Source organism: Furipterus horrens, unplaced genomic scaffold (genome assembly GCF_987537825.1).
Source record: "Furipterus horrens unplaced genomic scaffold, mFurHor1.1.pri manual_scaffold_10, whole genome shotgun sequence".
In the NCBI taxonomy this organism is placed as follows: domain Eukaryota; kingdom Metazoa; phylum Chordata; class Mammalia; order Chiroptera; family Furipteridae; genus Furipterus; species Furipterus horrens.
The window spans coordinates 43,568,308-43,640,396 of NW_028327180.1; the positions used below are offsets into that span (position 1 = coordinate 43,568,308).

General features: G+C 41.9%; 2 protein-coding genes, 1 long non-coding RNA gene and 1 pseudogene across 4 annotated transcripts in view; 2 read left to right on the top strand and 2 right to left on the bottom strand.

Moving 5' to 3' along the window:
- Nucleotides 1-10,036: 10,036 nt before the first annotated feature.
- Nucleotides 10,037-35,485, bottom strand: LOC149999896 (uncharacterized). 2 transcript variants are annotated; one of them, XM_090289651.1, is made up of 4 exons: nt 35,322-35,485; nt 12,755-12,881; nt 12,503-12,563; nt 10,037-12,145 (listed from the first exon to the last, which is right to left on the bottom strand). In XM_090289651.1, the coding sequence occupies exons 1-4, from the start codon at nt 35,349-35,351 to the stop codon at nt 10,369-10,371; spliced, it is 1,995 nt and encodes a 664-aa protein (XP_090145777.1). In that variant the 5' UTR covers nt 35,352-35,485; the 3' UTR covers nt 10,037-10,368. The 2 variants fall into 2 exon arrangements, 1 of the variants encoding a protein (XP_090145777.1); XR_016513584.1 differs by lacking the exons at nt 10,037-12,145; nt 12,503-12,563; nt 12,755-12,881 and adding an exon at nt 33,220-33,344.
- Nucleotides 35,486-42,469: 6,984 nt separating this feature from the next.
- LOC149999897 (ornithine decarboxylase antizyme 1 pseudogene) lies at nt 42,470-43,831 on the top strand (annotated as a pseudogene).
- Nucleotides 43,832-48,953: 5,122 nt separating this feature from the next.
- On the bottom strand, nt 48,954-67,760 carry LOC149999898 (uncharacterized). Its single transcript, XM_090289652.1, has 4 exons — nt 67,618-67,760; nt 51,301-51,427; nt 51,035-51,095; nt 48,954-50,654 (listed from the first exon to the last, which is right to left on the bottom strand). Exons 1-4 carry the CDS (start codon nt 67,618-67,620, stop codon nt 49,016-49,018), a joined length of 1,830 nt encoding a protein of 609 aa, XP_090145778.1. The 5' UTR covers nt 67,621-67,760; the 3' UTR covers nt 48,954-49,015.
- Nucleotides 67,761-67,904: 144 nt separating this feature from the next.
- Nucleotides 67,905-72,089, top strand: part of LOC149999899 (uncharacterized) — a 10,745-nt gene continuing 6,560 nt past the window's right edge. Inside the window, exon 1 of the long non-coding RNA XR_016513586.1 lies at nt 67,905-68,039. This is a non-coding gene — a long non-coding RNA (uncharacterized LOC149999899). The remainder of the gene's footprint in view (nt 68,040-72,089) is intronic.

Here is a 72,089-nt window from a genome sequence, read left to right on the forward strand (position 1 = left end):
CTACCACAGAAGGTCACAACATGAAGACAGGAAGTCAAAGCAGATCAATCTAAGAAGCAGAAACAAACAATAAGAGTCACAAAAATGGGGATATAAAGAAACAACCCCCCATCAAAAGGAAAAGAGGAATCCCCAAAAAGAGTGCTAAATGAAATAGAGGAAAGCAAACTGTCAGGCATAGAATTCAAAATAATGATTATAAGGAAGCTATATGAGCTCAGCAAGCTCAAAGAAAACTACAAAGAACAGGGGAACTACGGAGAACTCCAGGGAAGCTACAAGGAACTTACCAAGAACTACACCAGCATTAAAAAGGACATAGAAACTATCAATAAGAGCCAGGAGGAAATGAAGAATACAACTTATGAATTGAAGAACATGGTAGAAGGAATCAAAATCAGGCTAGATGAAGCAGAAGATCAAATCAGTGAGCTGGAGGACAATGTAGAAAAAAATCCCCAGACAGTGCAACAAAATGAAAAAAGACTGAAAAAGAATGAAGAGGTTTTAAGAGAGCTGTAAGACAATATGAAACAGTAATATCCATATCAAAGGAATACAAGAAAAAGAAGAATAGGAGCAAATAATAGAAAACCTGTTTGAAAAAGTAATGACAGAAAACTTCCCTAACTTGATGAGAGAAAAAGTTATGCAAGTCCAGGAAGCACAGAGGGTCCCAATGAAGATGAACCCAAACAGGCTCACTCCAAGACACATTATATAATTAAAATGGCAAAACTCAAAGACAAAGAGAGAATCCTAAAAGCAGCAAGACAGAAACAGCTAAGAACATACAAGGGAGCTCCAATAAGTCTACCATCAGATTTCTCAAGAGAAACATTACAAGCCAGAAGGGAATGGCAAAAAATATTTCAAGCAATGAAAAACAAAGGCCTACAACCAAGACCACTCTACCCAGCAAGGTTCTTATTCAAAATGGGAGGTGAAGTAAGGAGCTTCCCAGACAAAAGAGGCTAAAAAGAATACATCTCCACCAAAACCAGCATTGCAAGAGATGCTAAAGGGTCTGCTTTAAGAAGATGAAGAAACAGAGATAGAGAGGAACACAGGTACAAAGGGGAAAAATGTCAATGAATAAGTAACTATCAATAATAACCTTAAACATAAATAGATTAAATGCACCAATCAAAAGACATAGGGCAACTGAATGGATAAGAAAACATGACCCATATATATGCTGTCTACAAGAGACCCACCTCAGAACAAAAGATCTACACGACTGAAAGCGAAGGGATAGGACGAAATATTTCAAGCAATTGGACATTAAAAAAAAGCTGGGGTAGCAATACTTATATCAGACAAAACAGATTTCACAACAAAGGCCAAAACAAGAGACAACAAAGGACATTTCATAATACTTAAGGGAACAATCCATCAAGATATAACCCTGGTAAACATATATGCACCCAACATAGGAGCACCCAAATATATAAGGAAAATCTTGGAAGACTTCAAGAAGGATATTGACAGCAACACACTCATAGTGGGGGACTTTAACATCCCATTATCAACAATGGACAGATCTCCCAAGCAAAGAAACACCAAGAATATTGTGGCACTGAACAGCACTCTAGATCAAATGGACTTTGACCTAGAAGCAAAATATACATTCTTTTCAAAAGCACATGGAACATTTTCAAAGGTAGACCATATGATAGGACACAAGCAAGCCTCAACAAATTCAAGAAAATTGAAATCATATCAAGCATCTTCTCAGATCACAATGGCTTGAAACTAGAAACCAACCTCAAGGAAAAAACTCAAAAACATTCAAATTCATGGAGACTGAATAACATACTATGAAATAATGAATGGGTTAACAATGAATCAAGGAAGAAATCAAAAAGTTTCTGGAAACAAATGAAAATGAACACACAACAGCCCAAAACCTACAGGACACAACAAAGGCAGTCCTGAATCCTGAGAGGGAAGATCCTAGCAATACAGGCCTACCTAAAAAGGATAGAAGAATCTCAAATAAACAACTTAACCCTACATTTATAAGAATTAGAGGAACAGGACTTACGGCCAAGATGGAGATTAGACTAACATGCTCGGTCTCCCTCTACAACTAGAAAGGAACACAACTACCTCAAAACAAAAGATAACTAGAAATTCCAGAAAATAAAACTATTCGGAAGCCCAACGTATGAAGTTATAAACCAGCGGCACTCGTCGGACAGGTAGGAAGAGCGAAAGTGGGTGGTGCTGTTTGCAGTAGCACCAGGGACAGCAGCAGGGAGAGCAATCCTGGCTGCAGTGGAGCCCCAACAGCTCGGGACCCCAACGCTGGGAAAGGCAGCCCCCACATTGCCTCGGATGGTGAGGCCCAGAGGGCAGGAGGATGGATCCCGGTCTCCCAGCAGAGAATAATGGCAGGAATCCATCTTGGACCCCCACCCCCACACAAAGCGCCACAGTGCGGCGAAAAAAGTTGCAGATCACTGCGGTTGCCGGGTTGTGGCGACTACAGGGGCTCCGACCCCTATATCCTGCCCAAGAAGCAAAGCAAAACACAAATATGTCAAAATGAAGCAGACAACTATAGAAATCCCGGTGATGCAGCTCACCAGGCAACAGATGAAGAATTTGACAGACGAACAAATAAGAAACCTTTCAGAGGCTCAATTCAGAGCTATAGTCATTAGGTGGCTTACAGAATTAACAAAAGATTTGGAACAAGACGAGAAAGGATTGAAAGTCACTCATACTGAAAAGAACGAAAACATATATGAGACAAGTGGTGAGGAAATAAAATCCAGAGATCAAATCAACAAACTGGAACATAGGGAAGGAACAAACAGTCAACCAGTGTGGAAAGAGGAAACAGAAAACAAGGAAAGTGAGGAGAGAATCAGAAACCTCTGGGACAGCTATAAGAGATCAAACATATGGATTATAGGATTGCCAGAGGGCAAAGAAGAACTAGAAATTGAAAAATAATGTGAAAAAGTAATAAAGCAGAACTTCCCGAACTTGGGGAAGTAAAAAGACTTACAGGTCCAGGAAGCACAGAGAGTTCCAGAAAAACTGGACCCAGGGGGAAACACTCCAAGACACATTATAATCAAATTGTTAAAAATTAAAGATAAAGAATCTTAAAAGCAGCAAGAAAGAAGAAAAGAATCATGTACAAAGGGGTCCCAATTAGACTATCAGCTGACTTCTCAAGGGAGACCCTGCAGGCAAGAAGGGACTGGCAAGAAACATTCAAAGGAATGAAAATCCAAAACCTACAGCCATGAATACTCTATCCAGCGAAATTGTCATTCTGAATAGAAGGGCAGAGAAAGTGCTTCCAGGACAAAGTAAAACTGAAGGAGTTCATCAGATCCAAACCACTATTATATGAGATGTTAAAGGGACTGGTTTAGAAAAAGGAGGATCAAAACTATGAACATTAAAATGAAAATTGCATCACAAGAACCAACAACAGAAGCTAGGGAATCAAAACAAAGGCAAACTAAACAGGCAACAAGAGTGGGAAAAGAACTATAGGTATGGGGAAAATACTAGGGGGAGGTCAGCAGGGAGGGGGAAGGGGGAGAGGGAGGGAGATAGTAAAGGAATTAAGAAGCATAGTAGGAGGGAATGGAATAGACAGGAAGAGGTTGAGAAGAACTATATGCACAACCAATGGACATGGACTAAAAGGGGGGGACAACTGGAGGGAGGGGGGCCACTGGGTGGATGGGAGCAGAGGGAAGGGTAATTTGGACAACTGTAACAGTATAATCAATAAAACATTAAAAATAAATTAATAAAAAAATAAAGATATGTCGTTTTGCTAAAAAAAAAAAAAAAAAGTATTAGAGGAACAACAAACAAAGCCCAGAGTGAGTACAAGGAAGGAAATAATCAAGATCAGTGCAGGATTAAATGACATGGAGACTAAAAGAACAATTCAAAGGATCAATAAAACCAGGAGCTGGTTCTTTGAAAGATAAACAAAATTGACAAGCCTTTAGTTAGTCTCATCAAGAAAAAAGAGAATAGACCCAAACAAATAAAATCAGAAATGGAAGAGGAGAAATCAAAACTGATACCACAGAAATACAAAGGACTGTAAAAAATTACTGCAAACAACTATATGACAAGAAGTTTGACAACCTGGGTGAAATGGGCAAATTTCTGGAAACAAATAATCTTCCAAAATTGAATTAAGAAGAAGCAGAAAACCTGAATGAACTGATAACAACTAGTGAAAATGAACCAGTTATCAAAAAACTGCCAGCACACAAAAGCCCTGGACTGGATGGCTTCACAGGAGAATTTTACAAAACATTTAGAGAAGAACTAACTCATATCCTTCTCAAACTATTCCAAAAAATCCAGAAAGAGGGAAGACTCCCAAACTCTTCTTATGAGGCCAGTATTATCCTAATTCCAAAACCAGGTCAAGACACAACAAAGACAGAAAACTACAAGCCAATATCACTGATGAACAAAAATGCTAAAATTCTCAATAAAATTTGGCAAACTGGGTCCAGCAACACATTAAAAAGATCATACACCACAATCAAGTGGTATTCATCCCAGGGATACAAGGATGGTATAATATTTGCAAATCAATAAACATAATACACCACATAAACAAAATGAGACAAAAATCACATGATCACATCAATCAGTGCCGAAAAAGCATTTGACAAAGTTCAGCACTCATTTATGATAAAACCACTTAGCAAACTGGGAATAGAGGGAGCATATCTCAACATAATAAAGGCCATATATAAGAAACCTGCAGCCAACATTGTACTCCATGGGCAAAAACTTTAAGCTTTCCCTCCAAGATCAGGAACAAGACAAGAATGTCTACACTCTTCACTCCTAATCAACATTTTGGAAGTTCTATCCACAGCAATCAGACAAGAAAAAGAAATAAAAGGTATCAAATTGGAAAGGAGGAAGTAAAACTGTCATTATTTGCAGATGATATGATAGTGTACATAGAAAACCCTATAGATTCCACTAAAAAACTACTTGACCTAATAAGTGAATTTGGCAAAATAGCAGGGTACAAGGACAATATTCAGAAATCAAAGGCATTTCTGTATGCCAACAATGAAATATCAAACATAGAAACTAGAAAAAAAATCCCATTTACTATAGCAGCAAGAAAAACAAAGTACTTAGGAATAAACTTAACCAAGGTGGTAAAAGACCTGTACTCGGAAAATTACAGAATGAAGAAACAAATTAAGGAAGGAAGATACAAATAAATGGACGCATATACCATGTTCATGGATGGGAAGAATTAACATCATTAAAATGTCCATACTACCCCAAGCAATTTATAGATTCAATGCAATCCCTATTAAAATACCAATGACATATTTCACAGACCTAGAACAAATACTTCAAAAATTTATATGGAACCAAAAATGGCCCTGAATAGCCACAGCAATCTTGAGAAGGAAGAACAAAGTAGGAGAAATCACGATACCTGATATCAAACTATATTACAAGGCCACGGTAATCAAAACAGTCTGGTACTGACATAAGAACAGATATATAGATCAATGGAACAGAACAGAGAGCCCAGAAATAAACCGTGTCTCTATGGTCAATTAATATTTGACAAAAGGGGAAGGAGCATAAAGTGGAATGAAAATAGCATCTTCAACAAATGGTGTTGAGAGAACTGGACAGGAACATGCAAAAAATGAAACTAGACCACCAACTTACACCATACACCAGAATAAACTCAAGATGGACAAAAGACTTAAATGTAAGCTGTGACATCATAAGTGTCCTGGAGGAAAAGATAGGCAGTAAAATCTCAGATATCCCACATAGCAATATTTTCACTGATATATCTCCTAAGGCAAGGGAAATAAAGCAAAGAAAAAACCAATGGGACTACCTCAAACTAAAGTTTCTGCTCAGCAAAGGAAAACATCAGCAAGATTAAAAGGGAACCGATTGTATGGAAAAACATATTTGCCAATGATACCTCGGACAAGGGTTTGATCTCCAACATATATAAAGAACTTATATGACTCAACACCAAGAAGACAGGCAATCCAATTAAAAAATGGGCAAAGGACCTGAACAGACCCTTCTCCAATGAGGATATACAGAGGGCCCATAGGCATATAAAAGAATGTTCAACATCACTAGCCATCAGAGAGATGCCAATTAAAACTACAATGAAATACCACCTCACACCAGTCAGAATGGTCATCATTAACAAATCAATAAACAACAAGTGTTAGAAGGATGTGGAGAAAAGGGAATCCTAGTGCACTGGTCGTGGGAATGCAGACTAGTGAAGCTACTGTGGAATTTCCTCAAAAAAACTAAAAATTGAATTGCCTTTTGATCCAGAGATTCCACTGCTAGGATTATACCCAAAGAATCCTGTAACACCAATTCATAACAAACTATGAACCCCTAAGTTCATAGCAGCACTCTTTACAATAGCCAAGTGCTGGAAATGGCCTAAGTGCCCATCAGTGGATGAGTGGATCAAAAAACTGTTACATTTACATGATGGAATTCTATGCAGCAGAAAGAAAAAAGGAACTCCTGCCATTTGCAACAACATGGATGGAACTGGAGAGTATTATGATTAGTGAAATGAGCCAGGTGGCAAAAGAAAAATACCATATGACGTCACCTAATCAGGACCCTAACGAACAAAACAAACAAATGAGCAAAATAGAACCAGAGGCATGGAATCAAGGAACAGACTGACAGTGACCAGAGGGGAGGGGTGAGAGGGAGCAGGGGGGAAAGAAAGGGAAGGGTCTAGTCAAGGAACTAATGTAAATGACCCATGAACATGGACAACAGGGTGGGAATTGACTGTGGGAGAGGGGGAGATGGGCAGGGCGGGGGAGAACAATGGGGAAAATATGGGACAACTGTAACAGAACAACAATTTAAAAAATGGAAAAAAAAGGTGAAGAAAAATAAAAATAAAAGGGAGAAAAAACAAATAAATGAAAAATCCTCTCAAACAATGTTAAATGTAAAAGGTATACCACAAATATCTGTGATTCAAATCAATACAAAGCCTCAAGTCCCAGATAACAATGTCCAAAGTCATAACCACATATTCCATATATAATGTTTGTAATGATGGCAAAAATGATGATGGGTCATGTCTTTATCTTTATTGGGAATCATTATTCTTAATCAAAGAGCAGGACATTATGTATTGCCACCTTCTTTTTACCTCCACATCCTAGAAGTTCCTGAGAGTATTTAACAATTATTACATCATTGAAATACAAGTGGTTAATGATGGCATCCTTACTCACTGAGGCTACCATCATATAAAAGATACATACACACACTGACTCCCTATTATGTCACGTCATTTTTTACTTTCCTTCAAAGCTCTTATTGCCATCTTATGAAACAAAGTTTTACAATTTGTTATTCACCCCTCTATTCTCACAAAAATATAAGCACCAGGATTGCAAGAACTTGTTTCATTCCTCATATCCAAATTCTAATGTCTTATTTCTGTTAAATTGGGCTTGTTGACTCTAAAGTGAATGACATAACCAGGGATGTTAAAACATTAGCATCAAGTATAGTCTTTTACCAAGAAAGTCTTGATTTGACTCTCTCCCTTGCTAGAATTGTGTACCCTCGAAACTTGCCTAAACTTATAGGACTCTTCTTACTAATGAGTCACTGGGGCTTCTTACAAAGTAAGTTTAGCTTCACTATGTTGTTTTTGTCTTCTAGAAAACAATAAGGTTACCACCACATAGTGTTCAATACACAAAAATGTCTTGATGACTTCAATAGTAATCATGTCATCTAGCACAAGTCAAACTCCTATAAAAGTTCTGAGTAACATTTTATGCCCCACAGTCATGTGCACTTTGTGGTCACTATTATTATTGGGATTCATTACTCTGTTGACTACAGGTACAATTTGCAGGTCACTGGCAAGAAGGCACTGAAAAACTACGGTTGAAAATTTTGGTTATTAAGAATCTATGAGATGTTCATGACAAAAAGTTTAACTATCAATGAATAAAAAGTAAAGCATGCCTGGGGAAAAATTACCTGAACTTGATTGCATATGATAAAGCTAACTCAGAGTACAATCATTAATTGAAGAGAATTGCAGTTTATCTAGATGACCATAAGGGGATATTTTCATTTATCCTCTCAGGAAGTGAAAAACAATTATTTGGTGGCATACAATAGCTTAGATAATGGTTAATAAAATATTCCTTGGAAAAACTACAGAAACATTATTTTGACCAAAAAAATGCACCCTTTTAATCACATACAGTGACACATAACTGAAAACATGCTGAGGGATTACATTCCGCTACAGGTGACAGGGAACCCCAACAGGAGGAAGGTGCTGATTCTCACCTGGAAGGACCGGGTTAAGGCAGCCACTGCACACGCAGCAGAGAAACAATGTCCCGGGTCCTTTGTCGGTGGCAACATTGTAAGTGTCATGGCGAATCAGTAAAGCATACTCAATAGCACTGCTGAGTCTCCTATACAAATTAGATGTTATCCGGATATAATCTAGAGAAGAGGGGAATCAGACATGAGCATGAAGTCTGAATCAGTTTCCTGGTGGACACAAGAGGACTTACAGAAAAATCCAGACTCTGATGGATCTTTGATGTGGAGCTTGAGAAAACATCAGTGGAAACCTAACACTTCTAGGAAAGTGTCAATTAAATATTTGAAGGCGGCAAGGCGGATAGTCTTGATCGAAAGGGCAAATAATCTGGAAATTGGGGTGAAAGGTCAGTCCTCAAAGGTCCTATACATCTGTCTCTCCCTGCGTGGCGGTTTCAAAATCTGACTAAGGTGTTCTTCACTGCTCCCTTCCAAATCTCATGTAAATGAGGCTACTTGTAAATTCTAAGATAGGTCATAAAGGTGATGGATTCTAAAATATCTAGGTCCCTGGGTAATTTTTTTTTTTTTTTGTCCTTTTACAGGTTTCTCTCTTCTTAAATCAGAGTCTAGTCACCAACTATGAGTCAGAATAAAGAACAATGAGCAAAGTCCCAAATATAAAAATATTTGTTCCCATGAAACTAGATTCTTTCATGAACTGGCCATACATAAGATTTATTCCAAGCATTTATTGTTATGAAGAAAGGCTTTTATACTTCTTATCCTAGAAAGGAGTTTCATCAGTAAACAGGTAGAATCTAGTATATATAATTAAGGGACTAAGGATATCCAGGAACTGTCACAAAGCCAGTAGGAAATCCTAACAAATATCAAACTGTCATTATACAACGGTCCCTTCACAGAGAACAAATAAAACAGTCTAAAAATTTTAATATAATTGCACATTAGAAAGACACTTCAGCCCTGGCTGGTGTGGCTCAGTAGACTGAGTACCAGCCTGCGAACCAAAAAGCTGCCGGTTCGATTCCCAGTCATGGCACAAGCCTGGGTTGCAGGCCAGGTCCACACTTGGGGGTGTGCAAGAGGCAACCACACACTGATATTTCTCTCCCTTTCTTTTTCCCTCCCTTCCCCTCTTTCTAAAAATAAATAAAATCTTTTTAAAAAGAAAGAAAGAAATACACTTCAGTTTACCCAGGGATCTAACAAGCTTCAAAATGGAAAGAAAATATTAACTCATTTAAGGAAAAAGCCCTGTTTGGTAATCTTATATATACCTCTGCTGAAAGCCAACTCCCAGTTATCTCATTTCAGTAATTTTTCCATAATTAGAAATCTACGTTGCAATGAGGTACTTTACAAAACAAGCTTGATAAACACTATGCATATATAACTTTAAGACATTCTTCCATGTTGAAAGTTTGGAACAGTATACATGGATTAATTTCCATCAAGCTTTTTCACCTCCCATATAATTTTATCTCTTTTCCCTGAGATTTTTCACATGTAAGGATGCATGCAAATTGAAGCCTTTCCAACACTATTTATTCTCAAAACGTTTTATCCAGTGATGCCTTTCATGCCTTTGGAAGGAACTGGAATGACTGAAGGCTTTCCTACATTTAGATATAGTGTATCTGAAAATCTCCCACATCTCCTTTCATGCTAAACTAGGATTATTATCCCAAATGATACCCTCTCCCTACAGGTCACCTTGTACCATCAAATCAATACTTGGATGATGCCTTTACATAGCCACGTCCCTTTTTGATGTTTCCACTGGGGAAAAACATTGGACTTGCAAGGATACCACTCTGCTCCTAGATTAAACTCAGAATGGGCTAGAATAGTGTGTGCTCACTGTGTTCAATAGTTTGTGTGTAAAATGAAGGCTTTCCCACATTTCTTATATTTAGTTTCTCTCTCCAGCGTTATTTCTTTCATGTCTTTGGAAACCTTGTAGAGAAAGGAAAGCTTTACTTCATTGCTTCTTCATTCATGGGGTTTCTCTCCTGTGTGAGTCCTTTTGTGTTTTCGAAGATAATTGAGACACCTAAACTCTTTCCCACATGCTTTACATTCGTAGGGTTTCTCTCCAGTGTGAGTTCTTCCGTGTGTTTTTAACGAAGTGTGATCTCTGTAACTTTTACCACATTGCTTACATTCATAGGGTTTCTCTCCTGTGTGAGTCCTTTTGTGTTTTCGAAGATAATTGAGACACCTAAACTCTTTCCCACATGCTTTACATTCATAGGGTTTCTCTCCAGTGTGAGTTCTTCCGTGTGTTTTTAACGAAGTGTGATCTCTGTAACTTTTACCACATTGCTTACATCCATAGGGTTTCTCTCCTGTGTGAGTCCTTTTGTGTTTTCGAAGATAATCGAGACACCTAAACTCTTTCCCACATGCTTTACATTCATAGGGTTTCTCTCCAGTGTGAGTTCTTCTGTGTGTTTTTAAGGAAGTGTGATCTCTGTAACTTTTACCACATCGCTTACATTCATAGGGTTTCTTTCCTGTGTAAGTCCACTCGTGTGATTCTAAGGTAGTGTAATAGCTGGCTTTACTATGTCCTCTATATTTATAAGGTTTTTCTTCATTGTGATTTCTTTCATGTTTTCGCAGGTAACTGGGACAACTGAACGCTTTACTACATGTTTTACACTTATAAGGTCTTTCTCCAGTGTGACTTCTTTCATGTGCTTTTAAAGAAGTGTAATCACTGTAACCTTTCCCACATTCCTTACATTTATAGGGTTTCTCCCCTGTGTGAGTCCTTTTATGCCTTCGAAGATAATTAAGACAACTGAACTCTTTCCCACATGTTTTACATTCATAGGGTTTCTCTCCAGTGTGACTTCTTTCATGTGTTTGTAAAGAATTGTAATATCTAAAGGCTGTTCCACATTTTTTACATTCATAGGGTTTCTCTCTTGTGTGAGTTCTTTTGTGGGTTTTTAAGGCAGTGGGACCACTGAAAACTTTACCACATCCCTCACATTCATAGAGTTTCTCTCCTGTGTGACTCACTTTGTGTGCTTTTAAGGAGCTGTAGTATTTGAAGGCTTTGCCACATTGCTTACACTCATAGGGTTTCTTTCCCGTGTGTATCCTTTCATGTTTTCGAAGATAACTGAGAGAAGTGAATGCTTTCTTACATGTTTTACATTTATAGGGTTTCTCTCCAGAATGAATTCTTTCATGTGTTTGTAAAGAGCTGTGATGTCTGTAGGCTTTGCTGCATTGTTCACATTCATAGAGTTTCTTCCCAGGGTGACTCCTTTTGTGTATTATAAATGAACTGGGAGAAGTGGATGCTTTCTCATGTTCCTTACATTTATGAAGTCCATCTCCAATGTGAGTGATCACATGTGCTGGGAGGACTGAGAGATCACTAAACACTATCCCACATTCCTTATATTTACAAAGTTTTTCTCCAGTTTCACCTACTTGAACATAACTAGAACTGAAAGCTTCACCACATATGTTGTGTACATAAGGCTTCTCTTCATTGTGATTTCTTTCTTGTTTTTCAGTACACTGCAGACAACATTTATATGGCTTCTCTCCATATGGCTTGTGTCCAGTGTGACATCTGATGTTCCCATGATGAAATGATGGCCATATGAAGACTTTCCTGCACACGCTGTATTCATGTGGTTTTCCTCCAAGAGATTTCTTGTTCAGATTGAGATTTGTAATAAGGCTGAGACTGTCTTCACATTCACTATCCTCTTCTCCGTCACAGATTCTCTCTGCCATATGACTTCTGTAAGAAAAACAAAAACAAGAAGCACATTATTCTTGATTAATTTATCATTTATATTTATTAGAATATTTGAACTAAATGTCTACAATTTATAGCAAAAAGGTAGGTTTTCTGCCTTGTCTGAATGGCTTAAAATTGACTATACTGAATACTCTGCAAGAGGACTTCAGCCTTGCTATCAAAACTGTGATATTCATATAGAGGGTTTATTAAGGCTGCTTTTCACTTGAACTAGTTTTCAGACACCAAACGCCTTTGTCGTATATAAGAAAGTAATTTGGTGGAAATTTTCTGAGAAGTTGTAGCATAACAGGTTTCTCATGTTAGACACGGCTTTCTATTGTCAGTGTGACTCACCTTTGTTTTCTCCCCTGGCTTTTGTAGTGATCTTCAATGTCACAATCTTTCCATTTCTTTCCTAAAATACAGACCCAGAAAATTTAATCCAAAGTAACAGAAATTAGAAAAATTATCAGATTCTATTTCTATGGTGAGTTGTGACCATGCTCAGTTTATTTAAGAGTGTCTTCCCTCCCCACATTACAGCTTTGATGGACAAGAAATACCTGTCCTCTAATTAACAAGGTGAAGATTAGTTGTCACGCTTACCTATGGAGGCCAGGTTCCTGAAGGTTTCCCGCATCACATCTCTGTAAAGCTTCTTCTGTGAAGGATCCAGTAAAGCCCACTCCTCCAGACTGAAGTTCACAGCCACATCCTCAAAGGCCACTGAGTCCTAAAACATCCCAAATATATGTATGTACAGTAAAATGTGAGGCTGCCAGCACTGGACACATGGACTCCATTTACAGAAAGGTTACGTATGATTCTGTTGTCTCCAAATATCTATTCTATGACTTCATAAAAAACAAACAAAAAAAAAACACCACCTTATTTTCTGTTCACATTTACTTCTGTATAAATTTAACCTCATCATAAATACATGAAAATTGATACATTTTATGTGATCACATTGCATCTTATTTTTCTCTATGGCAGGGTTCACAGCATGATGGGAAATGACAAATGCTATGCAAATGAAACAAATATTATTTTAAGACTTTCACCCGAGGACTTCCAGTCAAGATGGCGAAGTAGGTGAATGCTATACTCACATCCTCCCACAACCACATCAAAATTACCACTATTCTACAGAACAACCATCATTGAAAACCACCTGCAATCATGCTGAACAGAAGTACTATGATTAAAGATATAAAGAAGAAGCCACATTGAGAATGGCAAGGGATGAAAATGCAAAATGAGCTGTTCCCACACCCATGTGTGGTGGTTAAAAATCTGGAGGGCTATCTCAGTTGCAGAAATCCCTGCTGAGGAGCAAGGGCTGACTGTGAAAGCCAGTGGGGTTATGGCTGAGGGAGATGGAGGACTTCTGCAGGCATTCCTCTTAAAGGGCCTGTGCATAGATGTACTCAAACTCATTTGCTCTGAGCTCCAGGGCTGGGGCAGTAGCTCAAAAGGCACCAGAGACATACAGGGATGATACAGGGAGGTAATGAATTATCTGGATTTGAGGTAAGCTGGAGCGACAGCTTTCTTCCAGACAGAAGTGCTGGCAAACGCTTTTGTTCCTTTGCTGAGACTTGCCCCCATAGAAACAGCAGGTGGCCATACCTGGGTCGCCACCAACCTGGCTAACACTGTTGGTCCACCTTGGTGGTTCCCTGAGATCTCACCCCATCCAACTTGTGGGCCCAACCAAGCTGTTTCAGTGGCTTTTCCATGAAAATGCCTATCTTGGCTCCTTCTGCAGTCTTCCTAAAACCTCTCAAAGATTCAAACTCCAAATAAGCAGCATCTGGATTCAACATGTCCCATACCTTTTACTAAGTAGTCCTTTTATCACCAGTGTTTAGCTAGATATTGAGAAGGGGAGCAAAAGAGACTAGACATTGAACTTAATAAACTGGGAAGTGGGAGCCTGTTTGCTTCACCAGAAAGCTACGGCCTCACACTCCAGGGGACCAGAGCGTTGCTTCACCAACGGGATTAACACTCCTTTCCTTCCACTTTGTGAGACCAGACCTCGCAGCCGATTGGCCTGGGGGTAAATCCCTGCCATTGACATGTCAACCATAATTGAGGCTGAACTGCAACACCAGGTGCACACAACCCAAATTAGGGTGCATCTAAGTGTCCAGTCAAGACACATGTCTAGGTTGCAGGCCAGGTCCCTCATCATTGCCCACAGGCCATTTATGAATCTTGATGATTCCAAGGGTGTTCCTACTGCTATTACTATGTCTTAACACAACACATACACTTTGTAGACTCTTTTCTGAATATATTTGATAAAAAAAAATTAAGACATTATTAAGGTTGGAAGAGAACATAACTTGTTGTCCTGTAATGTGGAAATCTGAGTTTTTATTCATGGGTTTGGCAGCAAAAATTGGTAACAAGCCAAGTGTCTATTTAGAAAGAATGGGTTACATAAACTCATCATATGCACCTTTTTAAAATAAGGTCATTGATATGAGAAGATCTGGAGGATTTATCAATAGAATAAGCAAGCAAAGTGCATTGCAATATATACACCATGTTACAGCACATGGCAAAATTAATTCCGAACCTTGATCTTTTTGTTGTGTATGTAATTCTTTGAGTATACTTTGGATTTTCAATTGGATCAAATTGCTTTTGTTCCCTCCCTCTGTCCTTTCCCTATTTGGTTTTTGTTTGTTTTTTGTCACTGAATATATGCCAATGAAAAGGGTACCCCTCTCTACCCTGACATTTATATATTTTTTCCTCCAGAGGAAAAAAGCCTAAAACCTGTGCCATCAGGGTTAGGAGCCACCCCCATGACAACTGGTAGCTTTATAGAATTGAAGGAGCCCCGACTTAAGTTGGCTTGAACCAGCTCCTTGGCTGTGCCACAGGGGTGCCATGGGCGTTGTCCCCTTAACCTTGAGGGTCAGGATCTTCATTGCAGTGTAGATGGGGTAGGGGGGAGCAGCAGTAGAGGGAAGCCCCTGGCATTAGCCCTCTCTACTGAGAGAAGCTACAGCCCAGGAAAGCCAGGGATGCACGCGTACATGGTCAGAACCTTAAACTGGATCCAGCTGACAGTTTCCTCGCTGTGAAGAATTGAAGTCTAGGGGGAAAACAAAACCCCAAAACTGAAGACTGAGAGGCCTTTCAAGATTTGTTATTAAATACATTCTATATTTGTTGAAAATGGATACTTAAGAAAAGAGATTAGGGGGGAGGTCAGCAGGGAGCGGGTAGGGGGAAAGGGAGGGAGATGGTACAGGAATTAAGAAGCAGAGTAGGAGGGAGTGGAGTAGACAGGAAGATGTTGAGAAGACCTATGTGCACAACCAATGGGCATGGACTAAGGTGGGGGGCAACTGGAGGAAGGGGGTCACTGGGTGGAGGGGAACAAAGGGAAAAGAAATTGGGACAACTGTAACAGCATAATCAATAAATCATTTTTTTTTAAAGTGATTAAATGGTTTCAACATGACAAACCAAGGGAGGGTGTAGAGAGGACTGTACCAAGGTGTGAGTGCTGCTGGAAACGAGTTAGATCCAGCCAGAATACAGACTGCTACCCTACGTCCCCTCAGACACTGTCCTACATGGAGCTGGTTACAGGAACTGGCCATTACCTTGCCCCAAGGATTGAAGGTGTTTTCCCCTAATCCAGGGTGGGTCAAGCACCAGTGCACCAATCCTTCCAGCCCTGTTCTGTGCAATTATTTAACGCTTTCCATGACAGGATAGCCATATGCTCTTGCCTACACCCAGCCTGAGCCTCCTGTGTAGTAGGTTCCCTTAACAAACATTGATGTGATGCTGGAGTTGTCAGCCTCTTTCATCTGCCTCTTGGCCGGGGCAAATATTACAGAGGGGCAGTGTGAAGTATAGGTCACCCAGCAAGGTTTCAAAAATAACCTCCACCCAATGGACTTCCCATAGGATGTCTGCACCCAGGAAAGATCCTGCAGGGGATTTCATACAACATGTTCCAGATGGTTATTCTCAGCTTTCCCCGCACATAAAATAACCACAGGCAAAAAATTAATCTTTAACATGAGACATCCATTGACGTGGAAAAAGGAAAAAAAAAAATTCAATACTGCTTCTGTTTGAAATACATCGTGGAGGGCAGATGTTTGATGATGCTGTGAATCAGAGACAGGAAGGTGGCATTTCAGATGTAGGAAGAAATCTAAAAATTTAGAGATTAAAACTCTAGAAAAAGCTGGGGGTTGGGGGTGGAGGGGAAGGGCAGGGTCGGAAAATTGAAGCCAGGCTTAGGCTTCTCAAACATTTAGAAAACTCAGGAGAAAACAGGTTCCCACTGGGGAGAAAGGGGGAACTGGGGACCTCAAAGACCAAATCATGGTTGTCCCCAATGACCCTCTCCCTGGTCACTGCACCATCTGGGGAGATGCAGGGCTGCAGGCACAGAGCTGCCCTGGAGAGGCTCGGGGGTGGGGCTGGGCCAGGCTGGGCTGAAGTCGCTGTGCCAGCGACGGCACAGGACACCCGGGGTCCAGCATAACCCCAAGGTTCAATCTGAGTCTTTGGTGAACTCTGGTACAGAGTCTGGACTTGACTGTGGGGAGGCCGGTTTCAGCCAGCCCCTGGTCCCCTTCTGCACACCTGGGCCCTGCACACTCACCATTTCCCAGTTTCTGGGGTTCCCCAGCATCATCCCTTAAGCTCCATCCCTTGAGCTCCCACCTCCGGTACAGGTTGGAGCTTGATTGAGGCGGCACCAGACCCAACTGGGAGGTTAGGTGAAGGTAAGACCTGAACTGGGGCATGTGCTTGTGGTTTTCTAAGCATCGCCCCTCCCCCCTGCCTCAGCTGCACCAGACTGGACAGATTGAAAGGACTTCCCAGTTCCCGAGTGACAACTGGGGGGAGGTCAGATGACTTAACAGAATCAGCTTCCACCAGGATTTTTTTTTTTTTTAATTGATCGAGACAGACAGAGAGACAGCAAGACATCACTTTGTTGGTCCACTTATTTATGCATTCATTGGTTGCTGCTTCTTTTTAAAAAGTATTTATTTATTTATTTATTTATTTATTTATTTATTTATTGAGAGAGAGGGAGAGAGAGAGAGAGGGAGACGGAGAAAGAGAGGAAGAGAAACAATGCGTGGTTGCCTCGCGCACCCCCAACTGGGGACCTGGTCTGCAACCCAGGCATGTTCCCTGACTTCCCTGACTGGGAATAGTACGAGTGACCCTTTGGTTCACAGGATGGCTGGCAGTCAGTCCATTGAGCCACACCAGCCAGAGCTCATTGACTGCTTCTTGTGTGTGCTCTGACAGGAGATGGAACCCACAACCTCGGTGTGGGGGACCATGCTCTAACCAACTCAGCTAGCCGACCAGGGCTTTTAACAAATCTTGTTGCTGGTCCTAACGGGGGCACAAGCATCTTCCTGCCCTTCTTTCTAAATGTGGGATCATGGATGTGCAAAGGGAATTCTAGAGTCAGTTTCCAAAAGGAGTGATGTCCTGTGCAGAGCAAGAGTGGCACCCAGGCCAGACTGGGACCAGAGGATCAGAGGTACTGCTGGGGCTAGAGTTTAGCATAGGCTCTAAGGCCCCTCATGGAACGCACTTAAAAATGACTTCACCTGGCCAGGTGGCTGAGCTGTTTGGAGTGCTGGCCCCTATACCAAAAGGTTACTGGGTTGATCCCCAGTGGGGGGCGCATGGCAGGGCAACCAATCCATGTTTCCTCCTCACATCAATGTCTCTCCTCTCTCTCCTCACCGTCCTCTCTTCCTTTCTCTCTAAAATCAATAAACATCTTTGGGTGAGGATGAAAAGGAATTTAAATGACCTCACCACATGTAATGAATAGTCTGGGTCCATTTGATCTTTCACTGTTCACAGGTTGAGGCTTCTACCCACCCTTCCTCACCTCCATACGAGAGTATGGCTGCTCCATCTCCTGTTAGGGCTAAACATTGCATTTATGGGTAAAGCACATTGTGTTTATTCATGTTAATGGACATTGATTTGTTTGCACTTTTTGGCTATTTTGAATAATGTTTCAATAAAACTTCAACTATAAGTTTTTGTTTGAAAATATATTTTTATTTCTTTGGGCATATATACCTGGGAATGAACTGCTGAGTCCTAGAGTAATTCTAGGTTTAAATTTGGGGTACCTGTTAGCCTGATTTCCTAAGTGACAGCAGAACCATTTTATACTCCCACCAGCTGTGGATGAGGGTTTGGATTTCTCCATATACTCCACAAAACTTATTATCTCACTTTTTGATTCCAGCCATCCTGGCGGAGTGATGTGGTATCTCATTAGGGTTTTGATTTGGCTTTCCTTGATGAGTAAGGATTTCTAGGATCTTTTTAAAAAATTACTTATTTATCTTATATTTTTTAGGGTGGGAAAAAGAAAGGGAGAGACACATTGAGCCTTTCCTCTGTGCCCCAACTGCAGAGCAACCCAGGCATGTGCTCTGACCAGGAATCGAACCAGAGACCTTTCCCTTTGCGGGATGGCAACCAACCAACTGAGCCACACCAGTCAGGGTGGGATTGTTAGCATCTTTTCATGTATTCTTGCCCATTTGTACATCTTCCTAGGGAAAAAAATGTCTACATCCTTTGACATTTTAAAATTGGGTTATTTGACTTTTTAAAAATATTGAGTTGTAGGAGTTTTATATATTTTTTGATACAAATCCCTTATTAGGTATATGATTTGCACAATTTTATTTTATTGTGTGGGTTGTGTTTTCACTCTGTTGCTTCTATATTTACTTTTAATTGTGGGAATATACACATACTGTAACATTTACATCTTAAATATATAGTTCAGTAGGGAGAAGTACATTGGCATAGACAAACCAATCTCATAACAGCTTTCATGCTTGAAAGCTGAGTATCTATTGCATATTAAACAACCTCTCCCTATTCCCCTTTGTCCCCAAGCCCTGGCAACCACCACCCTACTTTCTGTCTCCATGACTTTCACTATTTTAGGTACCTCAAGCAAGTGGATTCATATAGTAGTTGTCCTTTTATGAATGGCTTAGGTCACTTAGCATATGTAAAGGTTCACCCAGGCTGCAACATATGTCAGTTTCCTTTCTTTCTAAATCTAAATAATATTCCATTGTGTGTATAAACTAAATGGTCACATGGGTTGCTCCATCTTTTGGCTCTCATGAATAATGCTCCTATGAACACAGATGTAAAAATATCTCTTTCAGTCCCTGGACTGAAATATTTATTTACAGTATATACCCAGAAACAGTACTATTGCTGGGTCACCTAGTAACTCTCAATTAAAAATTTTCTTCTGTTGTGAAGAATATTATGTTTTCTTCAAAGGATTATAGTGACAGGAATTGGATAGTCCCATTAATGGAATATCAGCACTCCAAAATCCAGGCATAGATGGAAAAGACTGACCTCAACACACACTGTTATTTAATTCTGGTCACTAAAGAACTTAAGCCAATGTCTGACTTAAATCATTTAAATGATATGTCATAGCTGAGGCCCTAGACAATGCATGTACTAGTATTTATGTTTCTCTCTAGACTATAGTTTGCTTATTTTTAGCCATCTTGTTTAAATATATACATAAGAAAGTTGGTTACAAACTAAGTGTCCTTTGAATTCAAGAATCTTATAATTGATGAACTGAACTTTATACTACAGATTCTAAAGCACATTACATTAAGATTGTGATCATCTGGGTTCAGAGAAACCAAATAAAATGCTTAGAGTTGCCAATTTAAAAAATCTTATAACAATAGTCTTTTTTTGTTCACTTGGAGAAAACATGTATAAAATATTTAGTATACTTCTATCTAAAGGTGCTTAAATATTTGTAATTCTACATCTCAAAGAATTATTTTTTTAAAAAAGACAAAACCCAAAGTTTGCAAAAGGAAGGAAATAAAGAAAATTAGACAATAAGTAAATAAGTCAGAAAATAAAAAGACAATAGAAAAGACCAATAAAAGTAAGAGCTGGTTCTTTGGAAACAAAATTGACAAATCTTTGCTAGACTCAACAAAAAAAAAGGGGGTAAAAATTAATAAAATCAGAAGGAAAGAGATGTAAAAACTGATACCACAGAAATAAAAAGGATTGTAAGAGACTACTATGAATAATTATAAACAATTTGAATAACCTAGTAGAAATGAATAAATTCCTAGAAACATACAATCTAACAAGACTACATTATAAATAATTAGGAAATCTAAACAGACCAATTACTAGTAAGGAGATTGAATCAGAAAAAATACCACTCCCTACCCCCCAAAAAGGTTCAGGTCCAGTTGGCTTCACTGTTGAATTCTACCAAACAATCAAAGAATTAATACCAATCCTTCTTAAATTCTTCAAAAACTAGAATGGGAGTTCCAGTTAAGATGGCAGCATAGGTAAATGCGGGAGTTGGAAACTACCACAATAACATTAAAGTTACAACTAAATTACAGAACAACTACCATGCAGAAGGCCTGAAATCTAGCTGAACAGAAGTCCTATAACTAAGGATATAAAGCAGAAGCCACGTTGAAACTGGGGGAAATTGTTCTCCAGAATGGGATGGACTGATTTGTTGGCCCAAAGGAACAGTGGGGAAGAAAATAGCTGCTCCATGACCTCCTTAGATTTATGACTTAAGTCATAAACATGTTGCTTTCTGACACTGTAACCCAGTGGATCATGGGATTTTATAGTTTATATAAGATGTGGGCTAATTTTTTAAAAAGTGGGATGAGAGGGAACTCTTCCAAACTCATATTATGAGGCTAACATTACCCAATACCAAAACCAGACAAGGACACAAAAAGAAAAGAATACCCAGTCAGGGCACATGACTAGGTTGCATGTCAGGTCCCCAGTTGGGGGTGCAAGTGAGAGGCAACCACACAGTGATGTTTCTCTCTCTCTCTTTCTCCTTTCCCCTCTCTCTAAAAATAAAAATAAATAAACAAACAAATAAATAAGTAATTTAAAAAAACGATTATAGGCTAATATCCCTGAAGAACATAAATGCTAAAGCATCTCAACAAAATGTTAGCAAACCAAATTCACAAATATATTTTTAAAAATTATACATCATGATCAAGTGGAATTTATTTCAGGAATGCAAGAATGGTTCAACATCTGCAAATGAGCCAATGTAACACACTACATTAATAAAATGAAGAATAAAAATCACATAATCATCTTAATAAATGCCGAAAAAGAATATCATAAAATTCAACATCCATTTAGGATTTTAATAAACTATCAAAAAAGCAGGTGTAGAGGGAATGTACCTCAAAGTGATATATGATAAGCCCACAGCTAATAACATCATAATCAACAATGAAAAGGTAAGACCACAAATAACATACTCAATGATAAAAACCTGAAAGCTTCTCCTCTAAGATCAAGACAAGCCAAGAACTCTGACAACTTTTATGAACCACAGTATTTTAACTCCTAGTCAGGGCAGTTAGCACCCACCTCAAAAAAAAAACATTGTAAAGAAAAAGGTAAAACTGTCACTATTTGCAGATGACATGATATTAGATGTATAAAACTATAAGAACGCCATTAAAAAACAGAAGTAATAAATTCAGTAAAGTTGCAGAATACAAAATCAATATGCAAAAATATGTTGCATGTCTATGAATTAATAATAAACTGTGACAAAGAGAAATTGATGAAACAATCACATTTACAAATTTCTCCAAAAAGAATACTGCAGAATAAATTTAACCAAAGAGGTTAAAAGACCTGTGTACTGAAAACTACAACACATTAATAAAAAATGTAGAAGACACAAATAACTGGAAAGATATCCCACACTCATGGATTGGAAGAATTAATATTGTTAAAATATATATAATACCCAAAGCAATTTATAGATTCAATGCAGTCCCTATCAAAATTCCAATGGCATTCTTAACAGAAATAGAACAAAAAAATCCTAAAATGTGTATGGAATCATAAAAGACCCAAAAGAGCAATAACAACAACAATAAAATCCTTAAGAAAAAAAGAAAAAAAGTGAGGATCATCTCTTCCAGATTTCAAATAATATGACAAAACTACTGTAATTTAGAAAAACACAGTATTGGCATGAAAACACATAAAAGATACATAGATCAATGGAACAGAATAGAGAGCCCAGAAATAACCCTACACAAATATGGTCAATTAATTCACAACAAAGAAGCTAAGAATATACAATGTCAAAAACACAGGTACTTCAAATAAATGGTGACAGTGTCACCAGACAGGGACTGGGCCAGAAGTGGGTCTGCCTTGTGGTGGTGGCAGGGTGGGGGGGAGGCTGTAGTGTGTGGGTTCTTGACTTTGTGTAGAAAACATTTCACAGCATGAGTAGAGGTTGAGTTTGAGAGTGTGTTTATTAAAGCTGGGCACAGTGAAACAAGCAAGGACTTAGGACAAAAGCAACAGGAGAGAGCCGAGGCGGTGCTCTACTCTGGCTCCCTAGAAACATTATAGGGAAGAGTGAGCCAAGGCAGGGCTGCTGTTAGCTCACTGGGAAGTCAGGAAAAAGGGGGCCTTGGAGACAGGATTTGGGGTAAGTCTGAGATGAGCTGCCACTGCCTGCTGCTTCCCTGGTTGCAAATCTCATGGGGACCCTTAGAGTTTAGGAGAAAAAAAGTAAGAAGTTCATTCCTGGGAACAGACATGGACATGCTCCAAAATGAGCCAGTGCTGGGTCTTTGTCATGAGGGTTTTTATCTCTCTTCCTTGAGCAAGAATCTTAGGGGATGGTTTCAACAGATATTCATCAGCTTCCCAGGTGCATTTTTAATATGCAGTGCATAAAAATGAGTGTATGGGGAGTTTGGAATCATTCTCCAGTCAGCTTTACTGCTTTACTTTTATCTTGGGTCTGTCTGGCTTTAATGGGGTTTTTACTATTTGTTCCCCTGACTTTACCTGTCCTTGAGTTTAGCTGGTACAAATGGCATTAATTGGGTCTCTTTTCTCTACCTCCCCGACCAGGGTGATTTTTGCTATTTATTCTCAGGTTAGAGAGGAGAGGTATAAACCATTTGCTCTAAAGTAGATAAGTTCTAGCTGTAAGCTGTTCAGATTGTTTGTCCTTGTATCAGTTTCTCCATTCAACTTTTCCAGAAATTTTCCTAACTTCTTACTATTCTGCTTTTCTGGGAAAACTGGACAGCCACAGACAAAAGAATGAAACTGAACCACTATCTTACACCATACACAAAAAATAACTCAAATGCAAAGACTTGAACATGAACCCTGAAGCCATAAAACTTCCAGAAGAAATCATAGACCATAAACTCCTTAACAAAGGTCTTGGTGATGATTTTCTGTATCTGACACCAAAAGCAAAGGCAACAAAGACAAAAATAAACAACTGGGACTACATCAAACTGAAAAGCTTCTGCACAAGGAAAATCATCAACAAAATAAAAGACAAACTACTGAATAACATATATTAATATAGACTAATAATCAAAATTTGCCCTGGCTGGTTTGGCTCAGTGGATTGAGCGTCGGCCTGCGAGCTAGGTGTCGCTGGTTCGATCTTCCAGTCAGGGCACATCAGAGAAGAAAAACTCTGATTCCAAAAAACCTCCGCTGCCTTGCGGCATACCTCTTCAGGGGAAAGGCTAAGGGAGTAAACCCCGACAGAAAATCCGGAGCCGGAGTCCCTAAGGCGGTTTGACGTTGTAGTCAACACCGGCAACTCCTGCGGCGCACCTGAAGCCAAGCTGTATTGACTCTGTCTTTCCCCTTGGATCCTTCAGCTGCGAAGAGGGGGGGGGGGGTCTGCTGCATGGGCAACAGCTGGCCCTCCATATCACCCTGCCCAGGCTTTGTAGCTTCACTGGAGAGGACAATCCAGCGTCATCGCAAGATGTCGACTCAACACGGGAGGAGACAGTTACCGGTTATAAGCTCATCCGATTGGCGAAGGAAATGAGCGCCAGGGGTCTCCTCTGATGGTGGGAGAGGTCATCGCACCTCACTGGACAGCTACCGCCCGCCTCAAGCTGGGCAGCCCCCAGCCAATTAGGTGCCGTCTCGCCATGGCTCGCCTGCCCCACTGGGTGCGTGGGGATCAGAGAGGCGTCTCTTGAAAAGTGGGCCACAAAACACTCACACCAGGCAATTCCAAGCAAACAACAAGAAAGAAGCCTCCAGCTCTTCGCCTCGCTAGCTGGAACATCAGGACCATGTGTCCCGGACTTACTGCAGACCTTCCGTGGATCAATGGTGCCAGGAAAACCGCCGTCATCGACAGGGAACTGGCACGACTAAACATCGACATTGCGGCTCTACAGGAGACCCGGTTGGCCGACAACGGAACTATCAGAGAAACCAACTACACCTTCTACTGGCAAGGGAAGTCTCCGGACCAACCAAGACAGCACGGTGTTGGGTTCGCTGTGAAGAACACGCTTGTTAACTCCATAGAGCCACCCACAGGAGGCACAGAGAGATTACTTACCCTCTGATTGTCAACAACTTTCGGCCCAGTCAGCATTCTTAGCGCGCATGCCCCAACCCTCTGCGCCACCACTGAAGAGAAAGAACAGTTCTACCATGCACTGGACGAAGCGTTATCCAAGATCCCCAGAAGTAACGCTCTTTATCTCCTTGGAGACTTCAACGCAAGAGTAGGAGCCGACCACATGGCCTGGCCCACCTGCCTCGGAAACTTTGGGAGAGGAAAGATCAATGAGAATGGTCAGCGACTGCTTGAGCTTTTGTGTCACCACGGCCTGTGCGTGACAAACACATTCTTCAAGTGCAAAGAGATCCACCAGGTGTCATGGAGGCACCCCCGCACCTGCCACTGGCACCAGCTTGACCTCGTCATCACCAGAAGAATGGATATTGGCAGCACCCTCCTCACCCGCAGCTACCACAGTGCAGACTGCGACACGGACCATGCCCTCGTGGTAAGCAAGGTGCGCATAATGCCGAAGAGGTTGCACCACTCCAAGATGAAGGGTCGCCCACGCATCAACACCAGTTGTGCCAGCAACCCAGTTAAGACCCAGCAATTCATCAACAGGATGGAAGATGCACTCGGCGAGGGAATGGCGGCAGATGACATTATCGAATCCAATTGGTCACGTCTCCGCGACGCCATATACAACTCCGCCATTATTGCTTACGGGAAGAAAGAGCGGAAGAACGCTGACTGGTACGAGGCTCACTGGGAAGAAATGGAACCCGTGATCGAGGCTAAGAGGAAGGCCCTACTGGCTTACAAGGCCACGCCCACTCCCAGTACACTTCAAGCTCTACGGGCTGCCAGGAACAAAGTCCAGAAGACCGCCCGCCACTGTGCCAACACCTATTGGCTAAACCTGTGCAGAAGCATCCAGGAAGCCGCCGATATAGGCAACGCACGAGGAATGTATGAGGGTATCAAGAAGGCAACAGGCCCAATCCCCTCCAAGATCGCCCCCCTTAAGTCCAAGACAGGTGAGGTCATCACTGACCAGCAACAGCAAATGCGGCGGTGGACCGAGCACTACCTCGAGCTGTACGCGACGAGGAACACCGTAACAGACACTGCTCTTAACGCCATCCCAGACCTACCAGTCATGGAGGAGCTAGACACCCCACCTACTGCGGCAGAGCTTGGCAAAGCCATCGACCGCCTCGCTTGCGGGAAAGCACCAGGAAGCGACGGAATCCCTCCAGAAATCCTGAAGAGCGGGAAACCAGTCCTGCTACAGCCGCTCCACCATCTACTCTGTCTCTGCTGGAAGGAGAGTTACATTCCCCAGGATATGAGAGACGCCAACATTATCACCATGTACAAGAACAAAGGAGACCGCAGCGACTGCAACAACTACCGGGGCATCTCTCTCCTCAGCGTCGTCGGCAAAGTATTCGCCCGGGTCGCTCTTGCCCGCCTGCAGACCCTTGCTTCCCGCGTCTACCCAGAGTCCCAGTGTGGCTTCAGAGCTGGCCGATCAACAGTGGACATGATCTTCTCCCTACGCCAGCTGCAGGAGAAGTGTCACGAGCAGCATAAACCACTCTACCTCACCTTTATCGACCTCACGAAGGCGTTTGATCTGGTCAGTCGAAGCGGACTCTTCAGCTTGCTACGGAAGATTGGCTGTCCACCACATCTGCTTGCTGTGGTCATGTCCTTTCACGACAACATGCACAGCACGGTGTCCTACAACGGCGCAACCTCTGAGGCCTTCCCAGTCAGCAGCGGAGTAAAGCAGGGCTGCGTCCTCGCGCCTACGCTGTTCGGAATCTTCTTCTCCATGCTCCTCCAATACGCCTTTAAGGACTGCAGCGAGGGTGTCTTCATTCACACCAGATCCGATGGCAAGCTCTACAATCTGGCCCGTCTACGAGCCAAGACCAAAGTCAAAGAGGTGCTCATCCGTGAGATGCTCTTCGCCGACGACGCAGCCTTGACATCACACTCCGAAGAGGGACTCCAGCAGCTAGTCACTTGCCTTTCCCACACATGCAAGGAGTTCGGACTAGCCATCAGCCTGACGAAGACGAACGTTATGGCTCAAGGCACGGGGACTCCCCCATGCATCACCATCGACGGATACACCCTGGAGGTTGTCAACGATTTCACTTACCTCGGGTCCACCATCTCGAGCTCTCTGTCAGTCGACTTGGAGGTCAACCGGAGAATCGCCAGGGCAGCCACAGTTATGGCCAAACTGAACCGGCGAGTGTGGAACAATTCCAGCCTCACTGAGAAAACCAGACTGCGCATCTACCAAGCCTGCGTACTCAGCACTCTCCTCTATGGCAGCGAGACGTGGACCACCTACGCAAGGCACGAAAGGAAACTCAACAGCTTCCACATGAGGTGCCTGCGACGCGTCCTGCATGTCGCCTGGCAGGATAAGGTCCCCAACACCGAGGTGCTGAAGCGAGCCAACATGAGCAGTTTGCATGCAGTTCTTAGTGAGAGACGCCTCAGGTGGCTCGGCCATGTCAAAAGAATGGATGCAGGCCGTATTCCCAAAGACCTCCTCTACGGCGAGCTAGCAGAAGGCCAGAGGAGGACAGGGCGCCCAAAACTGCGGTTCAAAGACATCTGCAAAAAGGACATGACACAATGCTCCATCAATCTCAACACATGGGAAGTTCAAGCAGACGACCGCCTAGCCTGGAGGCTCGCGGTCAGGCAAGGTACGTCACGCGCAGAGGCTGCGCGCAACGAGGAGGCGGTCCAGAAAAGATCGAGGCGGAAGCAGCGTCAACAGCAGCAACAACGGCCATCTGCCTTCACCTGTAACAAGTGCGGCAGGGATTGTCACTCCCGAGTCGGACTGCACAGCCATTCTCGGCGGTGCAGATAAGACTCTCAGGAAGCTACGCCATCGTCTCTCGAGACGGACGGCTGCCGCCGCCGCCGACAAATAACCAAAATCTATGAAAAACTCACAGAACTTAATTGCCAAAAACAAACAATCTGAATAAAAAATAAAAAGAACATCTAAATAAAAATTTTCCCAAATAAGACATACAAACAGCAAACAGGTATATGAAAAAAGATGTTCAACAACATCTTTAATCACCAGGGAAATACCAGTCAAAAATACAATGAGATATCACATCTGTGAGAATGGCTATTATCAAAAACACAAGCAATAACAAGTGTTGGCAAGGATGTGGAGAAAAGGGAACCCATGTGCACTGTTGGTAGAAATGTAAATTGGTGCAGCCACTATTAAAGGCATTATGAGGGGACTTCCGGCCAAGATGGAGGCTTAGACGGACGCGCTAGGTCTCCCTCTACAACTAGAGAGGAATACAACTACTTCAAAACAAAGGATAACTAGAAATTCCAGAAAATAAAACTACACGGAAGCCCAACATATGAAGTTATAAACCAGCGGCGCCCTTTGGGCAGGTAAGGGGAGCGAAAGGGGGCAGTGCTGTTTGCGGTCGCACCTGGGACAGCGGCAGGGAGAACAACCCCGGCTGCAGTCGAACCCCCGGCAGCTCACGACCCCAACGCTGGGGAAAGCAGCCACCACATCGCCTTGAACAGTGAGGCCCAGGGGGGGCGGGAGGACGGATCCCGGTCTCCTAGCGAAATAACTGTGTGAATCCATCTTGGACCCCCGCCACCAAAGAAAGCGCCACAGGGCTGCGAAATAGGTCGCGGACAGGCAGACGCCGGTCGCTGATTTGTGACGCCAAAGGCGCCCGCCGGTCGCTGGGTCATTACGAGTACACAGGCACTGCCCCCTACAGCCGGCCCAAGAAATCAAAACGCATCTGTCAAAATGAGGCAGACGACTATAGAAATCCCGGTGGCACAGCTCACCAGGCAACAGATGGAGAACTTGACAGATGAACAGATAAGAAACCTGTCAGATGCTCAGTTCTGGGCCATTGTTATCAGGTGGCTTACAGAATTCACAAAAGATCTGGAAAAAGATGAGAAAGAAGCGAAAAACACTCATAACGAAAGGAACAAAACCACATACGAGACAGATGGTGAGGAAAAAAAATCCAGAGTTCATTTCAACAAACTGGAATATGGAGAAGGAACAAGAAGTCAACCAATGCAGGGAGAGGAAATGGGAAGCAACGATGAGAGGATCAGAAACCTCTGGGACAGCTATAAAAGGCCCAACATAAGAATCATTGGTTTGCCAGAGAGCGAGGAAGATGAACTAGAACTTGAAAAATTGAGTGAAAATATAATAAAGGAGAACTTCCCAGACTTGGGGAAGGAAATAGACTTACAGGTCCAGGAAGCACAGAGAGTTCCAAAAAAACTGGACCCAGGGAGATCCACTCCAAGACACATTATAATCAAAATGTCAAAAATTAAAGATAAAGAGAGAATCTTAAAAGCAGCAAGAGAGAAGAAAAGAATCATGTACAAAGGGGTCCCAATTAGACTATCAGCTGACTTCTCAAGGGAGACCCTGCAGGCAAGAAGGGACTGGCAAGAAATATTCAAAGTAATGAAAATCCAAAACCTACAACCACGAATACTCTATCCAGCGAAATTGTCATTCAGAATAGAAGGACAGAGAAAGTGTTTCCAGGACAAAATAAAACTGAAAGAGTTCATTAGATCCAAACCACTGTTATATGAGATGTTAAAGGGACTGGTTTAGAAAAAGGAGGATCAAGACAATGAAATCTAAAATGAAAACTGCATCACAAGAAACAACAGAAGCTAGGGAATTGAAACAAAGGCAAACTAAACAGGCAACGAGAGTGGAAAAAGAACTATAGGTACGGAGAACATATTGGGGGGAGGTCAACAGGGAGGGGGAATGGGGAGAGGGAGGGAGATGATATAGGAATTAAGGATCATGGTAGGAGGGAATGGAATAGACAGAGAGAGGTTGAGAAGAACTGTATGCACAACTAATGGACATGATCTAAAAGTGGGGGACAACTGGAGGGAGGGGGGCCACCGGGTGGAGGGGAGCAGAGGGAAGGGAAATTGGCACAAATGTAATATTATAATCAATAAGACACATTAAAAAAAATAAATAAATAAAGGCATTATGAGGATTCCTCAAAAAATTAAAAATATAAATATTGTACCATATTATCCAGAAATTCCACTCCTTGGCACATCCAAAGAAAACAAAAACACTAACTTGAATATATACTGCACACCCACATTGACTAAAGCATTATTTGCAATAGCCAAATATGGCAACAACCTAAGTGTCTATAGATGGTTGAATAAAGAAAGAAAACAATTTTGGTATATATTTATAATGGAATATTATTCAGCCATGAAAATAAAACCTTGCCATTTGTCACAACGTAGATGGGCCTCAAAGGTATTTTACTAAGTGAAGTACAGTAAGAGAAAGACAAATAACCATATAATCTCCCTAATATGTGAAATCTAAACAGAAAAACACAAAGCTCACACATAGAAGAACAGCATAGTGGTTGCAAGAGGCAGAAGGGGTGGGGAGAAATGAGAGAAGGGGATTTTTTTTTTTTTAACTGAAAGATCTACATATCTGGAGGTAGAGCAGCAATTCTCTGGCTACATTTTTAATCATGGATGGGGGAAAAGTGTCCTATTTCCAGCACCTGGGGTACAGTAGATGCTCTAAAAATACAAAATGAAGTTTAATGTCCCATTCTCACTAAAGGAGGGACTCCTGCCAGTAAGAACTGTCATAAAATTAATCATTGACTTTGCCAGAAGTCCCTAGCAAGATGACATTGTAATGTGTAACCCAATCCTCGCTCCTAAATACTATAAGGGCATATTGATGTTCATGACTAGGTGAGAATGACACACATTGGTTGTTAAGAAATGGGTTGGGGTCAGTGAAGACATATGATGATCATTAAAAAATATAATAATAATAAGAGCTGTGGCTGGGTAGCTCAGCTGGTTAGAGCATCATCCTGATGTGCCAAGGTTGCAGGTTTGATCCCTAGTCAGAGCACACACAAGAGTCAACCAATGAAAGCATGAATGGGTGGAGTAGCAGAACAATGTTTCTCTCTCTCTCTCAAATAAATAAATTAAAAAAGAAAAGCAAAAATTTTAAATTTATGTCTAAGATTGTGTGTCTCTTAGTTAAGTTCTTGAAGGAAAAACTGTATACCTTTTTAATTAATTTGGGAGGAGCTGACATACTGTTTTCTGTATAGGCAGCACCATTTTACACTCCCACCAACAGGATATGTATTTGTCCTCTACAGTATATTAATTAACTCCACTAAGATTATCAGAGTACCATGACTACACTTAGTGGGATCCCAGGTGTCACTGTAACTTGAGTCCCAGCATTAGTTACTTGTATGAGGGTTTGTGAATAAGTGCATTACAGTAGACGGCAAAAGTAATGCAAAACCTATGTTATGAGGTCTCAAAACCAGGTGGTGGCATTTTATCTTTTTTGTTGCATAAACTTTTAATACACATAAATTTCTAATTGGTGAAATTGCTGACCTTAGTTTCAGTATTTTTTCTTGTTTCCTCCCTCCTGTTGCTTTATTTTCCCCCTTAGTCACTGGATATACTTCGGGGAAGGGGGTACGTCTCTACCCAGATTTATGATTTTTTTGTTCTGAGAGCCTCTAACCAGTGCCATCAGGGTTAGGAACCTCCCCCATGAAAACCGCTGGCTTTAAAGAGTTTAAGGGCCTATGTTGAAGGCCGGTTTGAACTAATTCCTTGGCTGTGCCACAGCAGGGCCACAGGTGTTGTTTCCTTGACCCCGAGGGTCAGGATGTGTGTTGCAGTAGATGCAGAAGCAGTAGCAGCAGAGCTACTTAAGGGTCCTGGGGAGCCCTGTGGTATTAGGAATGAAACTAGCCCATCTACTAACTGCCTTTTGACCTCGTCGTCTTTTTCTCTTTTAAAATAAATACTGTTCAAGAAGTGAGCACTAGATGGACCCACCTCTTGTCGTCTCAATTTCCCACTTCCACCACCAGGGTATGTGGGAAACCCAGCCACTGCCACAGCTTCGCTCTAGCACACAGATAAATCCCAGCCAAACATCGACCCAGGACCACTTCAAGGAGGCCACAACCCCACACCCCTACTCCTGAATAACTACAAATTCCCGGTACTGCCCCCTAAGGCGGCTGCACACAGAACTGAGGCTCGGCAGGCTCAGCAGTGCCCCCCGGGCAGCACGGCTCCCGGCGCCGGCAGGAGCAGAGCAGGTGAGCGAGTCTGAGTGAGGGAAGGCAGTCCAAGAGTGCCCGTGTGTGGACACGCTGCTCATGGAGCCAACAGTCACCTGTTGAGGGGTGTTCTGCCACTGAGACGGATACTGGTGTGTCCCAGAGGGCAGGGAAAGGCTTAGATCTCACACAACAGAGGTCTCTGAGAGGGCGGCGCAGGCTACTCAGGCTTGAGAGAGTTATAATAAAGATGGCCTGGGTTTTTATTGTGGTTACTTGGTGTTACAGAAAAAAAATGTTCAATGGTGCTTGTTAAAAATGGTAAGGCAGATTTTCTTCAGAACCACTGTGACAGTTATAGACACCATTGCAGTGGGATTTTACCGTGGAGAAAAATGAGCTTGGGCTCCACTCTGAGAACAGCGTGGGCAAGTGGGAATTTACGGCCAGAGATTAGGGTGGGGCCAGTGGATGGAAAATGACTGGGAGAAGAACCAGATGTTAGGGGGTTCCTGCTAAACTGACCTCACAGGACTCTTACTGCGGACAGGCCAGGGTGACCAGACATCACCTGATGGTGGAGGAGGGGGACCCTGATCAGATATGGAGGGTGGCGGATAGGAGGGTGAGGGATCCTGCTAAAACTGGACTTTACAAGGAATTTCAAAGGTAGGCCTGGGAGAAGGTTCAGGACCCTGACAAAGTTTGGTCAAGCAAAGAATCCTGGTCAGGGGCGGGGCCAGGGCAAGAGTTCTGCACACAGAGGGGCTTGTGTGGTGGGAATCTGAAGCCAGTGCCGGAGCAGGGAGCCCTGGACTTCCTCATCAGTCTGTCCAGGGGTGGACACAGGGAGGGGGAGGGGGCGGCCTGAGCTGTCAGCAAACACCAAACAATGCGGAGTCTGACTGCTTATTACAAAAAGATAGTTGGGTGAGAACAATATGCATTTGCAATGCCTGGTTTTTATATAAGGAAACACTAAGAGGAGGCTCAAGAAGTAATAAAAACTATGTATTTGGGAGTGGCTGGAGTAACATTACTGGAGGGACCAGGCCAGGTGGTCAGTGAATTTTCTTAAGTTAGACTTTTCTATCTTACAGATTTATTTAAAATAAACAAAACTTTATATACACCTTGTTTTACTGTCTACTAGTATTTCTTTAATTTTAAGTTTTTTAAATAGGAAACCATTCTAAGATTTAATAAATAATAGTTACAAAAGTATAAACCATACAAAATTAAAATTTACAAATCTCTTGCTAACTAAAAGGACAAGTTACAGGCATCTTACTTTGTCCCTCCTCTTTATCTCACACAGGGGTATTTTCAGGAATAAATAGCATATTATAATGCAATAGGCATCTGGGTTTAGCTGCTTACATGAAGTAAGATTTTCAAAGATTTACATGAGTGTTAAATAGTTTTCTTCCCGGTACTTAAAATAGAAATTCAATTACTTTTGCCTTTTATATTTCAATGTTCTTTAGGGAACACCCAGGCACAAACACTGATGTAAAAATGAAAAGTTAACCAGAGAGTTTAAACCCTCATCTCACATCTTGAGGTTTCTTGCCTAAAAGAAACAAAAATTCTGTTTAGTTTCATTATTTACTTGCCTTACCAACATCATCTCCCTTAATCCACTTTTATTTTTAAGCACAGGAAATTTAAAATGTTATTTCTCAAACAGGGAATAAAATTACAAAGTGCTCAGGGAAACTAGAGCCAAAGGGCTGCATGATTCAGTGGATAAAAGATCCAAAAGAAATAAACACAAGCATTGAAATCAGCTCAGATGAGCAGCCTGCCTCCCACAGGACAGAAGGAAAACCACTCTCAGAAGGTCCCACATTCTAGACTCTCCAGGTTGAGACAGAAGCCCTGGAGTGGGCCAGTGCCTGGAGAAGAGGGACACCTGAGCTGCTCTGAGCGAACTCTGGGAGATACACACCTGCCTCTCCACAGAGAACAACAGAAACTCTCGCTCTCTGGCTTCATCTCAGCTGGATTCAGTGTCAGGTTCTGACCCAAGTGAACTCCCAAACTCACAAACCCTAACCCAGGACACAGACTGCTGACTCTCACAGACTTTCTCAATGTGCACAAATTACACTGAGCGCACCCACACTGTGGATGCAAAACTCAAGCCTATGCCTAGAAACAGGCCCAGGGGAACCACGACTAGAACCTCAGGGTAGTTACCTGCCCACCACCACATGCACTTGCATCCCCAGCTTCTCTCAGTGTACAGGCTCCTTCTGTTACAGTCGAATGAGTACCAGAAGGGAAACAAAGGCAGGGCCCTCACCATTGCAATCTAACAAAGAACTTAATACAGAAAGCTAAAAGCAAAGGGAGACATGTCTCACCTGCTAACTCAGCAGTCCTTGGCCTGGTCTGATAATATTGCCACAAGAAATACTGTGTTAGCATGAGAGGAGGAAAGTCCTTGAAATTCTGTGTAGCCTTTCCACTATATGGGAAAGAAAGCCTTTGAAACTGTCCTTCATCCCAAGGCAGGAAAGGCGGGAGCGGGCCCACGGTGCCCAAAGGGAAGAGACCCATAAACCAACTTTGGTTAATTGCCTACCTCTGGTCACTATCTGTTTTACATGACAGTCCCTAGTGCTTACAGAAAGAGCCCATAAATTACTTTGGGTAACTGCCTCAACTTTAATTAACTGCCTCCCTTCGCTTATTGTGTTTTACAACAAGATGAACAATCGGAGTCTGCAGCAAAATAAAGATTAGGGCTAACAGACCCTACCTAAGTATGGGTAGTCACGCCCCCCCCCACCAAAAAAGAAAAAAAGCTGGCTTCATCATACATCAATCAAAATGTAACTTCTTCATCTCCCATCCAGCCAACTATGTATGTGCTCAGAGCAAAGGACTCCCTAAAGGACTCACTCTCTTGGCTCTTGGCCTTCTGGCTGCAGGGCCTCTGTGAACCCTAGGGCGAGCTTGCCACCCCGGCCTTGGGCCACCCTTGCTTTTGCTCTCCCATTCACTAACAAACTTCGAGTGCACGCTAATAGGCTTGCATATCTGTAATTCCTTACTGAATTGTCAAGAAGAACCAGTTTCTCCAATAACACTTCCGTGGTGGCCGTAAGCAGGAAGGACCCCTACAGGGCAGGCTCCCCAGGAACAAATGGGCCTTCAAGTACTTCCCTTAGCAGGCTCAGGGGGCCTTAGCTGGGTCACTGACCACAGCCCTCAGCCCTCAGTCACGCTGCTTTGGCCCATGTGGATATTTTAAATGACATAAAGCCCAGTTTTTAAAGAATCCTGCAAATTCATACAGCCCTAATGTTTATATGTAAAAGAAGAAAACTGTAAGCCATATTTCTAGTTCAACAAGAAAAAACACAAATATTTATTACTTTCAGAAAAATAATACTATCTCCACCACACGAAAAACGTTTTTAAATAGCCCCCGTCGCAATCGGGTCAGCAGACTCCTAACTTGGCGTGACAGCCGGGTCTCTCCCCAGGCAGTTGCAACCAGCTCCTCCTCCCATTTGAGGACACCCGGCCACACACTCACCATTTCCGGGCTTCTCTGGTCCCCCAGCATTTTCCCTACGACTCCCAGGACTAGTACAGGACACGCCAGTACAGAGACATTTTCAGCCGTTTAAGCACAGAGGTGACGCAATCGCCAGAGCGTCCAAGCAGTTTGCTGAACTTGTCCCTACCCACCTGCTCTGCTGAGCCCCTGATTGGACAGTTCTGCCTTCCTTATTCCTGAGTGACAATGGGGGGCGGTGCACAGGTCAGTGGCTCTGCAGAACCACCTTCCGTTGATGGGCGGGGCCTGTCTCCTCCAAAATCGTTTACTCTAAAAAAAAATTATTTTTAAATTTTATTTACTGATTTAATTGTATTTTTTCCATTACCATTTATCCCCGCTATACTCTCTTCCACTTCCCCTGCCCTGCAATCACCACACTTGTTGGTGTCAATGAGTTCTCTTTTTTTTTTTTTTTGCTGGATCCCTCCACACCCCGTCCACAAGGCCCCGCAGAGTTGTCAGAATGCTCTCTATGACTGTCTCTATTTTGCTTGTTAGTTCATTAGATTCCACAAGTGAAATCATATGGTAATTGTCCTTCTCTGACTGCAAAGCCGCTTACTTTTTTTATTTTTAAAAAAATTTTAAGTTATTTATTTGTTTGCTTGTTTATTTATTTTTAGAGAGAGGGGAAAGGAGAAAGAGAGGGAGAGAGACATCACTGTATGGTTGCCTCTTACTTGCACCCCAACTGGGTACCTGTCGTGCAACCTAGTCATGTGCTCTGACTGGCAATTGAACCAGCGACACTTGGCTCACAGGCCAACGCTCAATCCACTGTGCAACAGCAGCCAGGAAAGCCGCTTACTTTTAACAACATTTTGTCCTGGTTCTAGAGGAAAACTGGCCTCTTTCTGCTTCTCTTTGTGAATGTGGGGATGTTACAGAAACAGGGGTGTTCCAAAAAACCCGAGTTTGCGGCTGGGGGATGGGGAAAAGGAAGCAGCTTTTAGAATGCCTCCACATGCCTGAGGCTGGTGGCTAGTGTCTTTTTTTATGCAAAATGGCTTTAATGCATCCAAAGCCTCAGGTAGATGGGAGGGGACTTGGACCAGGGAATGGTATGGAGAAAGCACACAGCCTGTGCGAGGTTCTGTGAATGGTTAGAACTGGTTACCGCACCCACTGCATCAGAGGACGTAGTCAGGGACTTAAAAATAAGCAGCAAACATTTTAGCCAGGCTAACTGTGTGGATTTGACTAAGGCTGAGGCTGACTATGTGCATTTGACTGAGGCTAAGACTGACTGTGCGAATTACAAAAGGACTAACTATACAGTTTACAAGGAGGCTGAGAACCCACGAGGTTCTGGATTAAAAGCTGGTGGACCCCATAACACAGACAAGGTCTCCCCAATCAGGATTGAATGACTGGCAGCTACTGGTAAAGCTGAACTGTGTTTGGAAAGTAGGGAAAGGGTTTCTCTGACTTTTCTAAAACTAGCCTGGTTTGGTAGGGGGGGAGGCAAGAATATGTGTTTATGGGTGTTTTAAAGAACATAAGACTTAACAACAGAAATCCGCAAATAACTAAATCTATATAACTGTTAAATAAATAATTCTTTTTCTTTTCACTAAACTCTGGTATTAAAAGTTATAATTTTGGCGGCGGGCAATCGGGCCCCTAACTAAAGAGCCCGTGGATTTGTTTTCAATTGAAGCAGCCCAGGGGTTCTGTAACAGTGACACAGGTGTGCGAAGGGAATATCAGACTCAGTTTCCAGGCGGTGTGACCCCCTTGTCTTGAGCAAGAGGGGAGTCCAGGTCGGGTCAGACTGGGACCAGGATGTCCGAGGTCGTTCTGGGGTGAGGGTTGGCATAAGATGCAAGGACACTCAAGGCACTGTGAACCTTGTTTATAAACCCATTTAGAAACGACCTCACCAGGCTCTGGTGGGGTAGTATCACCCTGATACACCAAGGTTGCGGGTTCCATCCCCAGTTATAGCATATACAAGAATCAACCAATGATTGCATAAGTTAAGTGGAAACAACAAATCCATGTTTCCCTCTCTCTCTCTTCTCTCCCCCTTCCTCTCTCTAAAATCAATAAAACATATCCTTGAGTGAGGGTTTTAAAAAAACATGAAGCATATTACTTATAATTTATTAGTGATTTTATATTAATTAGAATATTTGGACTACATTTTATGTTTTATAGCAAAGTGTAGGTTTTCTGTCTTATCTAAATTGTTTGACATTGAATATATTGAATGCTCTGCAAGACTTCACCCTTGCTGTTATCAAAACAGTGATATTCATTATAGGGTATAATAAAGCTGTTTTCATGTGAACTATTTTATAAACACTGAACATATATGTCTTATAAGAGTAATTTGATGAACGTTTTCTCAGAAGTAATAAGTTTGAAGCATGTATTGTTTTGATTGCTTCTTTTTAAAATTTTATTGCATTCAGGTTTCTCATGTGAGACAATGTTTTCTATTGTGAGTGTGACTCACCTTATTTTTTTCACTTATTTTTCAACTGATTGCCAATGTCATGATTTTCCCATTACATATTTACCTAAAATGCAGACCCAGAACAATGATTCCAAAATTTTAGAAATTCTAGAAATATCATTAGTTTCTAGTTCTGTGATGAGCTGTGGCCATGCCCAGTTTATTTACCAATGTGCTCCCATCCTTACATTACACACATTAGACCAACTCTGATGGTTAAGAAACACTGTCCTCTAATTAAGAAGGCGAAGATTAGTTGTCATTCTTACCTATTAAGGCCAGATTCCTGAAGGTTTCTCACGACATATCTCTGTAGAGTTTGTTCTGTGGAGTATCTAGTATAGCCCAATCCTCCAGGGTTAAGTTCATAACCACATGCCCAAAGGCCATCAAGTCCTAAAAACCCCAAATATGTGATTTGTAAGACTGACAGTACTGGACATCTATACTCAATTTATAAGAAGGTTATATATGATTCCTCTATTTCCAAACATTTATTCTATAATCATCAGAAATTTATTCTCTCTCCACACTCCTTATAAATGTAATAATACCATAAACACAACCCTGGCTGGTTTGGCTCAGTGGATTGAGCGTCGGCCTGCGAGCTAAGTGTCGCTGGTTCGATCTTCCAGTCAGGGCACATCAGAGAAGGAAAACTCTGACTCCAAAAAACCTCCGCTGCCTTGCGGCATACCTCTTCAGGGGAAAGGCTAAGGGAGTAAACCCCGACAGAAAATCCGGAGCAGTCCCTAAGGCGGTTTGACGTTGTAGTCAACACCGGCAACTCCTGCGGCGCACCTGAAGCCAAGCTGTATTGACTCCGTCTTTCCCTTGGACCCTTCAGCTGCGAAGAGAGGGGGGGTCTGCTGCATGGGCAACAGCAGACCCTCCATATCACCCTGCCCAGGCTCTGTAGCTTCAGCTTCACTGGAGAGGACACTCCAGCGTCATCGCAAGATGTCGATTCAACACGGGAGGAGACAGATACCGTGTCACTCCTGAGTCAGACTGCACAACCATTCTCGGCGGTGCAGATAGACTCTTAAGAAGCTACACCATCGTCTCTCAAGACGGACGGCTGCCGATACGATACCATAAACACATATAAATTATCGATATACTTTTACTGTGATAACATTCCCTCCTATATTTCTAATTGTAGGGTTCAGAACATGTTGAAAAATGACAGACAACAGACAAGTGGATAAAAAAGTTGTGGTTTGTATATATGATGGAATATTGCTTGGCCATAAAAAAGAATGAAATCTTACCATTTGGGACAGCATGGATGAACCTAGAAGGTACTACACTAAGTGAAATAAGTCAGACAGAGAAAGAGAAATACCATATATTTTACTTATACATGGAATCTAAAGAACAAAACACACAAACAAAATAGAAACAAAACCATAGATACAGAAAACAGACTCATGGTTGCCAGATGGGAGGGGGGTTGGGTTAGGGGGCTGGGTGAAAAAGGTGATGGGATTAAGAGATACAAATTGATAGTTACAAAATAGTCATGAGGATATAAAGTACAGCACAGGGAATATAGTTACATATATTACAATATTATTATAACAAATATGGTGTCAGGTGGCTACTGGACATATTGAGGGAGCACTTGGGAAAGCATATGATTGTCTACCCACTATGCTGTACACTTGAAACTCATACAAAATAATATTAAATGTAAATTGTAATAGAAAATTAAAGTTTAATTGAAAAAAAGAAAGTATCAGAAATGCTATACAAATGAAATATTATTTTAAAACCCTCAATTCCTTTTGAAAAAAAATTCTTTCACCTACTTATTACTCACAATTTACAACACTTCAATAAACAGACAGTAACATCCCTGTGAGGTTTCCATGACTGAAAATATAGTGAAAAACTAGAAGCTCTTTCTTCTGTTCCCATCCCCCAAAACAAACAGTACATGAAGCCTGTGGAAAGCCAACTTTTAACAAAGCTTAGCTGGCCATATTGTCCTAAAGTCCTTCAGACCATTGGAAGTATATACATACTTCATTTTATTGAGTTTCACTTTATTGTGCTTGGCAGGTAATATGTTTGCATCATTATTGATACAAGAGTCTCCACCAGCAATAATATTATGACTCACTGAAGGCTTAAAAAATACATGTACACTGATCTTTTAGACATAATGGTATTTCACATTTAACAGGCTGCAGTATAATGTACGCAGAACTTGTTTATACACCAGGAAACCAGAAAATTCTTGTCACTTTCTTTATTGAAACAGTCACTTTATTCGATGGTCTGGAACCAAACCTGCAATATCTCTGAGTTATGCCTATCATCAGAGGCAGCTGACTGAATAAAATTATTTTTGCGGGGAAAGTCTGCTTTTTACTTTGTCTAAAATTTGTCACAGATCCAGTTTTTCCTTTCTCTCTCTGACTGATTATGGTCTAGAAAATCATTTGGAACTTACAGCTCAGGCATAAGGATGAAGAAGGTATGACAACTTAGACCACAATATTGCTAAACTCATGCATTTCTCAGGGCTGCTTCCAGCCAATTTTTGGTGCATGCAGGCATGCACACTGAGATGCTAATGTGCAGACGTGCTCTTTCCAGCAAAACTATAATAGTCTAAGAAGCAGCCTGACCTCAAGGTCCTAGCTGATGTGGACCGCCCAGTTACAGGAATTCAGCTGACAAAAACCAGATGGCCAACTCAAGGATGCTGATGATGAAGATCCATATGAAGCCCTGAGAAAGACACCCTACACTTTCTGCACGTCCTGCACATCCTACATGTCCTGCACGTCCAGTTTTTTCTCCCCCTTTTAGCCCCATAAAATTTGCTAGCTTGACCAGAACTGTTAAGATAGTCTTTGGAATGAGAGACCCCCATCATTTCAGGTCACTGACACCTGAGTAAACCTCTTTCCTTTTCCACTAGCACCTGTCTTATGAGTTTCGCTTTTGTTGTGGCAGGCAGCCAAACTTGGGTTTGGTTATGAGACTTCATCTCTGCATTTGGATCTTATCCTCATCTTATGAAAATTTCCTACTCTGAACATGCGTTTGTCATGCAAGACACATTTTGATAGATTACATTTTGTTTTATCATAGCCCTTTTGTGGGCAGAATTAACACCCTACTCAAAGCAGAATCTGATATGAAGACTGATATAACCACATGCATCAAGTTGAAGGGAAACTGTTTATAAATCAAAGGTACTTTCTAGAGAGAATAAAGCAAGGTTAAGCTGCTCCTAGTGGCTTGTGCAGAAAAGAATGGGCTGGCTTTTTAATTTGTGTAGAGATATAGGTTGCAGGTTTCAAGGTTTGATCCTCCTCCTTGCTGACACAAAAGGAAAAGGGGCATATGTCAACCTTCATAACTTGTTTACTCACGTGGGCCAGGCAGGGTGAGCAGATATCTGAAGCCAATTTGAATCAGCGTATTTCCCTGAACAATGAAATGAGTCTCTGCAGTTTAAGGTTTAATGTGGAAAGAAAGAGTGGCCTTGATTTGTACTTGGGTAATTGTGAGGTAAGTTGTTCTTGAAGTTCTTTATGTCATAGTGGGAGACCTTGGATAATGAATTGTTGCTGTATATAGAACCACACAGATAGGTCATTGGCAACAGTCAAAAAAAAAAAAAAACCTTGTAAAAAATGTGCAGATGGGTTCTATTCTTGGCCAGGGAATTCTCTAATGCTAGCATAATTGACTAATTGTTCAGTTTGCCTAATGAATCTGATGCTTGGGTCCAATCTTTTATCAGGGATGGCCTGATTAGGGACAGAACAAAGCATCTCTGCAGTGGACTCCATCAGATATGGTGGCAGCACACTGTCTATAAAGTATATGAACTCCCTGGTTACTCCTCCTGTGATTTCAAGTGACAAAGTGGCCAATGTGTCTAGAAAAGACGGGACCTCCTTTGAAACAGATTGCATCAATGTGAAGGGAACACAATTCCTCCTGTAAGTTGGATATCCCAGAGCGGCCAATTTTTGCTCTGCCCTGCAAGTACCAACACATTTTCAACAAGGAGCCTCTGGTTAGCAAGCCTGAGGGGTCTTACGTTCAGGACCCAACACAGAACGGAAAGTTGGCTGTGGAGAGTCATCACCTCAGGCCCTGAAATCAGGGCTCCACTTACAGAGAGATCTGCCAGTTGCCAGCAGTGTTTCTCTAATTGTGGGCAGCACCGGCTGAGTAAAATAGTTTTTGGTACCAGGATGCCTTGGCTAGTTTCGTCCACCAAGGGTGGTTTAGACCATTGGGTGCATAACAGGAGACTGCGAGGGCCTCTCTAATAAAGGGGAGTAGGGAGGAGATGAAAAGGGAGTGACTGGTACTTGGACAGTTCTTCAGTGCCTGGTTTTTCCATTCAACATCAGTTAATTTTTAAGTATTATGTGAAAGTAAGCAAGCAGATCTCATAAATATGCACTGGCTGTGGACACTGGCTAACAGAATGGGCCCATGACACAGGTTCTGCCAACTGCTTCTCTCACTCTCTCCATCACAGTCCCAGCTCAGAGGAATTTTCCAGAGTGGGATGTGCATGGCTTGCTGATGTTTCCAGCTGAGCAGGCTCAGGTAGGCTTGAGTTGAAAACAGAGCTGGGGATGATGTGTGGAGGCGATGGAAGGAAATGATGTTGATGCACATGACTGAGGACGGCCCCAGGCAGAGCCCACGTGGGATGGCACCTCTGTGTTACAGAACCACAGTGCATACAGAGATCTGTCCCAGGAGCCTGGTTTAAACTCCAGGACAGGTTCTGGGAGCCCGGTCACTTCCCTCCTGTCATGGAGTGAGATGAGGCAGTGCAACTCTAGAGGGTGTTTTCACAAGACGGGGCTGCAAGGAAGACCGGGTGGGGACTGAATTCTTCCTCACGGACCTTTAATTTTTCTAAGAAGGATCCCACAGCCGTGGAAAGAAGTGCTGAACACATAAAAATCAAGGTTTGAGAGAGCTTAACATTCTCCCAGGATATGAGAGTGTTACATGTGCTTGTGTGTGTACTTACGAGCTTTCACAAATGTATAGTAATGGTGCCATCAAAAAATGGATATACGGATTTTGCGAACGATGAGCAGCGGCGGCGGCCCGGTGAGGCGCAGCGGAGGTTTTCCTGGTTTCGGACCCCAGCGGCCGGGTGGTGAAATCCTCCCTGCAGCGGAGCCTCCACAGCCACTGCTTCTCCAGAGAGAAGGAGGGAAGCAAACCCAGCGCCGCCGTCCGTCCTCGCCCTCCGCACCGTGCTGTTCCTCAGCCCGCACAGCCGCGGCGGCCGCAGCAGCGAGTTCCACGGTCTCTCAACCGCTGTAGTAGCCGGGAGTCAGGGCCTCGGTGGTACTCCTGATGGCCCTCGCCCACTCCTGAAGATCCCAGGTGGGCGAGGGACTAGTCAGAGGGATCACAATCGTTCAGCTAATTTATTTTGCTCTGATAATAGGCTGAATGTAACAGAGGAACTAACGTCCAATGACAAGAAAATTCTCAACTTCCAGACCAGGCTCCCGGACGCCAGACACAGGAACTGGAGAGCGATGCTGAGCCGCAGCTGCTGCACCGAGACCCCAGGCGGCGCTCCCCGGAGGACAGCAAAGACTGCTTTGCAGTTCTCGAGTTTGCTGAGGAGCAGCTGCATGTTGACGTGTCTTCATTTGCTTCCACAAGAACCGTGATGACAGAGCCGCTCTGCTCCGTACCTTCAGCTTTACGGGCTATGAGAGTGTGAGACCTGGGCATCCCCTTGTCCCCAAGAGACCCCGCGCTTGCTTCCTGGCATACACGTTTTGAGAGTCTTCTGATGAGGACGAGGGGCAGCTGCGCCGCCTGCGCCCCTCACCTTTGCCGCCACTGACAGATCATCACAGACCATGGCCCCTTTTTGTGTCTCGCTTTGTGCGGGTGGTGTGACCAACTGTTGCGCTGGGATGCAAACGCCAGGCCTGTTCTCTTCTGGGTTTGTCCGCATGTTGTTATTGTGCAAATAAACGCTCACTCCAAATTAGCGGTATACTTCTTGAAGTTTAATATTGTGTCTGTGATACTGAAGTATTTGCTTGAATTCTAAATAAAAATTTATATTTTACTTTTTTATTGCTGGGTTAATGTGATACAGATTATTCTTGTACTTCCAGCAGGACTTTCTTATTTGAAGTTTTGGAAAGTTTTAGGCCTTAACTTGGAAAGATAGGTATTAATCCACCCTTCTATTGCTTTCAAAAACCTGAATAAAGGTGATTACAACTAGAGAAAAAAAAAAAAAAAGGGAAATATGCCTTCAGCCCAAGATATCACTCTTTGTGATGCTGATTTGAACAAAACCACTTCATATGATGTTATTTAACTCTAAAAAATATCTAAAAAATTAATTTCCTTTGCTCTTTAATAAAACTTGACGCTGTTACCTGTATTTTCCAGCCTTCTAGAAAATGTGCTGGAAGTCTGAGCATACAAAAATGAATCCTGCAAATAACAAAATGGGCTGTGTGGTTGTGTGGATCATTGAAATGAAAATCTTCCAGCAACTCCTGCAAGAAAACAATTAAAAAAAAAAAAATTCCCATTTTGCCCTGACCAGTGTGGCTTAGTTGGTTGGGTATTGTCCAACAAAGCAAATGGTCACCGACTGGATTCCCAGTCAGGGCACATGCCTGGGTTATGGGCCAATTTCCAGTTGGGACTCATGCGAGAGGCAAATGATCAATGATTCTCTCACACGTCAATGTTTCTCTCCCTCTGTTTTTCCCCCTCTTTCCCTCTCTATAAAAGTAGATAAAATCTTTTAAAAGTTTTCCCACATCTCCTGTTATACTCAATTATAATATTACTCGAAATGAAAGGCACCTCTCTCTGAAAGACACCTCAGTTGTTTCCTGGGTGACTGCCTTTACATAGCCATACCTTTTTCAGGTATATCCACTGGGGAATTACAGTAGACTTGCATAGATACCAACCTATGCATGAAGTAAATGAGGGATGGGCTAGAACGTGCAGATGAATGTAACTCTCCAATTGGGAGGACTCCATTGGGGTATACAATGTGCCAGTGTGTACAGAAGCAACATGAACATGCAAATGCTATATAACATTTTAATTTTTAAAGATAAATGAAAACTCTTAAATTACATTGTCAAACATAGAAATATACCACAAATATCTGTGGTCAAAATCAATAGGAAGCCTCAAGTTCCAGATAACAATGTCCAAACTCATAAGTTACGTTACATACACAAAACTTGTAATGACAAAAATAAAGGCCATGGCTCTGTCTTCATCTTTATGGGAAATTATTGTTAATCAAGAAAATTGTAAATTCTGTATTGCCACTCTCCATTTACTTCCATATCCAAATAGTTCCTGAAAAAGCAGTTAGGATATATTACACGTGGAAATACATGTTATCAATAATGACATCTTCACTAACTGTGGCTCTGATCCTCATGGAAAAGAAATATACACTCCACCCTCCCTATTATGTCTTGTCATTTTTTACTTTCCTTCAAAGCCCATATTCCCATCTTATAAACTAAAGCTATACTATTTGTTAACCATTCTTTTACCACAAAAATAATAAGCACCAGGACTGCAAGAACACGTTTGTCTCGTGTCAATATATCCAAATTCTACAGGGCCTTGATTACTTGTGCAAAATTGGGTACCATGACTCTAAAGTGTATGGCAATAAGGGATAGTGAAACATTAACATCAAGAGTACAGTCTCTGAGGAAGAGAGGCCTGACTGGACCGGTGGTCCTGTCTTTCTCCCTTGCTAGGTTTGTGTTCTCTCACAACTTACCTACACTCACAGCCCTCAGCTGAGTCATAAAAGTAATATTAAAAACATTACATAATACACTGAGAGGTGACTATTTCAACTGAAGTGCTTGTGGTAAGTGGTGTAATATACCATAGGAAACACATCAATGTTCAGATAATAAGTACTAAGCACAGCTATTTTGGAGGACTGGCAGCTGGCCTGAAATCTCTGTAAGGCCAAATCTTATCCTGTTGAAGAAAGAAATGTCACATACCTCCTTCTTCAAAGGGAGTTAGTGACAATGATGGACCAAGACAGAAATAAATGTAATTTTTAACCATGTAAAAAAAATGGTAAAAGTGACAATTTTTAAGAAATATTTATTTTTAGAAAGAGGGGAAGGGAGGGAGAAAGAGAGGGAGAGAAACATCAATGTAAGAGAAACATTGATCTGCTGCCCCCTGCACACTCCCAAGCAGGTACCTGTCCAGCAACTCAGGTATGTTCCCTGACCCAGGAATCCAACCAGCAACCTCTGTTTTGTGGGACAACATCTGGCCCACTGAGCCACACAAGTGAGGGCAAAAGTGACAATTTTAAATAATAAAAATAACCAACATTTTTCTCTTCTTACTAATATGATTGACTGGGCCTTCTTATAGATTAAGTTTAGCTCCACTACAATGTTTTTGCCTTCTGGGTAATAAGGTTTATGATTACCAATAACAGAATAAGTTTACCTCCTCATAGTATTCAATATACAAAAATGTCCTAGTGCCTTGAATAGCCCTCAAGTCATCTATCACAGGCCAAATCCTATCAAAGTCCTGAGCAACCTTTTATGCTACACCTCACAGTCATGCATACTTTGTGGTTCTTGCTTTCATTAGAATTCATTGCACTCCTTTCTTTGACTACAGGTGCCATCCTGATCTTTCTGCAGGTCACTGGCAACAGGGCACTAAAAAAACATGATTTAAGGTTTTGGTATTAAGAGTGAATGAAAAGTAGTGTCACAATAAAAACTGTAACTGTAAAAAAATATGCCTAAGAAGAAATCACCTGAATTTGAAAACACACGATAAAATTGACTCATAATATATAACGATTAAGTGCAGAAAATTATAAAGTTTACTTGAAAATCCCTAATTAGCCCTGGATGGTGTGACTCAGTGGACTGAGTGCTCCCCTGTGAACCAAAGGGTCACTGGCTCAATTCCCAGTCAGGGCACATGCCTGGGTAATGGGCCAGGTCCCAGCTGGGTGTGTGAAAGAGGCAACCAACCACACATTGATGTTCCTCTCCCTCTCTTTCTCCTTCTCTTCCCCTTTCTCTAAAAATAAATAAATAAATAAGTAAATAAATAATAAAAGAAAGAAAATCTCTAATCATAATATGACATTTTAACATATCCTTTCATGAAATAAAAAACACATTTGCTAGCACACGGCTTAGAAAACAGTATTTTTATGAAAAACCTACAGAAGTGTTCATTTAACAAAAAATGCACACACTTTTAATCACATGAGATCAAACATAACTGAAAACATACTGAAGGATTAACAGGAAACACCCACAGTCTTCCTGATAAGAGGAAAGTGCTGATTCTCACATGGAAGAACTGGGTCAAAGCAGCCACTGCACATGCAGCAGAGAAACAATGTCCCTTGTCCTTCCTTTTGATGGCACCATTGCAGATGTCACATTCAATCAGAAAAACATATTCACTAGCATTGTTGACTGCACAAAACGTTTCCTGTACAAGTTAGACCTCATACAGATATAACTAGAGAAGAGAGGAATCAGAAATAAGCATAACCTGAATCAGTTTCCTGGTGGACACAAGAGGGCTTACAGAGAAATCCAAACTCTGATGGATTTTTGATGTGGATCCTGTGAAGACATCAGTAGAAAGCTACAACTTTCTGAAAATGGATAGCATGACAGTTGATGAAGGTTTTGATGATAGTTTTGATTGACAAATCAAAGAATAAAAAAAAAGGGGGGGGTGGCTGCAAGATGGAGTCCTTGAAGCTCCCATGTATCTATCTGTCCAAATGGGGGCTCCAAAATCTGACTAATGCCCTCTTTGTTTTGCCTTCCAAATTTACTGCAAGTAAGGCTATTAATGAATTCTAACAAAATCACAAAGGAGATGGATTCTGGAAAATCAAGTTCCTAACATGACCCACATTTCCAACTTTAGATTTTGTTGCCCTATTACCGGTCCCTCTTTTTAAATCAAAGTCAATTCAAGCAATACCAGTCAGAAGGGAAAACAAAAACCAGAGGCAAAATGTAAAAAGAATATTCACATGAAACTACATTCCTTCACAAAATTGACATACATAAAGTTTATTCTAAATATTTATCAGTATGAAAATGGAATAAAGGCTCTTGCACTCCCCAGAAGGAGCTTTCTCAGAGAGAAAAGTAGAATACAAAGGTGGACCCAAAAAACCCAGAATTTATTTATTAAAAATTGTGTATTTATTCCAGTCACCTTCAAAGAACTCCTGATTTGATGTAATATATCTTTTGAGATGTTTTTTCCACTGCTCAAAATAGTTTTTGAACTCATGGATTTTGATGACTTTTAGTGCTTTTGCCATTTTTTGTTTCACACCTCTTCCACAAAGGCAAAATGTTTCCCTTTGAGGACTTTCCTCATCCAGAGAAACAAACAAAAAAAAAGTCACTAGGGGCGAGACTGGGTGAATAGGGAGGGTGGGGCACAGGGGTCATGCTGGTTTTGGTCAAAAACTGCTGAACACTCAGTGCAGTGTGGGCCGGTGTGCTTGTAAATCACCCATCATAAATTGGGCAAATGCACTTAAAGTCTTCAAAAAAATTCAATGAAGCTGAATTCAACCTCTCTCAACAATGCCAGCTAATACACTGATACAGATGGGTTCCTAGAACACTCACCTCGCAGGAGAAGGCTGTACTACAAGAGGCCCACCCTCTAGAATATAATTCGTTTTTTGGGTCCCCCATATATAAAAAATAATCTAGGAATACAAAGGATTGTTACAAGACCACTATGAAAATCAAACTACCAAACTTTTAAAATGACCCCTTAACACAGAACGAGGAAACACTGTAAGAAAATATAACTTAACTGCACATAAGAAACACATTTTAAATACCTATGGGTCTAACAAGTTTCAAAATGAAGAAAAAATTAAACGTTTTAAGGAAAAAGCACTATTAATCTTATGTACTATTGTTGAAAGACAACTCTCAGAATTACCTCATCTGATTTTCATTTCTGAAGTAATTAGTAGCAATCCAAGGCCCAGTAATGCACTTTAAGAAAGAGGTTTAATAAACACAATATATTTACAATTTCAAAAATAACTTTTTCATGTTGAAAGTTTGCTGGCACCTTATACATGAATTAATTTCTATTAAACTTTCTCATTTTACTTACATGTTTATTTCTCTTTCATGGGAGTTTTCACATGTAAGAATGAGGGCCAATTCAAGTCTTTCCCATGCTTTTTACATTCAAGAGCTTTTATCCAGTGAGTCCTTTCATGTGTTTGAAAGGAACTGGAATAACTGAAGCCTTTCCCACATTCTACATTTTTATATGGTTTCTCTCCAGTGTGCCGTGCCAGGTGTCTTCGAAAGTTTGTGTGATAGCTGAAGGCTTTTCCACATTCCTTACAGTCATAGGGTTTCTCTCCAGTATGAGTTCTTTCATGAATTAGAAGATAACTGAGATACCTGAATGCTTTACTACATATTTTACACACATAGGGTTTCTCTTCAGTGTGAGTTCTTTCATGTGTTCTAAGGTAACTGGGACATCTAAATGCTTTACTACATATTTTACATTCATAGGATTTATCTGTAGTGTGAGTTCTTTCATGTATTTGAAGATAACTAGGATACCTGAATGTTTTGCTACATATTTTACACACATAGGGTTTCTCTCCTGTGTGATTTCTTTCATGTATTTGAAGGTAACTGGGACATCTAAATGCTTTACTACATATTTTACACTCATAGGGTTTCTCTGCAGTGTGAGTCCTTTCATGTCTTCGAAGATCACTGAGACACTTGAATGCTTTAATACATATTTTACATTTATAGGGTTTTTCTCCAGTGTGACTTCTTTCATGTGTTTGAAGACTTTGATAACATCTGAATGCTTTTCCACATTCCTTACATCCATATGGTTTCTCTCCAGTATGAGTTCTTTTATGTTTTCGAAGATAACCGAGACAACTGAATGCTTTACTACATATTTTACACTCATAGGGTTTCTCTGCAGTGTGAGTTCTTTCATGTATTTGAAGATAACTGGGATACCTGAATGCTTTATTACATATTTTACATTCATAGAGTTTTTCTACACTGTGAATTCTTTCATGTTTTCGAAGATAACTGAGACAACTAAATGCTTTACTACACTTTTTACATACATAGGGTTTCTCTCCAGTGTGCTTTCTTTCATGTGTTTGAAAACTTTGATAATATCTGAAGGCTTTTCTACATTCCTTACATTCATAGGGTTTCTGTATACTGTGAGTTATTTCATGCATTTGAAGAGAATTAAAAGTACTGAAGGTTTTCCCACATTGTTTACACTTATAGGGTTTCTCTCCAGTGTGCAATCTTTTATGTAATTGCAGTGAACTTGTACAATTGAAGACTCTTCCACATTCTTTACATTTATAAGGAGAATCTGTAGAGTGTGTTACCATGTGTTTTTGAAGGGTTTTGAGGCACATGAAGACTTTTCCACATTCCTTACATTTATAGGTTTCCTCTCTATTGTGATTTCTTTCATGTTGTTCAAAGCACTGTAGATAACTAAATGCTCTCCCACATACCTTGCATTGATATGGCTTCTTCCCGTGTTTCAGATGCTCATATTGTCCAGTGTGACATCTAATGAGTTTTTCAAGAGATGAATGATATACAAACACTTCTCCACATGAACTGTACTCAAATGGTTTTACTCCAGTAGGTTTCTTCTTCAGATTGTAATTTGAAATAAGGCTGAAGTTTTCTTCACATTGATTATTCGCTTTACTTACACAGAGTTTCTCTACCATTTGACTTCTATAAAAAAAAACAAGAAGCACATTAGTAATAAATCTTTTATTAATTATTTTATATTCATCATATTTACTATGATTTGTAGGAAAAGTATAGGTATTCTATCTTGTCTAAATTGTCTGAAATTAAATGTACTGAATGCTCTCCAGAAAGACTTCACCCATGCTATTATCAAACTGTGATATGCACATGTAGGTTTTATTAATATTGTTTCCACATGAACAATTTTGCAAAACTGAACATGTATGTTACATTTAAGAAAGCATTTTTAGTAAAAATTTTCTAAGAAAAACATTTTAAGCAGGGTTTATTAACTTTTTTAAAAGTTTTCATATCAAATGAGAATTCTCACACGAGACCCTGCTTTCTATTGTGCAACTCACCTTAGTTTCCTCCCCTGCTTTTTGTATTGATCTTCAGTGTCAGGATCTCTCCATTTTTTCCCTAAAATTCAGAACCAGAAAAATGATTCCAAAGCATTAGAATTATAAAAAAAAATCATTAGCTTCTAGTTCTATGATGAGCTGTGACCACACCCAGTTTATTTACCAGCATCCGCCCTTCCCACATCCCACATCATGGAACAACGTTGATGGCAAAGTAACACTTGTTTTCTCCTTGACAATTGAAGGAGTGTCCTCATCCTTACCTATGGAGGCCAGGTTCCTGAAGGTTTCCTGCATCACATCTCTGTAGAGCTTCTTCTGAGAAGGCTCCAGTAAGGCCCACTCGTCCAGACTGAAGGTCACAGCCACATCCTCAAAGGCCACTGAGTCCTAAAACATCCCAAATATGTGTAGAGTAGGATGTGTGAGACTGACAGCACTGGGCACCTAGACCCCATTTATAGGAAGGTTACGTGTGATCCTCTTGTCTCCAAACATCTCATCTCTGACTTGATCATCAAAACTTATTCTCTGTCCACACTTTCTTCCTCATATATTTAATACCATCATTAACACATGGAAATTACACATTTTTACTGTGATAACTTTACATTTTCTGCATTTCCAATGTCATGGTTCTGAGCATGTAGGAAAATAACGGAAATGTTATATAGATAAAAAAACATAACTTTTGCCCTGGCTGCTGTGGCTCAGTGGATTGAGTGTTGGCCTGTGAGCCAGGTGTCACTGGTTCGATTCCCAGTCAGGGCATATTACTAGGTTGCATGTCAGGTCCCCAGTTGGGGGCAAGAGTGAGAGGCAACCACACAGTGATGTTTCTCTCCCTCTCTTTCTCCTTTCCCCTCTCTCTAAAAATAAAATAAGTAAACAAACAAATAAATAAATTATTAAAAAAAAACAAACATAACTTTTTAAGACCATCAATTCCTTGTGAAAAAAAATTATTTCATTTTCCTCCTTATTACCTACCATTTACAGCACTCCAGGAGGAAGAGGGTAAAATCTGTATCAAGTTTTAATGAATAAAATATAGTGAAGAATTAGAAGCATTTCTTCTCACCCCATCACCAAACATGCAAGTCCAGAAGACCTACAGAAATCAAACTTAGAACAAAGTCAGCTGACCATGTCATCCTAAAATTCTTCAGGACTTTACCAGTAAACAGCTCATATCCTCCAAACATGCTTTTAACTTGTGTTTTATTTATCATAGACTGAATTCTTCCCCTCTCTCTGTCCAATTTAATGAGATTGGAAAGTTACTTAGAACTTACAGCTCAGAGTGCAAAGCTCAGACTGCAAAGAAGAATGCTTTATCTATTTTTTAAAAGATCTTATATATTTATTTTTAGAGAGAGGGGAAAGGAGGAAGAAAGAGAGGGAGAGAAACATCAATCGGGGACCTGGACCACAACTCAGGCATGTGTCCTGGCTGGGAATTGAACCGGTGACCTTTCATTTCCTAAGCCAGCACTCAATCCACTGAACAACACCAGCCACAGCTACCTCTACTCAAATTTTAGACTGTCTAAAGAGATAACAGGCCAGGAGACCTCTCTATGATCAAACTATAACAGGGTACCCTGGGCCTTGCTGCCCTTGAGGAACAGGTTTAGAGCTGCAGATTGCAAGGAAATTCATTGAAGTTCACATGGGTGGTTGGTGAGTTTGCTCATGATTATAGACCACATAAAGGATTCAGTAGTGCTTTTCTCAAACGACAACAACAACAACAACAACAACAACAAAGCACACACACACAAATTTTCCTTTTCCAATTTTCCGAGGAAGTGTTCACCAACAAGTCACTTTAGAGGCTATCCATCAACTTCTAGTGTGGCACTTAAAAAACTTAGGAGATGTCATCCTCAATCTCATGCAGATACACACACACACACACACACACAGACAAATAATTTAAAAAGTTAAACACCACAGAAAACAACTCCACCCCTAAAAAAGACACTGAACCAAACAAAAAATAAAACTGAAAACAAAAACAAAAACAAAATCCTTGAAATAAACAACTCTTCTTAGATCCATCAGAGTCTTGGTCATAGAGCAAACTGTCATCTCCGAAATAGGGGAGAAGATGGTATGTCCTAAATATTGTTTTCCCCAAGCGTACAATAAAAACAAATTTCACCATAGTCTAATACAAAGATAATAAAGAACAAAAAAGACAGGACACAATATCTATGAACCCAGGACAAATTTCTTTAACATGAGGTTTGACATACACATAATAGGAATACCTAAAAAAAGAGAGAGACAGAAACTGAAAAAATTAAGAGAAGGAATGATCATTAGAATTTCCGAAAATTACTAATAGATGGCACATTATAGATTCATAAAGTTATAAACTACAAAACATAAAAAACACCAAAAATGCTTATTCAAGTATATTGTATTCAAATTAGGCAAAAATCAGAGACAAACAGAATTTATTGAAAGAAGACAGAGGGGAAAACAGACATGACATATAGAGAACCAAAGATCTGAATTAAATTAAATACTTTTTCAAAAAAGAATGTGCAAAAACAGAGTGGAGTAAAATATTAAATATTTTTTAATTAAAAAACACTATCATAAAATTCTGTATCAAGCAAAATTATCCTTCAAAAATAAAGAAGTAAGGATTTTCTGAGTCACAAGTAGAGAAAATTTGTCACTAGTACACCTACTATGAAATGTTAAAAAATTCATGATAAAGGTGGAAGGTTAAAAAAGGAATAAGGATAAAACATCTTTTATATTTCTTATCATGTAACACATGACATTTTGTTTAAAATAATATTAGCAATGATGTAATAGTAATATTATTAAAAATGCTTATGTGTAATTGAAATGAATGACAACAATGTGACAAGGGACAGTGATGAGGCAAATGGGAATAGTGCGGTATGAGGTACTTGCACAACCAGTAAAGCTGACAGAGCATATGGGTTAGTTATAAATGTATACTCAAAACTCAAAGGTAACAGTTAAAAAAGTTTTTTTGATATGTGACTGATATGCTATGAGAGAAATAAAAAATTAGGTAAAAAGCTTAGTTAAAGCGAAAGAAGGCAGAGAAAAAAAGGAAGACAAATAGAAATGAAGGACTAGGGAAACAAATAGAAAATAGTAAAAGGCTGGGTAACAATAATCACTTTAAACATCAATGATCTCAATACAATTGAAAAATACAGTAAGATCATATTTTTTAAAAATCACATTTATATACAGTCTACAAGAAATCCTCTCTCAATATAAAGCTGTATCTAGATAGATGAAAGGTAAAAAGAGTGGAGGAAAATATATCATGCCAACAGTAATCAAAGGAAAGCTGGCATAGGTATGTAAAAGACAATGAAAATTTGAAACCAAAGAGAGCTCAGAGATAAAGAGGGGCATCTCAGAATGATAAAGGAATTCCTTTACCAAGAAGGCACAGTAAGTCTTTATATGTATATACATAACAACACAGGGGCAAAATACATAAGGCAAGAGCTGATAGAATGCAAGGAGAAATATTGTCTCCATCCACTACTGCAGCTGGAGACTTTAACACTATCCCATCATGAACTAGAAATTCCAGCAGGGGAAATCAGGAAGGACAGAGTGGAACTGGGCAGCACTATGAAACAACTGGATTTAGCTGTAATCTGTGGAATACTTCATGGATTCACCAGAGAAGGAAAACTCTGACTCCAAAAAACCTCCGCTGCCTTGCGGCATACCTCTTCAGGGGAAAGGCTAAGGAGAAGGGAAACTCTGACTCCAAACCTCCGCTGCCTTGCGGCATACCTCCTCAGGGGAAAGGCTAAGGGAGTAAACCCCGACAGAAAATCCGGAGCTGGAGTCCCTAAGGCGGTCAACACCGTCAACTCCTGCGGCGCACCTGAAGCCAAGCTGTATTGACTCTGTCTTTCCCCTTGGATCCTTCAGCTGCGAAGAGAGGGGGGGTCTGCTGCATGGGCAACAGCTGGCCCTCCATATCACCCTGCCCAGGCTTTGTAGCTTCACTGGAGAGGACACTCCAGCGTCATCGCAAGATGTCGACTCAACACAGGAGGAGACAGTTACCGGTTACCCTCCGATTGCCAACAACTTTCGGCCCAGTCAGCATTCTTAGCGCGTATGCCCCAACCCTCTGCGCCACCACTGAAGAGAAAGAACAGTTCTACCATGCACTGGACGAAACGTTATCCAAGATCCCCAGAAGTAATGCTCTTTATCTACTTGGAGACTTCAACGCAAGAGTAGGAGCCGACCACATGGCCTGGCCCACCTGCCTCGGAAACTTTGGGAGAGGAAAGATCAATGAGAATGGTCAGCGACTGCTTGAGCTTTTGTGTCACCACGGCCTGTGCGTGACAAACACATTCTTCAAGTGCAAAGAGATCCACCAGGTGTCATGGAGGCACCCCCGCATTGTCCCCAATGACCCTCTCCCTGGTCACTGCACCATCTGGGGAGATGCAGGGCTGCAGGCACAGAGCTGCCCTGGAGAGGCTCGGGGGTGGGGCTGGGCCAGGCTGGGCTGAAGTCGCTGTGCCAGCGACGGCACAGGACACCCGGGGTCCAGCATAACCCCAAGGTTCAATCTGAGTCTTTGGTGAACTCTGGTACAGAGTCTGGACTTGACTGTGGGGAGGCCGGTTTCAGCCAGCCCCTGGTCCCCTTCTGCACACCTGGGCCCTGCACACTCACCATTTCCCAGTTTCTGGGGTTCCCCAGCATCATCCCTTAAGCTCCATCCCTTGAGCTCCCACCTCCGGTACAGGTTGGAGCTTGATTGAGGCGGCACCAGACCCAACTGGGAGGTTAGGTGAAGGTAAGACCTGAACTGGGGCATGTGCTTGTGGTTTTCTAAGCATCGCCCCTCCCCCCTGCCTCAGCTGCACCAGACTGGACAGATTGAAAGGACTTCCCAGTTCCCGAGTGACAACTGGGGGGAGGTCAGATGACTTAACAGAATCAGCTTCCACCAGGATTTTTTTTTTTTTTAATTGATCGAGACAGACAGAGAGACAGCAAGACATCACTTTGTTGGTCCACTTATTTATGCATTCATTGGTTGCTGCTTCTTTTTAAAAAGTATTTATTTATTTATTTATTTATTTATTTATTTATTTATTGAGAGAGAGGGAGAGAGAGAGAGAGGGAGACGGAGAAAGAGAGGAAGAGAAACAATGCGTGGTTGCCTCGCGCACCCCCAACTGGGGACCTGGTCTGCAACCCAGGCATGTTCCCTGACTTCCCTGACTGGGAATAGTACGAGTGACCCTTTGGTTCACAGGATGGCTGGCAGTCAGTCCATTGAGCCACACCAGCCAGAGCTCATTGACTGCTTCTTGTGTGTGCTCTGACAGGAGATGGAACCCACAACCTCGGTGTGGGGGACCATGCTCTAACCAACTCAGCTAGCCGACCAGGGCTTTTAACAAATCTTGTTGCTGGTCCTAACGGGGGCACAAGCATCTTCCTGCCCTTCTTTCTAAATGTGGGATCATGGATGTGCAAAGGGAATTCTAGAGTCAGTTTCCAAAAGGAGTGATGTCCTGTGCAGAGCAAGAGTGGCACCCAGGCCAGACTGGGACCAGAGGATCAGAGGTACTGCTGGGGCTAGAGTTTAGCATAGGCTCTAAGGCCCCTCATGGAACGCACTTAAAAATGACTTCACCTGGCCAGGTGGCTGAGCTGTTTGGAGTGCTGGCCCCTATACCAAAAGGTTACTGGGTTGATCCCCAGTGGGGGGCGCATGGCAGGGCAACCAATCCATGTTTCCTCCTCACATCAATGTCTCTCCTCTCTCTCCTCACCGTCCTCTCTTCCTTTCTCTCTAAAATCAATAAACATCTTTGGGTGAGGATGAAAAGGAATTTAAATGACCTCACCACATGTAATGAATAGTCTGGGTCCATTTGATCTTTCACTGTTCACAGGTTGAGGCTTCTACCCACCCTTCCTCACCTCCATACGAGAGTATGGCTGCTCCATCTCCTGTTAGGGCTAAACATTGCATTTATGGGTAAAGCACATTGTGTTTATTCATGTTAATGGACATTGATTTGTTTGCACTTTTTGGCTATTTTGAATAATGTTTCAATAAAACTTCAACTATAAGTTTTTGTTTGAAAATATATTTTTATTTCTTTGGGCATATATACCTGGGAATGAACTGCTGAGTCCTAGAGTAATTCTAGGTTTAAATTTGGGGTACCTGTTAGCCTGATTTCCTAAGTGACAGCAGAACCATTTTATACTCCCACCAGCTGTGGATGAGGGTTTGGATTTCTCCATATACTCCACAAAACTTATTATCTCACTTTTTGATTCCAGCCATCCTGGCGGAGTGATGTGGTATCTCATTAGGGTTTTGATTTGGCTTTCCTTGATGAGTAAGGATTTCTAGGATCTTTTTAAAAAATTACTTATTTATCTTATATTTTTTAGGGTGGGAAAAAGAAAGGGAGAGACACATTGAGCCTTTCCTCTGTGCCCCAACTGCAGAGCAACCCAGGCATGTGCTCTGACCAGGAATCGAACCAGAGACCTTTCCCTTTGCGGGATGGCAACCAACCAACTGAGCCACACCAGTCAGGGTGGGATTGTTAGCATCTTTTCATGTATTCTTGCCCATTTGTACATCTTCCTAGGGAAAAAAATGTCTACATCCTTTGACATTTTAAAATTGGGTTATTTGACTTTTTAAAAATATTGAGTTGTAGGAGTTTTATATATTTTTTGATACAAATCCCTTATTAGGTATATGATTTGCACAATTTTATTTTATTGTGTGGGTTGTGTTTTCACTCTGTTGCTTCTATATTTACTTTTAATTGTGGGAATATACACATACTGTAACATTTACATCTTAAATATATAGTTCAGTAGGGAGAAGTACATTGGCATAGACAAACCAATCTCATAACAGCTTTCATGCTTGAAAGCTGAGTATCTATTGCATATTAAACAACCTCTCCCTATTCCCCTTTGTCCCCAAGCCCTGGCAACCACCACCCTACTTTCTGTCTCCATGACTTTCACTATTTTAGGTACCTCAAGCAAGTGGATTCATATAGTAGTTGTCCTTTTATGAATGGCTTAGGTCACTTAGCATATGTAAAGGTTCACCCAGGCTGCAACATATGTCAGTTTCCTTTCTTTCTAAATCTAAATAATATTCCATTGTGTGTATAAACTAAATGGTCACATGGGTTGCTCCATCTTTTGGCTCTCATGAATAATGCTCCTATGAACACAGATGTAAAAATATCTCTTTCAGTCCCTGGACTGAAATATTTATTTACAGTATATACCCAGAAACAGTACTATTGCTGGGTCACCTAGTAACTCTCAATTAAAAATTTTCTTCTGTTGTGAAGAATATTATGTTTTCTTCAAAGGATTATAGTGACAGGAATTGGATAGTCCCATTAATGGAATATCAGCACTCCAAAATCCAGGCATAGATGGAAAAGACTGACCTCAACACACACTGTTATTTAATTCTGGTCACTAAAGAACTTAAGCCAATGTCTGACTTAAATCATTTAAATGATATGTCATAGCTGAGGCCCTAGACAATGCATGTACTAGTATTTATGTTTCTCTCTAGACTATAGTTTGCTTATTTTTAGCCATCTTGTTTAAATATATACATAAGAAAGTTGGTTACAAACTAAGTGTCCTTTGAATTCAAGAATCTTATAATTGATGAACTGAACTTTATACTACAGATTCTAAAGCACATTACATTAAGATTGTGATCATCTGGGTTCAGAGAAACCAAATAAAATGCTTAGAGTTGCCAATTTAAAAAATCTTATAACAATAGTCTTTTTTTGTTCACTTGGAGAAAACATGTATAAAATATTTAGTATACTTCTATCTAAAGGTGCTTAAATATTTGTAATTCTACATCTCAAAGAATTATTTTTTTAAAAAAGACAAAACCCAAAGTTTGCAAAAGGAAGGAAATAAAGAAAATTAGACAATAAGTAAATAAGTCAGAAAATAAAAAGACAATAGAAAAGACCAATAAAAGTAAGAGCTGGTTCTTTGGAAACAAAATTGACAAATCTTTGCTAGACTCAACAAAAAAAAAGGGGGTAAAAATTAATAAAATCAGAAGGAAAGAGATGTAAAAACTGATACCACAGAAATAAAAAGGATTGTAAGAGACTACTATGAATAATTATAAACAATTTGAATAACCTAGTAGAAATGAATAAATTCCTAGAAACATACAATCTAACAAGACTACATTATAAATAATTAGGAAATCTAAACAGACCAATTACTAGTAAGGAGATTGAATCAGAAAAAATACCACTCCCTACCCCCCAAAAAGGTTCAGGTCCAGTTGGCTTCACTGTTGAATTCTACCAAACAATCAAAGAATTAATACCAATCCTTCTTAAATTCTTCAAAAACTAGAATGGGAGTTCCAGTTAAGATGGCAGCATAGGTAAATGCGGGAGTTGGAAACTACCACAATAACATTAAAGTTACAACTAAATTACAGAACAACTACCATGCAGAAGGCCTGAAATCTAGCTGAACAGAAGTCCTATAACTAAGGATATAAAGCAGAAGCCACGTTGAAACTGGGGGAAATTGTTCTCCAGAATGGGATGGACTGATTTGTTGGCCCAAAGGAACAGTGGGGAAGAAAATAGCTGCTCCATGACCTCCTTAGATTTATGACTTAAGTCATAAACATGTTGCTTTCTGACACTGTAACCCAGTGGATCATGGGATTTTATAGTTTATATAAGATGTGGGCTAATTTTTTAAAAAGTGGGATGAGAGGGAACTCTTCCAAACTCATATTATGAGGCTAACATTACCCAATACCAAAACCAGACAAGGACACAAAAAGAAAAGAATACCCAGTCAGGGCACATGACTAGGTTGCATGTCAGGTCCCCAGTTGGGGGTGCAAGTGAGAGGCAACCACACAGTGATGTTTCTCTCTCTCTCTTTCTCCTTTCCCCTCTCTCTAAAAATAAAAATAAATAAACAAACAAATAAATAAGTAATTTAAAAAAACGATTATAGGCTAATATCCCTGAAGAACATAAATGCTAAAGCATCTCAACAAAATGTTAGCAAACCAAATTCACAAATATATTTTTAAAAATTATACATCATGATCAAGTGGAATTTATTTCAGGAATGCAAGAATGGTTCAACATCTGCAAATGAGCCAATGTAACACACTACATTAATAAAATGAAGAATAAAAATCACATAATCATCTTAATAAATGCCGAAAAAGAATATCATAAAATTCAACATCCATTTAGGATTTTAATAAACTATCAAAAAAGCAGGTGTAGAGGGAATGTACCTCAAAGTGATATATGATAAGCCCACAGCTAATAACATCATAATCAACAATGAAAAGGTAAGACCACAAATAACATACTCAATGATAAAAACCTGAAAGCTTCTCCTCTAAGATCAAGACAAGCCAAGAACTCTGACAACTTTTATGAACCACAGTATTTTAACTCCTAGTCAGGGCAGTTAGCACCCACCTCAAAAAAAAAACATTGTAAAGAAAAAGGTAAAACTGTCACTATTTGCAGATGACATGATATTAGATGTATAAAACTATAAGAACGCCATTAAAAAACAGAAGTAATAAATTCAGTAAAGTTGCAGAATACAAAATCAATATGCAAAAATATGTTGCATGTCTATGAATTAATAATAAACTGTGACAAAGAGAAATTGATGAAACAATCACATTTACAAATTTCTCCAAAAAGAATACTGCAGAATAAATTTAACCAAAGAGGTTAAAAGACCTGTGTACTGAAAACTACAACACATTAATAAAAAATGTAGAAGACACAAATAACTGGAAAGATATCCCACACTCATGGATTGGAAGAATTAATATTGTTAAAATATATATAATACCCAAAGCAATTTATAGATTCAATGCAGTCCCTATCAAAATTCCAATGGCATTCTTAACAGAAATAGAACAAAAAAATCCTAAAATGTGTATGGAATCATAAAAGACCCAAAAGAGCAATAACAACAACAATAAAATCCTTAAGAAAAAAAGAAAAAAAGTGAGGATCATCTCTTCCAGATTTCAAATAATATGACAAAACTACTGTAATTTAGAAAAACACAGTATTGGCATGAAAACACATAAAAGATACATAGATCAATGGAACAGAATAGAGAGCCCAGAAATAACCCTACACAAATATGGTCAATTAATTCACAACAAAGAAGCTAAGAATATACAATGTCAAAAACACAGGTACTTCAAATAAATGGTGACAGTGTCACCAGACAGGGACTGGGCCAGAAGTGGGTCTGCCTTGTGGTGGTGGCAGGGTGGGGGGGAGGCTGTAGTGTGTGGGTTCTTGACTTTGTGTAGAAAACATTTCACAGCATGAGTAGAGGTTGAGTTTGAGAGTGTGTTTATTAAAGCTGGGCACAGTGAAACAAGCAAGGACTTAGGACAAAAGCAACAGGAGAGAGCCGAGGCGGTGCTCTACTCTGGCTCCCTAGAAACATTATAGGGAAGAGTGAGCCAAGGCAGGGCTGCTGTTAGCTCACTGGGAAGTCAGGAAAAAGGGGGCCTTGGAGACAGGATTTGGGGTAAGCCTGAGATGAGCTGCCACTGCCTGCTGCTTCCCTGGTTGCAAATCTCATGGGGACCCTTAGAGTTTAGGAGAAAAAAAGTAAGAAGTTCATTCCTGGGAACAGACATGGACATGCTCCAAAATGAGCCAGTGCTGGGTCTTTGTCATGAGGGTTTTTATCTCTCTTCCTTGAGCAAGAATCTTAGGGGATGGTTTCAACAGATATTCATCAGCTTCCCAGGTGCATTTTTAATATGCAGTGCATAAAAATGAGTGTATGGGGAGTTTGGAATCATTCTCCAGTCAGCTTTACTGCTTTACTTTTATCTTGGGTCTGTCTGGCTTTAATGGGGTTTTTACTATTTGTTCCCCTGACTTTACCTGTCCTTGAGTTTAGCTGGTACAAATGGCATTAATTGGGTCTCTTTTCTCTACCTCCCCGACCAGGGTGATTTTTGCTATTTATTCTCAGGTTAGAGAGGAGAGGTATAAACCATTTGCTCTAAAGTAGATAAGTTCTAGCTGTAAGCTGTTCAGATTGTTTGTCCTTGTATCAGTTTCTCCATTCAACTTTTCCAGAAATTTTCCTAACTTCTTACTATTCTGCTTTTCTGGGAAAACTGGACAGCCACAGACAAAAGAATGAAACTGAACCACTATCTTACACCATACACAAAAAATAACTCAAATGCAAAGACTTGAACATGAACCCTGAAGCCATAAAACTTCCAGAAGAAATCATAGACCATAAACTCCTTAACAAAGGTCTTGGTGATGATTTTCTGTATCTGACACCAAAAGCAAAGGCAACAAAGACAAAAATAAACAACTGGGACTACATCAAACTGAAAAGCTTCTGCACAAGGAAAATCATCAACAAAATAAAAGACAAACTACTGAATAACATATATTAATATAGACTAATAATCAAAATTTGCCCTGGCTGGTTTGGCTCAGTGGATTGAGCGTCGGCCTGCGAGCTAGGTGTCGCTGGTTCGATCTTCCAGTCAGGGCACATCAGAGAAGAAAAACTCTGATTCCAAAAAACCTCCGCTGCCTTGCGGCATACCTCTTCAGGGGAAAGGCTAAGGGAGTAAACCCCGACAGAAAATCCGGAGCCGGAGTCCCTAAGGCGGTTTGACGTTGTAGTCAACACCGGCAACTCCTGCGGCGCACCTGAAGCCAAGCTGTATTGACTCTGTCTTTCCCCTTGGATCCTTCAGCTGCGAAGAGGGGGGGGGGGGGTCTGCTGCATGGGCAACAGCTGGCCCTCCATATCACCCTGCCCAGGCTTTGTAGCTTCACTGGAGAGGACAATCCAGCGTCATCGCAAGATGTCGACTCAACACGGGAGGAGACAGTTACCGGTTATAAGCTCATCCGATTGGCGAAGGAAATGAGCGCCAGGGGTCTCCTCTGATGGTGGGAGAGGTCATCGCACCTCACTGGACAGCTACCGCCCGCCTCAAGCTGGGCAGCCCCCAGCCAATTAGGTGCCGTCTCGCCATGGCTCGCCTGCCCCACTGGGTGCGTGGGGATCAGAGAGGCGTCTCTTGAAAAGTGGGCCACAAAACACTCACACCAGGCAATTCCAAGCAAACAACAAGAAAGAAGCCTCCAGCTCTTCGCCTCGCTAGCTGGAACATCAGGACCATGTGTCCCGGACTTACTGCAGACCTTCCGTGGATCAATGGTGCCAGGAAAACCGCCGTCATCGACAGGGAACTGGCACGACTAAACATCGACATTGCGGCTCTACAGGAGACCCGGTTGGCCGACAACGGAACTATCAGAGAAACCAACTACACCTTCTACTGGCAAGGGAAGTCTCCGGACCAACCAAGACAGCACGGTGTTGGGTTCGCTGTGAAGAACACGCTTGTTAACTCCATAGAGCCACCCACAGGAGGCACAGAGAGATTACTTACCCTCTGATTGTCAACAACTTTCGGCCCAGTCAGCATTCTTAGCGCGCATGCCCCAACCCTCTGCGCCACCACTGAAGAGAAAGAACAGTTCTACCATGCACTGGACGAAGCGTTATCCAAGATCCCCAGAAGTAACGCTCTTTATCTCCTTGGAGACTTCAACGCAAGAGTAGGAGCCGACCACATGGCCTGGCCCACCTGCCTCGGAAACTTTGGGAGAGGAAAGATCAATGAGAATGGTCAGCGACTGCTTGAGCTTTTGTGTCACCACGGCCTGTGCGTGACAAACACATTCTTCAAGTGCAAAGAGATCCACCAGGTGTCATGGAGGCACCCCCGCACCTGCCACTGGCACCAGCTTGACCTCGTCATCACCAGAAGAATGGATATTGGCAGCACCCTCCTCACCCGCAGCTACCACAGTGCAGACTGCGACACGGACCATGCCCTCGTGGTAAGCAAGGTGCGCATAATGCCGAAGAGGTTGCACCACTCCAAGATGAAGGGTCGCCCACGCATCAACACCAGTTGTGCCAGCAACCCAGTTAAGACCCAGCAATTCATCAACAGGATGGAAGATGCACTCGGCGAGGGAATGGCGGCAGATGACATTATCGAATCCAATTGGTCACGTCTCCGCGACGCCATATACAACTCCGCCATTATTGCTTACGGGAAGAAAGAGCGGAAGAACGCTGACTGGTACGAGGCTCACTGGGAAGAAATGGAACCCGTGATCGAGGCTAAGAGGAAGGCCCTACTGGCTTACAAGGCCACGCCCACTCCCAGTACACTTCAAGCTCTACGGGCTGCCAGGAACAAAGTCCAGAAGACCGCCCGCCACTGTGCCAACACCTATTGGCTAAACCTGTGCAGAAGCATCCAGGAAGCCGCCGATATAGGCAACGCACGAGGAATGTATGAGGGTATCAAGAAGGCAACAGGCCCAATCCCCTCCAAGATCGCCCCCCTTAAGTCCAAGACAGGTGAGGTCATCACTGACCAGCAACAGCAAATGCGGCGGTGGACCGAGCACTACCTCGAGCTGTACGCGACGAGGAACACCGTAACAGACACTGCTCTTAACGCCATCCCAGACCTACCAGTCATGGAGGAGCTAGACACCCCACCTACTGCGGCAGAGCTTGGCAAAGCCATCGACCGCCTCGCTTGCGGGAAAGCACCAGGAAGCGACGGAATCCCTCCAGAAATCCTGAAGAGCGGGAAACCAGTCCTGCTACAGCCGCTCCACCATCTACTCTGTCTCTGCTGGAAGGAGAGTTACATTCCCCAGGATATGAGAGACGCCAACATTATCACCATGTACAAGAACAAAGGAGACCGCAGCGACTGCAACAACTACCGGGGCATCTCTCTCCTCAGCGTCGTCGGCAAAGTATTCGCCCGGGTCGCTCTTGCCCGCCTGCAGACCCTTGCTTCCCGCGTCTACCCAGAGTCCCAGTGTGGCTTCAGAGCTGGCCGATCAACAGTGGACATGATCTTCTCCCTACGCCAGCTGCAGGAGAAGTGTCACGAGCAGCATAAACCACTCTACCTCACCTTTATCGACCTCACGAAGGCGTTTGATCTGGTCAGTCGAAGCGGACTCTTCAGCTTGCTACGGAAGATTGGCTGTCCACCACATCTGCTTGCTGTGGTCATGTCCTTTCACGACAACATGCACAGCACGGTGTCCTACAACGGCGCAACCTCTGAGGCCTTCCCAGTCAGCAGCGGAGTAAAGCAGGGCTGCGTCCTCGCGCCTACGCTGTTCGGAATCTTCTTCTCCATGCTCCTCCAATACGCCTTTAAGGACTGCAGCGAGGGTGTCTTCATTCACACCAGATCCGATGGCAAGCTCTACAATCTGGCCCGTCTACGAGCCAAGACCAAAGTCAAAGAGGTGCTCATCCGTGAGATGCTCTTCGCCGACGACGCAGCCTTGACATCACACTCCGAAGAGGGACTCCAGCAGCTAGTCACTTGCCTTTCCCACACATGCAAGGAGTTCGGACTAGCCATCAGCCTGACGAAGACGAACGTTATGGCTCAAGGCACGGGGACTCCCCCATGCATCACCATCGACGGATACACCCTGGAGGTTGTCAACGATTTCACTTACCTCAGGTCCACCATCTCGAGCTCTCTGTCAGTCGACTTGGAGGTCAACCGGAGAATCGCCAGGGCAGCCACAGTTATGGCCAAACTGAACCGGCGAGTGTGGAACAATTCCAGCCTCACTGAGAAAACCAGACTGCGCATCTACCAAGCCTGCGTACTCAGCACTCTCCTCTATGGCAGCGAGACGTGGACCACCTACGCAAGGCACGAAAGGAAACTCAACAGCTTCCACATGAGGTGCCTGCGACGCGTCCTGCATGTCGCCTGGCAGGATAAGGTCCCCAACACCGAGGTGCTGAAGCGAGCCAACATGAGCAGTTTGCATGCAGTTCTTAGTGAGAGACGCCTCAGGTGGCTCGGCCATGTCAAAAGAATGGATGCAGGCCGTATTCCCAAAGACCTCCTCTACGGCGAGCTAGCAGAAGGCCAGAGGAGGACAGGGCGCCCAAAACTGCGGTTCAAAGACATCTGCAAAAAGGACATGACACAATGCTCCTTCAATCTCAACACATGGGAAGTTCAAGCAGACGACCGCCTAGCCTGGAGGCTCGCGGTCAGGCAAGGTACGTCACGCGCAGAGGCTGCGCGCAACGAGGAGGCGGTCCAGAAAAGATCGAGGCGGAAGCAGCGTCAACAGCAGCAACAACAGCCATCTGCCTTCACCTGTAACAAGTGCGGCAGGGATTGTCACTCCCGAGTCGGACTGCACAGCCATTCTCGGCGGTGCAGATAGACTCTCAGGAAGCTACGCCATCGTCTCTCGAGACGGACGGCTGCCGATGAGGATGATGAAATATTTTCAAGTGACAAACCCAAGGAGAGGCAGTGCTGACAGGGCACACCACTCAGGGAAGTCTCCAAAGATGACCCCCCCACTCAGGGCTTCCCATAGGATGTCTGTGCCCAGGAAAGATCCTGGGGGAGAGGAAACGGGATTTCATACAAACGTCTTCCAGGTGGTTCTTGTCTGGTTTCCTCCCATGCAAAATATCTACGGATATATATCGTTTTTAAAAAGATTTCATTTATTTGTTTTTAGAGAGAGAGGAAGGGAGAGAGAAAGAGAGGGAGAGAAACACTGATGTGAGTGAGAAACATCTATCTGTTGCCTCTCCCACAATCCCCAACAAGGGACTGAATCTGCAACCCAGGCATGCGCCCTGACGGTAAATCCATCTGGCGACCTTTCGCTTTGGGGGAGGACGCTCAACCAACTGAGCCACGCTGGTCAGGGAACAAATATAAACCTTTTAAAAAGATCATTTGCAAGGCTCTGGGGGAGAAAGATAAACAATTGAAATGTTGGGTCTGGTTGAAATGCACCCCATAGAACAAATAATTGATAATAATGCTATGAATCGGAGAGAGAAAGTTGGTTTAGGGAATGGCTGTAGGCAACTGGAAATTTAGGGACTTACCGCTACCTACAGGAAGACTGGGGCGGGAGAGTAGGGTCATGGATTTTAGACCATGTTTCCCAAACATTTGGGAAACTCAGGAGAGAGTGGGTTCCCCTTAGGGAGACAGAAAAGACTGGAGACCCCACAGACCACAGCTGCTCCCATATACGACCCCCGGAGCCCGAGTCACGACTGTCCCCTAACCACCCTCCCCGTGGTCAACGCACCATTTGGGGAGACGCGGGGCCGCGGGCTCAGAGCTGCCCAGAGAGGCTCGGAAGCCGATGTCGCCGCGCAGTGACGGGACAGGATGCCCAGGGTCCTGGCTGCCCGCCGAGGACCCCCCGCTGAGACCCGGAGGGGACAGAGGTCCGAGCGGCGCCCCGCGCATAGGCGGAGTCCAGTGGCGGACTCCGGACTTGACCGCGGGGAAGCCGAGGCTCCGCCATAGCAGGTTCCGACCAGCACGTCTCCCCTGTCTCCCCACCTCAGAACAGCACACTCACCATTTCTAGGTTTCCCTGGGTCTCCCTGAGTCCTTTCTACGACCCTCACGGCCAGTGCAGTTCAAAATGTGACCGTGATAGAGCCACCAGTGACCGTTAAAGGCAGGCGACACCAGACCCTGAACCGGGCTGGAGGGACTTGAAACGTCCACGCCCGTGTGACACATAAACCCACCCACCTGCCTCAATGGTGCCTCTGATTGGACAGTTCCTAAGGCCGCGACCCCTCGTGCCTGAGTGACAGCTTGAGGGAGGACCCTGGCTCCTCAGAAGCCGTTTTAGCCTGTGTGCAGTAGCCGACCTTGCATAAACAGATTTTTTTCTAGTCTTGGGGCTTCTTGTTCCTTTTCTCCCCAGCTCCTTGTGAAGGCGAGAACACAATTAAGCACAGGGAATGCTGATTTGGTTTCCAGATACAGCAAGTAAGTACCATAGCCAAGAAAGTGACCCAAGCTGGCCACACTGGAAAGAGAGGATCTTATATTCTCTAGCGGTCAAGGGCTTGGCGGTAAGGATGTGAGTCCACCCAGGGGACTCGGGCCCTTGTTTAGAAACACAGACAATCTGACTTCACCTTCTGTAACACAGTTTAGCTCCATTTTAGTCTTTGATTCTTACAAGCCTGGAACCCTCCACCCATCCCTGCCCCACCCCCACTCATTTGGTCCTTAAGAAAAAGCATCACATAGCACTTGACTCTGGTGGAAAGTTGGAACCCCCAGTCGCCAGCCTGGATTCAAGGACTCTTCTCGGTTTAACCACAGGGTGTGAGATGTGTTCATTACATTTTCAGGTGTACATTTTACATTAGAAGGAAATTTAATTTAGATCAATTTTTGCCTGTGTCCCTAGCGAACTTTGAAATGCAGATGATGTAATATCCCTAAAGTAATGGATTCCTATTTTTAAAAATTTAAGAAAAATAATAACGATTATGTAAATGTGGGATGCACCTGGCAACTTTTCTCCCCACAACTTTATTGTGGTAAAATTGACTATTAAAATAGTCTATATTTGAATATTACAATATGATTTGATATACGTATACTGGCAATACAATTTTATATTCCCAGCAATTCTGCACAAGGGTGTTTTCACTTGTTGATGGTGTCCTTTGAAGCACAAAAGTCAGTAATTTAATGAAGTCTAAATTACCTAATTCTCCCCCATTATTTCTCTTTGTGTCATATCAAACAATATTTTGCCAAATCCAAGGTCAGGAATTTTTTCCTACCTTTTATCTAAGTGTTTTGTAGTTCATCTTATGTTTAGGCCTTTGATCCACTTTGGAATATTATAATTTGTGGTGTGATGTTATGGTACAACCTGTTTCTTTTGCATGTGATTATCCAGTTGGCCCAGCACAGATTTATGACAAAAAAGTTTTTTTTTCCCATTTTGGTACCCTTTTCAAATTTCAGTTGACCATAGATACAGGGATTTATTTCTCAAATCTTAAACAATTCCTTAGATCTGTACGTTTATCCTTATGTTAGTACCAGACTTACCTTGATTTCCTTTGGTTTGTACAATGTTTTGAATCAAGATGTTAGTCCTACTGCTATGTTTCCGTTACCAAGAACAGTTTGGTAATTCTGGTTTATTTATAATTCCATATAAATTTATAGAACAGTTTTCCCATTTCCATAAAGATTACAGCTGGGATTGAAATAGATGTTGAATTGAATGTCTAAAACAGTGTGGTCTTCTAATTCATGAAATTGGGATGCTTTTCCCATTTAGTAATTTATTTTGACCATATTTTGTAGTTTGTAGAATATTTGTTTTGTGCTTTTTTTTTTGTTAAATTATTTAAGTATTCATTTTTATTCTATCAGAAACGCATTTCATTATCAAATTGTTCACTGCAAATGTAAAAATATACAACTAGTTTTTATATTTTGATCTTCGATCCTACAATCTTTGAACTCAATTACTAATTTCAATATTTTATTTAAGAGTTTTCTCTATGTAATATACCTCATCTGGCAGTAAATAGTTTTGCAACTTTCTAACCAATCTGCATGCATTTTATTTCTTTTCTTAAAATGGTTCTGGCTAAAATCTCCGGACAACTGTTGAATAGCAGTGACAGTTTAGACATCCTTTGCACCTTATCTTTAGGGAAAAGCATTCAGTATGTTACAATTAAATAAAATATTAGCTATGGGTTTTCCACAGATGCTCATAATGAGGTTTGGAAATTTACTCCCATTCTGGGTATGCAGAGTGTGTTAATTATGAAAGAGTACTGCGTTTTCTCAATTATTGCCTTTGAGTCTATTGAGAGCATCTTGCCATTTTTCTTTTTTAGTCTAGTGATCTATTACATTAATGGATTTTGAGACGTTAACTCAACCTTTCATCCCTGGAATAGATCTCACTTGTTCATGGTGTATAATTTTTTGTATATTTTGCTGGATCATGTTTGCTAGAAGTTGAGGGTTTTTTCATCCCTATTCACAAAAAATAATAGGTATGTTAGGGCTTTTTCTGTGATAACTTGGTAGCTTTGGAATCATAGTAGTAATGGCCTTGGAAAAATGAGTGTGAAGGATTGTCTGCATTTAGTTTTTTTGAAGAGTTTGTAAAGGATCAGTACTAATCTTCTTTGTAGGTTTTGGAGAATCCTATTTATGTTGAAGCCATCTGAGCCTGTGCTTACTTTGTGGGTGCTTTTTTGTATCCTAATTCAACCACTTCACTTGTTATAGTTCCATTTAGGTTTTTCATTTATTTTTTAGTTATTTTCAGTGGGTTGTTTCTTTTTAGGTCTTTGTCCATTTTACCTCAGGTATTGAAATTGTGGCATACCATTATTGAATTCATTTATAATTCTTCTTATTTCTGTAATGTCAGTAGAAATATCCAACTATCTTCCTGATTCTTTAAATTAGAATCTTCCCAGACTTCCGACCAAGATAGAGGCCTAGACTGACACACTTCGTCTCCCTCCACAACTAAGAAGAAATACAACTACTGCAAAACCAGAAATAACCAGAAGTTCCAGAAAATAAAGCTACATGGAAGTCCAACGTATGAAGTTATAAACAAGTGGTGCTTGGGTAGGAGGGGCGAAGCCAGGGCAGAGAGGTCAAGCTATGCTGATGGCGGCAGCTGCAGCGATGGGCAGTGGGACTGCAGTAAGCACAGATGCCCATATTTAAGGGACAGCGAGAAGCGCCTGGGAGTACCCCTAGCTGCAGACCAAACCCATCAGCTCGCGATTCCAACATCGGAGAAGGCAGACCCCCACTGCCTGGGACTGTGAGGCCCAGAGGATGTGGGGACGGAGGAGGAGGCTCCTGGTCTCTCAGCGGAGAGAGAACGGTAGGAATCCATCTTGGACCCCCACCCCCACACAAAGCGCCACAATGTGGTGAGAAGGGTAGCCTGGTATTGGTGAGTGCATGGGGCTCCGCCCCCTACAGCTTAGGAGGTGTGACAGCCCCGCCCAGGTAGTAAAAAACTGCCAGGATGGCAGGGATGATAGAGATCCCAATCACGCAGCTGACCAGAAAGCAAATACATGAATTAACAGACGAACAGATAGACAATCTTTCTGAGGCTCAGTTCAGAACTATAGTTATAAGGCAGCTTATGGAACTAACAGTGGGACTTAATCAAGACAGGGAAGGAATGAAGGCTAGTCCTGCTGAAATGAATGAAAACACATACAAAACAAGTGGTGAAGGAAGGAATACCAGGGATCAAATCAACAAATCGGAACATAGGGAAGGAACAAACAGTCAACCAGTGCAGAAAGAGGAAACAAAAAGTGAGGAAAATGAGGAGAAGCACAGAAACTTCTGGGACAACTATAAGAGAGCAAACATCTGAATCATAGGGTTGCCAGAAGGTGAAGAAGAAGAACTAGAAATTGAAAAATTATATGAAAAAATAATGAAGCAGAACTTCCCTCACTTGGGGAAGGAAATAGACTTACAGATCCAGGAAGCACAGAGAGTTCCAAATAAACGACCCAGGGAGAGCCGCACCAAGACACATTATAATCAAAATGTCAAAAATTAAAGATAAAGAGAGAATCTTAAAAGCAACAAGAGAGAAGAAGAGAATTATGTACAAAGGGGTCCCAATTAGACTATCAGCTGATTTCTCAAAGAAGACTCTGCAGGCAAGAAGGGACTGGCAAAAAATATTCAAAGCAATGAAAAGCAAAAACCTACAACCACGATTACTCTATCCAGTGAAGCTGTCATTCAGAATAGAAGGGCAGAGAAAGTGCTTCCAAGACAAAGTAAAACTGAAGAAGTTCATCAGATCCAAACCACTATTATATGAGATATTAAAGGGACTTGTTTAGAAGGAGGGTCAAAACTATGAACATTAAAACGAAAACTGTATCACAACCATCAATAACAGAAGCTAGGGAATTAAAACAAAGGCAAACTAAGTAGGCAGCAAGAGTGGAAAAAGAATTATAGTTATGGGGAACATTATGGGGGGAAGTG

Coding starts and splice junctions, on each gene's coding strand:
- LOC149999898 (XM_090289652.1), bottom strand. Junction 51,096..51,300: donor CAGGAACCTGGCCTCCATAG/GTAAGGATGAGG, acceptor TCTGAATTTTAG/GGAAAAAATGGAGAGATCCT. Junction 50,655..51,034: donor AAGCAGGGGAGGAAACTAAG/GTGAGTTGCACA, acceptor TTTTTTTTATAG/AAGTCAAATGGTAGAGAAAC.
- LOC149999896 (XM_090289651.1), bottom strand. CDS start 35,351: ATGCTGGGGGACCAGAGAAGCCCGGAAATG. Junction 12,882..35,321: donor ACCAGAGAAGCCCGGAAATG/GTGAGTGTGTGG, acceptor GGGATGTTTTAG/GACTCAGTGGCCTTTGAGGA. Junction 12,146..12,502: donor AGCCAGGGGAGAAAACAAAG/GTGAGTCACACT, acceptor TTTTTCTTACAG/AAGTCATATGGCAGAGAGAA.